This window comes from Ovis canadensis, chromosome 5, assembly GCF_042477335.2.
Source record: "Ovis canadensis isolate MfBH-ARS-UI-01 breed Bighorn chromosome 5, ARS-UI_OviCan_v2, whole genome shotgun sequence".
Lineage (NCBI taxonomy): Eukaryota > Metazoa > Chordata > Mammalia > Artiodactyla > Bovidae > Ovis > Ovis canadensis.
The window spans coordinates 98,266,860-98,338,948 of record NC_091249.1 but is presented as its reverse complement, the minus strand read 5'-3'; the positions used below and the strand labels follow the sequence as shown (position 1 = coordinate 98,338,948).

Below are 72,089 nucleotides of genomic sequence, written 5' to 3'. Positions count from 1 at the left end.
CACTCCTTGGATGTGGGATTGCTCCTCCCTAAAGGACACAGTGACTTGAAATTTGTGTAATTAAAATTTCACATGAAAGAAGAAAATCAAAATAGCTAATGTGATTGGGAAAGGAAGCATTATATGTAATGTATTAGTCCAAGAAGAAGAGTTCTGATATACATCTCACAAAAAGAAAGCGTGTGTGGTAGCCCCTTTGGAGATGTGGCAGTATTCTCCAGTTCAGTAGGAATCAGATGGAGGGATATAGACAGCTTGAGAGGTAAGTAACATGATTTTAACATTGCTGTGGGAGAATAAAATATAGACAAAATATTTTCATTTTGTGGTTCATATAAATTCAATAAGAAAGATAGGAATTGGGTTAATATTAATTTAATAGGAATTTAGATTTTCACCACTAAATTGGAAATATTTCAGTCCATGAGTATATGTGTTTCTTGTTTTTCCATTACAATCATGTATGCATCTTCCTTTTTCTGTAAGTGGACAACTAGGAAATAAAAGAAATGTTGAATTTAAGTATCACACTTTAATGTTGACTTAAATAACAATTAAACTGTGAACTTTACTCATCATTGAGTCTCTTAAGTCCATTATCAGTGGTCCCCAACCTCTGGGATCTAATGCCTGATGGTCTGAAGTGGAACTGAAGCAATACTAATAGAAATAGAATACACAATAAATGTAATGCACTTGAATCACCTCCAAACCATCCTCCCACTCCCTGCTCTGTGGACGATTTGCCTTCCTTGCTGCATTAGTTTATTGTTATATAAACAAATATCTCATGGAAATTTAGTGAAAGGAAGCTCAAATAAGAAAAAACAAAGATGAAAATACATACATAATATTTCAAAAAGTAGATCTGGCACAAATATAAAATATTTTTTTTTTGCTTTCTGGGATACTTCTATAGTTTTTGTAAAATATCATACTTGATATGGATAGTTTCATCTTTCTTAGCAAAAATCTTTCCCCAGAACATTACACCTACTGATTGGATCTAACTTTCTACAAATAGGCACAACAAAATCCTCATTCAGGCCTGACTATGCCACAAACATTAAGAACATATACTCTTTTGTGAAAAATATTAAACATTTAATCCATACATACTCATCGTTTTATTTACTGTATTCTTGGTTGAACAGTTATGAAAATTTCAATTTCTTCTGAAAATGGTGACAAGATAATTCTTTTTTAAATCAAATATGAGGTGACATCTAGCAATATGCCAAAATATAGTACAGGACCAGCAACTGTGTGCTGAGTGTCCACTAAGAGTGAGAGTGATGAGGGTAGGGGATAAGGCGTCTATGAGTCTCTGCCTCTTTATTAAATATGTAAGTGAAATGGACTTCAGTTCAGTTCAGTTCAGTTCAGTCGCTCAGTCGTGTCCGACTCTTTGCGACCCCATGAATCGCAGCACGCCAGGCCTCCGTGTCCTCCACCAACTCCCGGAGTTCACTCAGATTCACGTCCATCAAGTCAGTGATGCCATCCAGCCATCTCATCCTCTGTCGTCCCCTTCTCCTCCTGCCCCCAATCCCTCCCAACATCAAAGTATTTTCCAATGAGTCAACTCTTCGCATGAGGTGGCCAAAGTACTAGAGCTTCAGCTTTAGCATCATTCCTTCCAAAGAAATCCCAGGGTTGATCTCCTTCAGAATGGACTGGTTGGATCTCCTTGCAGTCCAAGGAACTCTCAAGAGTCTTCTCCAACACCACAGTTCAAAAGCATCAATTCTTCGGCACTCAGCCTTCTTCGCAGTCCAACTCTAGGACTATATAATTTAGTAGCTTTGTACTGGAAGGTTGGGGTGCATTTGTGGAGAGGGCAAATAGGCTGGGCCCAAAAAAAAGATGGGTCAGAAAAATTTGAAACTTCTATTTCTCATAATCTGTGCATAGACTTCCCCAGCAGTATATGCTCCCAGAGACCTCTTTTAGTGGGAAGAGAAAATTAACATCAGCATAATCTTTTGAGGAAGTGTTGCTAGCAGCATTTTGTTAAAAAAGGCCAGTTTCTTTGAAAGTTCACTATGTACATACTGTGCTAGTACCCATGAGGGAACTCTTAATTCTAACATGCATTTCTAGTGCAAATTAATATCTTCATTCTTGCCATTGCCTGTCTATTGCTGGAAGCAAGTTATCATTGTCCACATCTTTGAGGATTCTCTGTCTAATCATGTAAAGTTAAGATGTATGAAGGCTTTCAATTTGTTCTCTCTTCCCCACAGTGAGGGGTACTGAAAATCCTGACACTAACTACTTAGCCAGAGGCTACACAGAAAGCACCTTGAAGTAAAGCTTAGGTGAAGGAAGGAATGAACATAACATTTTCATAGCCATTCTGCTACTGTGCCAACTGTACTTCAAAACAGACATGTCATCTGTTATCCTCCGATGGTCTACTTTTTTTCATTTTTATTCCTCCAGATTGGAAAAAGCTCTTATCTAAGAAAAAAAAATAGAGTATTAATAGTTCACTAGCCTTTGTCAGCATGCTGCTGCTGCTAAGTCGCTTCAGTCGTGTCTGACTCTGTGCGACCCCATAGATGGCAGGCCACCAGGCTCTGCTGTCCCTGGGATTCTCCAGGCAAGAACACTGGAATGGGTTGCCATTTCCTTCAATACATTAAAGTGAAAAGTGAAAGTGAAGTCTTTCAGTTGTGCCGACTCTTAGCGACCCCATGGACTGTAGCCTACCAGGCTCCTTCGTCCATGGGATTTTCCAGGCAAGAGTACTGGAGTGGGTTGCCATTGCCTTCTCCAGTTGTCAGCATAGTGAATACCTATTATTTTTCAGCAATGTAGTGATTAAATCTGAAAAGCTACTAGACTATTTTCCAATCTAAAAGTATAAGTCAACAATTCTATCTTATAATTTCAGGGAAGGAAATTAGGGTGTTGTTATCAGGTATAGAAAGTAAATTCATTTTTATAAATTTGATGAGTAATATTAATACTTATGACTTCTGTAATGCTTCCAGGAATATTAAATAAAAATAGAACATAGAGTAAAAACAGATGCATTATTAAAGTTAGATTTTATTAAAAATTAAATTAATTAAATTTAAAATTAAGTTTATGACGTCTTTGTCTGGTTTTGCTATTAAGGTGATGGTGGCCTCATAGAATGAGTTTGGAAGGTTTTTTTTTTCTGATATAAACAGTTTATTAATTTAAAATGATCCTATTCACCAGTGCTTTTATTTTTATTTATTTATTTATTTTTTTAAATTTAAAAATCTTTAATTCTTACATGCATTCCCAAACATGAACCCCCCTCCCACCTGCCTCCCCAAAACATCTCGCTGGGTCATCCCCATGCACCAGCCCCAAGCATGCTGCATCCTGCGTCAGACATAGACTGGCGATTCAATTCACATAATAGTATACATGTTAGAATGTCATTCTCCCAAATCATGGAAGTTTACCTTCTGTAATTTTCTGAAAGAGTTTGAGTAAGATAGGTGTTAGCTTTTCTCTAAATTTTTGGTAGAATTCAGCTGTGAAGCTGTCTGGTCCTGGGCTTTTGTTTGCTAGAAGATTTCTAATTATAGTTTCGATATCCATGCTTATGATGGATCTGTTAAGGTCTCCTATTTCTTCCTGGTTCAATTTGGAAAGTTGTACTTTTCTAAGAATTTTTCCATTTCTTCCAAATTGTCCACTTTATGGGCATAGAGTTGCTGATGGTAGTCTCTTATGATCCTTTGTATTTCTGTGTTGTCTGTTGTGACTTCTCCATTTTCATTTCTAATTTTGTTGATTTGATTCTTCTCCTTTTGTTTCTTAATGAGTCTGGCTAATGGTTTGCCAACTTTATTTATCTTCTCAAAGAACCAGCTTTTAGAAGCTTTGTTGATTTTTGCTATGGTCTCTTTTGTTTCTTTTGCATTTATTTCTGCCCTAATTTTTAAGGTTTCTCTTTCTACTATCCCTGAGGTTCTTCATTTCTTCTGTTTCTAGTTGCTTTAGGTGTAGAATTAGGTTATTTATTTGACTTTTTTCTTGTTTCTTGAGATATGCCTGTATTGCTATGAACCTTCCCCTTAGCACTGCTTTTACAGTGTCCCATAGGTTTTGGGTTGTTGTGTTTTCATTTTCATTCGTTTCCATGCATATTTTGATTTCTTTTTTGATTCGAAGCAACTGACAAAGAATTAATCTCAAAAATATACGAGCAACTCCTGAAGCTCAATTCCAGAAAAATAAATGACCCAGTCAAAAAAAGGGCCAAAGAACTAAACAGACAGTTCTCCAACGAAGACATACAGATGACTAACAGACACATGAAAAGACGTTCAACGTCACTCATTTTCAGAGAAATGCAAACCAAAACCACAATGACGTACCATCTCATGCAGGTCAGAATGGCTGCTATCCAAAAATCTACAAACAATAAATGCTGGAGAGGGTGTGGAGAAAAGGGACCCTCGAACACTGTTGGTGGGAATGCAAACTAGTACATTAACTATGGAGAACAGTGTGGAGATTCCTTATAAAACTGGAAATAGAACTGCCATATGATCCAGCAATCCCACTGCTGGGCATACACACTGAGGAAACCAGAATTGAAAGAGACACATGTAGCCCAATGTTCATTGCATCACTGTTTATAATATCCAGGACATGGAAGCAACCAAGATCTCCATCAGCAGACAAATGGATAAGAAAGCTGTTGTACATATACACAATGGAATATTACTCAGCCATTAAAAAGAATTCATTTGAATCAGTTCTAATGAGGTGGATGAAATTGGACCCTATTATACAGAGTGAAGTAAGCCAGAAGGAAAACATGAATACAGTATACTAACACATATATATGGAATTTAGAAAGATGGTAACAATAACCATCTATTGCTTGTCTATATTCAAGACAGCAAAAGAAACACAGATGTATAGAACAGTCTTTTGGACTCTGTGGGAGAAGGCGAGGGTGGGATGATCTGAGAGAATGACATTGAAACATGTATATTATCATATATGAAACAGATCACCAGTCCACGTTCAATGCATGAGACAGGGTGCTCAAGGCTGGTGCACAGAGATGAACCAGAGGGATGGGATGGGGAGGGTGGGAGAGGGGTTCAGGATGGGGAACACATGTAAACCCATGTCTGATTCATATCAATGTATGGCAAAAACCACTATAATATTTTAAAGTAATTAGCCTCCAACTAAAATAAATAAATAAATAAAAATTTCAATGAATAATATATAAAATTAATTTAATTTAAATTAAATTAAAAATTATAGTTTAAAATAATCCTTAATTCATCTCAAAGAAATTTTATTGTAGATTAATTTAAAAAAATTAAAGCTGAATTAGAATCAGGCAGCTTCCATACAAAATGTACTAAGATTACAAAACAAATTATCACAAAAATCTCACTGTAAATGTTTCTTTTCAAAAATTGGTATCATTTATATGAAATTATATTCTCAGTTCAGTTCAGTCGCTCAGTCGTGTCCAACTCTTTGCAACCCCATGAACTGCAGCATACTGGCCCTCCCTATCCATCTCCAACTCCTGGAGTTCACCCAAACCCATGTGCATCGAGTCGGTGATGCCATCCAACCATCTCATACTCTGTTGTCTCCTTCTCCTCCTGCCCTCAATCAGGGTTTTTTCAAAGGAATCAGCTCTTCTTATCAGGTGGCCAAAGTATTGGAGTTTCAGCTTCAACATCACTCCTTCCAATGAACACCCAGGGCTGATCTCATTTAAGATGGACTGATTGGATCTTGTAGTCCAAGGAACTCTCAAGAGTCTTTCCCAAAACCACAGCTAAAGAGCATCAGTTGTTCGGCACTCAGCTTTCTTTATAGTCCAATTCTCACATCCATACAAAACCATGGGGCAAACCATAGCCTTGACTAGGCGGACCTTTGTTGGCAAAGTAATGTTTCTGCTTTTTAATATGCTGTCTAGGTTGGTCATAACTTTCCTTCCAAGGAGTAAGCCTCTTTTAATTTCATGGCTGCAATCACCATCTGCAGTGATTTTGGTATCCAAAAAAATAAAGTCTGACACTGTTTCCACTGTTTCCCCATCTATTGCCATGAAGTGATGGGACGAGATGCCATGATCTTAGTTTTCTGAATGTTGAGCTTTAAGCCAACTTTTTCGCTCTCCTCTTTCACTTTCATCCAGAGGCTCTTCAGTTCTTCTTCACTTTCTGCCATAAGGGTGTCATCTGCATATCTGAGGTTATTGATATTTCTCCTGTCAACCTTGATTCCAACTTGTGCTTCCTCCAGCCCAGCATTTCTTATGATGTGCTCTGCATATAAGTTAAATAAGCAGGGTGACAATATACAGCCTTGACGTACTCCTTTTCCTATTTGGAACCAGTCTGTTGTTCCATGCCCAGTTATAACTGTTGCTTCCTGACCTGCATATAGATTTCTCAAGAGGCAGGTCAGGTGGTCTGGGATTCCCATCTCTTTCAGAATTTTCCAGTTTATTGTGATCCACACAGTCAAAGGCTTTGGCATAGTCAATAAAGCAGAAATAGATGTTTTTCTGGAACTCTCTTGCTTTTTCCATGGTCCAGCGGATGTTGGCATTTTGATCTCTGGTTCCTCTGCCTTTTCTAAAACCAGCTTGAACATCAGGAATTTCACGGTTCACATATTGCTGAAGCCTGGCTTGGAGAATTTTAAGCATTACTTTACTAGTGAGTGAAATGAGTGCAATTGTGTGGTAGTTTGAGCATTCTTTGGCATTGCGTTTCTTTGGGATTGGAATAAAAACTGACATTTTCCAGTCCTGTGGCCATGGCCACATTTTCCAAATTTGCTGGCATACTGAGTGGAGCACTTTCATAACATCATCTTCCAGGGTTTGAAATAGCTCAGCTGGAATGTCATCACCTCCACTAGCTTTGTTCATAGTGATGCTTTCAAAGCCCCACTTGACTTCACATTCCAGGATATCTGGCTCTAGGTGAGTGATCACACCATCATGATTATCTGGGTCATGAGGGTCTTTTTTGTATAGTTCTGTGTATTCTTGCCACCTCTTAATATCTTCTGCTTCTGTTAGGTTCATACCATTTCTGTCCTTTATTGAGTCCATCTTGTCATGAAATGTTCCCTTGGTATCTCTAATTTTCTTGAAGAGATGTCTGGTCTTTCGCATTCTATTGTTTTCCTCTATTTCTTTGCACTGATCACTGAGGAAGGCTTTCTTATCTCCTCTTACTATTCTTTGGAACTCTGAATTTAAATGGGTATAACTTTCCTTTTCTCCTTTGCTTTTCATTTCTCTTTTTTTCATAGTTCTTTGTAAGGCCTCCTCAGATAGCCATTTTCTTTTATTGCTTTCTTTTTCTTGGGGATGACATGCATTACTTGTCCTTTAATAGTCATGACTCTCTTCTCCTTAAAACTTTCTTTAACCAACTTGACTCTTGATTTTTCAGTTTCACAAAACTTTTACCCATTCTGGTGAATCTGGAATCTATAAAGCTCATTCTTTCTGTGTTCATATCTTGAATAGCACATATATATTTTTCTCTGCTCTTGTGTGTCTGGGCTTCATAGTACTACTGAGACTGATGGACAGAATATTCTGGACAATATCTCAGAATTATTGTTATCACTGTTATCACATGAAGCCATGCACACTGGTGTAACCACCTATATTTGTGTTGTTGTTGTTGTTGTTTTACTTTTTCATTGAAGTATGGTTGATTTCCAAAATTGTATTAGTTTCAGGCATGCAACAAGGTGAATCAATTATACATATATCCACTGACTGTTTTTTAATTCCTTTCCCATTTAGGCCATTACAGAGTATTGAGCAGAGTTCCCTGTGCTATGCAATAGGTCCTTTTATTTATATATATTTATTAATATATACAGTATTGTTTATATTCAAATTTAGTTTCTTTCTTTGTTTTTCTCAAATATATCTGATTCTGAACCTGATCACTGTTTTTATTATTTCTCCACATATGAGAATTTTTTTCTTTTGATACACTATGGCAATTTTATTATTTCTCATTACCTCATGTGGTTTTCACAGCAACATGATTTATAATATTAATAGCCTACCTATCTTTTCATAAATTATTTAAATCCAATTGTTGCTCTGTTTTTCATAAAATTATTTTCAATGTTGTTATGACATGTAATCGTCACTTATTAGTAAAATTTTCCTATACAAAATTAACCCTTAAGGGTTCACTAATACTAGTCTTTATATTTCCGTATGTATTTCAGAAATATTCTCAGAAGATAATTTTCTCAAACACATATTTTCTTAAGTACTCTTTGTGCATTTTGATTGCTATTTAGGGTAGAAGAGATCAAAATATGTATAAACCTCATTTTAAGAAAGTATTCAGTTCAGTTCAGTCGCTCAGTCGTGTACGACTCTTTGCGACCCCATGAATCGCAGCACGCCAGGCCTCCCTGTCCATCATCATCTCCCGGATTTCACTCAGACTCACGTCCATCGAGTCTGTAATGCCATCCAGCCATCTCATCCTCTGTCGTCCCCTTCTCCTCCTGCCCCCAATCCCTCCCAGCATCAGAGTGTTTTCCAATGAGTCAACTCTTCTCATGAGGTGGCCAAAGTACTGGAGTTTCAGCTTTAGCATCATTCCTTCCAAAGAACACCCAGGGCTGATCTCCTTCAGAAGGACTGGTTGAATCTCCTTGCAGTCCAAGGAACTCTCAAGAGTCTTCTCCAACAACACAGTTCAAAAGCATCAATTCTTCGGTGCTCAGCCTTCTTCACAGTCCAACTCTCACATCCATACATGACCACAGGAAAAACCATAGCCTTGACTAGACGAACCTTCGTTGGCAAAAGTCTCTGCTTTTGAATATGCTATCTAGGTTGGTCATAACTTTTCTTCCAAGGAGTAAGTGTCTTTTAATTTCATGGCTGCAGTCACCATCGCCAGTGATTTTGGAACCCCCCAAAAATAAAGTCTGACACTGTTTCCACTGTTTCCCCATCTATTTCCTATGAAGTGATGGGACCGGATACCATGATCTTCGTTTTCTGAATGTTGAGCTTTAAGCCAACTTTTTCACTCTTCTTTTTCACTTTCATAAGAGGCTTTTTAGCTCCTCTCCACTTTCTGCCATAAGGGTGGTGTCATTTGCCTATCTGAGGTTATTGATATTTCTCCCAGCAATCTTGATTCCAGCTTGTGTTTCTTCCAGTCCAGCGTTTCTCATGATGTACTCTGCATAGAAGTTAAATAAGCAGGGTGACAACATACAGCCTTGACGTACTCCTTTTCCTATTTGGAACCAGTCTGTTGTTCTATTTCCAGTTCTAACTATTGCTTCCTGACCTGCATACAGATTTCTCAAGAGGCAGGTTAGGTGGCCTGGTATTCCCATCTCTTTCAGAATTTTCCACAGTTTATTGTGATCCACACAGTCAAAGGCTTTGGCATAGTCAATAAAGCAGAAATAGATGTTTTTTCTGGAATGCTTTTGCTTTTTCAATGATCCAGCGGATGTTGGCAATTTGATCTCTGGTTCCTCTGCCTTTTCTAAAACCAGCTTGAAAATCAGGGAGTTCATGGTTCACATATTGCTGAAGCCTAGCTTGGAGACTTTTGAGGATTACTTTATTAGCATGTGAGATGAGTACAATTGTGCTGTAGTTTGAGCATTCTTTGGCATTGCCTTTCTTAGGGATTGGAATGAAAACTGACCTTTTCCAGTCCTGTGTCCACTGCTGAGTTTTCCAAATTTACTGGCATATTGAGTGCAGGACTTTCACAGCATCATCTTTCAGGATTTGAAACAGCTCAACTGGAATTCCATCACCTCCACTGGCTTTGTTCGTAGTGATGCTTTCTAAGGCCCACTTGACTTCACATTCCAAGATGTCTAGCTCTAGGTGAGTGATCACATCATCATGATTATCTGGGTCGTGAAGATCCTTTTTGTACAGTTCTTCTGTGTATACTTGCCATCTCTTCTTAATATCTTCTGCTTCTGTTAGGTCTATACCATTTCTGTCCTTTATTGTGCTCATCTTTCCCTGAAATGTTCCCTTGGTATCTCTAATTTTCTTGAAGAGATCTCTAGTCCCACCCATTCTGTTCTTTTCCTCTATTCCTTTGCATTGATAACTGAAGAAGGCTTTCTTATCTCTTCTTGCTATTGTTTGGAACTCTGCATTTAGATGCTTATATCTTTCCTTTTCTCCTTTGCTTTTTTGCCTCTCTTCTTTTCACAGCTATTTGTAAGGCCTCCACAGACAGCCATTTTGCTTTTTTGCATTTCTTTTCCATGGGGATGGTCTTGATCCCTGTCTCCTATACAATGTCACGAACCTCATTCCATAGTTCATCAGGCACTCTATCTGTCAGATCTAGGCCCTTAAATCTATTCCTCACTTCCACTGTATTGTCATAAGGGATTTGATTTAGGTCATACCTGAATGGTCTAGCGGTTTTCCCTACTTTCTTCAATTTGAGTCTGAATTTGGTAATAAGGAGTTCATGATCTGAGCCACAGTCAGTATAATTTGAGATAATTTTTTAAAAAAGGCTTTCTAGTATATCATATTATATCTGTGTCTCTTTTAAATTTTTAAAGAAAGTACAGACTTGGTTTATTAAAGAAGACAAGTAGGCACATTTAATATTGGGCTAAATCAATGAAATATGTTGATAATGCTTTGCATAATTTCAGATTACTTGAAATACCCCACTTTTTAAAATTTCCATCTAAAATTTCCGTAGTTTTCCTGAACACCATGTGATTATAGTGATTGTCCCTGTTATTTTCTTAATTTTTCTTATACCTTTTGAGATATTTTCAGAGGAAAATCTTGGTTTTCCTTTCTTTATTTCTGTACTTGATCTTCTCTTCTAGGGACATTTTCTATATTTCTATGTATTCAGGTCATCTTTCATTACCTGAGATCTCTTTGAGATCTCTCAAAATCTTAACACTTTCATTGATATAATCATTAAAATTTTATGGTAAATACATTTCAAAGGACTTTATAGTTTGTTATTACAAAGGAATGCTTTATTTCAAAGCACCTAATTGGATATGTGTGTGTGTTTGTGTGCATGTGTAAGAGAGAGACAGAGAGGAAGAAAAAGAGAGAGAAAGTTTTCTGAATCTTGTATCTCTAGTGTTTTAATTTATTGTTCCTAGTCTTCTTAACTTTAAAAAATATTATTGGTGTTTCCTAATCTCCCAATTGTTGAGCAATTTTCTTCAAGTGTTTCTTAAACTCTTTTACTTTATCCCCCCTGGAAATATTTTCTTTAAAATTTGTGATCTCTTAAGGGTATCCTCTAGATTCTCATTTTTCATTACTTAATGTTTTTCTTATATAGATATCAGTGTCCAAGCATTGGGACTAAAGTTGGAATCTGAATTTCTCTCATCTTAACTATTTATAAGCTGTGGTATCTTAGAGAAATCACTATAATTTGGGAGTGCATTCCTTCTTAAAAAAATAATAAAATCGATACCCACACAGAAGCTGTCAGAACTAAAAGAGAAATACAAAGAAATATGCAAATATAAATAAATATAATTGTAAGTAGTCAATGAATTTGAAGTATTGTTTTAACCAATACTATAAAACTGTGAACATCAAAGCTACATAGCTTTAAGATTTACCTAGTATTGAAGGCCTAATAATGAAATCTATGAAGTATTACCTCAATATAATTTATGTGCATATTTGGATTGTAATTCATGATAGCAATCTATGTGTGAAATATATGCTCACTTTTATTCTAAAGTTATAATTTATCTTTTGCAGGGAACAGTTTTATCTTTCTCTTCTAAATTATGAGAGACTTGTATACAGATTTGCTCTATGAAAAATCAGTGGCTTGAAAAGTACATGGTTGAAAGACATATTTTTATTTTTAATAACAGTATATGAATCTTGAATATATTTTTCATAAGTATATATTTATACAGATTAATTTTTCAGGCTAAAGATGGGATATTTGCCATTGAATGGTGTTGAGAGGTGAGGGGTTGGCTATCATTTTTAAACTGCAGAAACCACTGTTATCTGACCTGCCCAGGGTTGTTAAATACTACAGTATGCTCTGTAGTTGATCTCCCTCTCACCATAGGAGATCTTGTTTTCTGTAAAGTTTATACTTGAAGTCCAACAGAAAGTCCAAAATATTTATAGAAAAATGTAGAATCATGAGCAACCAAAATAAATGATATCACCGATAGGAAGTCTCAATCAGTCTTACCATGACATATATTTCTTGTTGTTGTTTAGTCACAAAGTCATGCCTGACTGTTTTGTGACCCTGTGGACTGTAACCTGCCAGACTCCTCTTTCCATTTGATTTCCCTAGCAAGAATACTTGAGTGGGTTCCCATTTCCTTCTCCAAGAGATCTTTGCAACCCAGGGATCAAACATGTCTCCTGCATTGGCAGGCAGATTCTTTAACACTGATTTCTTAGATATCCTGATGTCTTAGACAATTTGAAGGGCCAAAAGTAGATCATATATGGCTTAGATTTAGATCATGTCAAATATGGTAAAAAGGAAAATGACTGAGTCACGCTGAGATATCCCTTTGTTGGGCAAATAAGGTAAACATAGAATGTGAGAAAAATATGGAACATACTGTTTGATGCTATAAAGATGAGATAAAGAATGAAACTATTGCTTGAAATTCCTGGTCAAGGAGCTCCATATTGATCGTCACCATTTTGGCTCCTTCTAAACCTTTGCTTCTGAACAGTTCGAGGATTATGGTGACTGTGTGGCATTGTAGAGGAGCTAGAGCATTTTGAAAATGATGCTAACAATGAACTTTACACTGGGGTCACAGTTAAAGACGTGATCCTGTTTGTAGGAAAATGAGACACAGGTAATCATCACAGAAGCAGTGGCTTTTCTGAGAAACATCTTGTCTGTCTACATTAGAACAACCTCACATGGCTTAATATTAAAATAAAACTTGATTAGCAGCATGCCAACTCTTGCTAGGCTTGGCTTCTGGCTTGGTACAATCACCCATTCTTTCTTACTAGCTAAAATTCAACCATTTCTTTAGAGCAAGTTTAAGTTCTGTGTAATATATTTTCTTAATTCCTTTAACATATATTGGTCATTTTCTTCAGAATAATTAAAGCAATTATTATTGTATTGCCAGAACTAATTTATTTTGACTGAGATATATAACTTACATGGGTTTCTCAGATGGCTCTAGAACCCACCTGCAAATGCAGGAGACATGAGAGACAGGGGTTTCATCCATGGGTCATGGATTGGGAAGATCCTCTGAAGGAGGGCATGGCAACCCACTCCAGGATTTTTACCTGGAGAATCCCATGCACAGAGGAGCCTGGCAGGCTATAGTCCATAGTGTCACAAAGAGTCGGACACGACTGAAGTGACCTAGCATGCACACACACATATCACTTAAATACCGATGTCTTACATTTTTGCCATTCATGAATAATATGAATTTGCCATGAGTTAGGGCTTCCCTGGTGGCTCAGATAATAAAGAACATGCCTGCAATGTGGGAGGGAGACCTGGGTTCAATCCCTGGATCAAGAAGATCCCCTGGAGAAGGGAATGGTACCCACTCCAGTATGTTTGCCTGGAGAATTCCATGGACAGGGGTGCCTGGTAGGGTACAGTCCATGGTGACACAAAAAGTCAGGTGCAACTGAATCATTAATACAGTCACACCTTTGCTTTCACCATGAGTTTATATCAGTCCACTTAAGCATTAAGAATGCTATACCCAAATTATCTCACTAGCAGTATAGCTTGCTCCCATAGATCTACACAAAATAACCTTTGTTGAAAGAATAAATTTATTAATTAATATTAAATTCAAGCTCATGTAAATAATCACACACCTTGCATTTGTCCCTTTGATTGTGGAATAGGAAAGTTTGCCCTTTTGAATTATGCAGTTATACTCCAAGCATCTGTATTTCTGGTAGTAATTGTATAACTTCTTTTGATTTTTTATTTAAGAGTGTTTTGTTTTTATTTAATATTTTCAGATAATGTTTGACCTGTATACTTTATTCCAGTAGCTAATGAGGGACAGGGAAGCCTGACATGCAGCAGTACATGGGGTCATAAAGAGTCAGCCATGACTGAGTAACTAAACAAATATACTTTGTTAAATATATTTAATTAATCATCTTCTCTTGAAAAATATTTTAGAATGAATATTCTATATAAAATAAATTGAGACTCCTAATAAAGTAAATAATAAATTGTGTTCTATACTCTTCATAGTAAAAAAGTCATAAAATTTGGAGGGAAAAAAGTTATCCACATCATAGTGCAGACCCACATGATGGGTAATGATTTACATTTTTCATAATGATTACTTTAACAGTTATCTATTGCTATATAATACATTATATTACAGAAATAGGAAATAATGTTTTAAGTTGTAAACCATCAATTAAATTTTCAAAATTAAAAATCAGTTATCCTTGCACTCAGAAATTCAAATCAAAATTTTATAAGTTTTCTGAAGCTCAATCTTTGTTAACTGATAATCCTATACTAATAAAAATATTACTTGGAATGTAATCTTAAGTATAGTTATGATGGACATAGTCTCACTGTGTAAAATAAACCATTGATCTTATATTGAGTTTTAGGAAAGAATTTCTGGGGGGTTATATTGATGGAGGAGCCTGGTAGGCTGCGGTCCATGGGGTCACTAAGAGTCGAACTGGACTGAGCGACTTCACTTTCACTTTTCACTTTCATGCATTGGAGAAGGAAATGGCAACCCACTCCAGTGTTCTTGCCTGGAGAATCCTAGGGCGGGGGAAGCCTGGTGGGCTGCCATCTATGGGGTCACGCAGAGTTGGACACGACTGAAGTGACTTAGCAGCAGCAGCAGCATATTGCTTAGAGAGGCTGAAACAGGTTTAGGAAAGCCTTAGAATCATGTTCTCTGTTGATTACAGAGACAAGAGTAAATTGTCAGCAGTCTTTACACCACGTCTATTGGAGTCGCCAAGAGTCAGACAGGATTAACGACTAAACCACCACCACCATTGGAGTGTTATTGTTCAGTCACTTCATCATGTACGACTGTTCGCAACCATATAGAGGGCAGCACTCAGGCTTCCCTGTCCTTCATTATCTCCTGGAGTTTGCGCAAACCTGTGTGCATTGAGTCTGCAATGCTATCCAACCATCTCATTCTTTGTAGCTCCCTTCTCCTGCCGTCTTTCCCAGCATCAGGGTCTTTTCAGTGAGTTGTCCGGTGTCAGAGGGCCAAAGTATTGGAGCTTCAATTTCAGCATCAGTCCTTCCAGTGAATATTCAGAGTCGATTTCCTTTAGGATTAACTGGTTTCATCTCTTTGCTGTCCAACGGATTCTCAAAAGTCTTTTCTAGCACCACAATTCAAAAGCATCAATTCTTTGGCATTCAGCCTTATGTTCCAGCTCTCACATCATACTTGACTAGTGGAAAAACCATAGCTTTGATTATAGTAAGTCTAATGCTTAATACTTATCTTTCAAAGTGTAAAACTGTCACTGATCGACTTCCCTTGGAAGTATTCTCACAGAATTGTTGATTGATTAGAGTGGTTTAAAACTAGATTTGAAAAAGTTTAACTCAAATAAGACTACCAGAAACTCTGGAACTATAACCCAATATTTCCTAAATTCAAACAACAAAATTTGAATAGGAAAACAAATACTGACTACTTCAAAAGTCTGTCTATAATAAGCAGATTGCTTTTATTTTGAGCTTACATACTTCTCTGCACCTCATCTATAATATTAAACCTTATTCAGCATGAAGTGCTAGCAGTGATGCCAGCTTTCATCTGATTGGTCAAAACAAAATCCGGGCTATTTAATTATAAGAAAGTAAAAGGTAGTCCTTTATATCCCCATGGCAAGGTCCCATTTATTATGTCAGCCAAAATAAAAAAATATATTTTTGAAGACACTATAAAGTTATTTAATTCCTATGGATGGGACCACTGTTCTCAGGTTTCTCTTTCTACATGTTAATACTCCAAGAAGTCTTGTATCCCTTTGGACTTTCTGTAAGAGAAGAGTTAACTGAAAATGTTGGAGAATATACCCAATAGTGTTTGAATTAATGTCTGCATAACAATTAGCATTAGCTATGATCAGAAAATGAAGGAACTATTTATCATACACGATAAACACACACACTCTAAAAATCCAGGAAATGATAAAAATGTCACTAATTTTAGTGGATCTGTGGGATATTTTCCCTATATACTGTCACAATAAAATGTTATGTATATTATACCTTTAAAATATCTGTGTTCTCTTTTTTCAGAGCAAAGATATATGTTTTTTCATGTTTGTATTGTCTACAAGGAATATTGTTATTTGGAACAGTAGTATAATACCAGTTGTACTATTCTTTAAGTTGTCTGTAGTAACAATAGCTGTGAGAGACAAATTACAGAGCTAGCTTTAATGGTCCTTCATAAAGTTAAGCAAGTTATTTGTGGTAACATGATTGTGATAGACTAAGTCATAAATGTATGACTTTAAATAGGAAAAATATGATGAACTGCATAAAGAACAGTGTTTAAAGAAAACTGTGATAATCAGAGATTCTAATATTTAGAATAATGTTCTGACAAGTTTGGGAAGAAATAGCCTTATGTATGTTCATGTAGCTACATGCCTGTTTTGAAAATCTGGTAGTCCAGGAATATAAATATCAAACAGAATCCTGACCTCTGAGGAAATTTCTGTCCCTCTTACTGAGATTTAAAAAATATTCTTAATCAAGGCCTAAACTTAATTCTGTTGTTTAGTTGCTAAGTCATATCTGATACTTTGTGACATGCCAGGCTTCTCTGTTTATGGGATTTCTCAGGCAAGTATATTTTAGAGTGGGTTGCCATTTACTTCCTGACCCAGAGGAGAATGGGATTTTCCTGGCCGAGAGATTGAACCCGTGTCTCCAGCATTGGCAGGTGGGTTCTTTACCACTGAACCACCAGGGAAGCCCAAATTTGATTCTATACTTGGTTTTAAATTTAAGGCATGTAGGACTGCATTCTGGTCAAACACTAAAAGTGCTTAAAAATTAGTAAGATATATTAAAATTAAATAATTGAAGGTGATGAAAATAATAATGGAGGGATAAATTGCATCAAATAGTTATGCTAAACAAAAACCAACTAGACTCAGAGCCACTTCTGAAAATTATGATTGATGAATATATTAATTCAGCTGAAATATAAGATTAAGTTGTTTTGCAGCTGCATGTATTTCATTCATAGGGAGTCTTTTAATTCCTAAATACAGTTAGAATTTCTTAACATAAATGGGAATTTGAAAATGTATCCTATGAGGAAAGGAAATGCTGTTTCCTTAGCAACAAAAATTATGTTCGGAAAACAGTTTAACATATAATAGCCTTATTTTATTTGCTGTCATGCTCATCAGAACTGCATGCTTGAAAAGCTAAATTAGGAAACTTAATTAGAAGAAAGTTGAAATAAATGTTTTTATTCATACAAAATAACTAGGAAAAATGTGGCATATTTGTGTGATGAAACTACTGAGCAGCTCCTTGATAGAGGGTCCATTACTCTTTTTAAAAAACATGATGCAAGCATATAATAGCCTGTGGCTAACCCAGATAATATAAAGTTAAATTTTAATTTTAGGTAGTTTTTTAAAATTTAAAAAACTAGAAGACCTTTCCCCTAGAAGCCTAAGTTTTGGTTTGTTTCATTTCATCCAAATTCATGGATTAATTATGTCCAGAAATCTCCAAGTATGTGGTCTTTAACCAAATTTGCACACCTATATTTGATTCAAATCAGAGAAGGCAATGGCACCCCACTCCAGTACTCTTGCCTGGAAAAATCCCATGGATGGAGGAGCCTGGTAGGCTGCAGTCCATGGGGTCACTAAGAGTCCCAAATGTCTCAGTCCACTCCAGAGGAACCTGATTTCCCTGCAGTGCCTTGACTGTCACCCCAAGTATCGACTCACACCACGGTGGCACGTGTGACAGCCCTGTGGGAAAGCCTCGAGGGAAAGCCACAGATCCCTGTGTCAACTCGACGGTAAGCCTGACACTGCTGCTACAGCTTGGGAGGAAAGCGGACGTGCGTGTCTCCACTCGAGATTCCCCTGTGAAGTGACTTAGCAGCAAAAGCAGAATTTGATTCAAATATACTAGATATTCAATCTAGAGAATTTAAAATTACGTCTATACTTATTATGAATAGAAAACTTAGCTATTTATACTTAACTATGTATTGGTAGCTTTTTATACTGAAAGTGTTTTAAATAATAAAAATGCAAAACTCTATCAATGTCAATAATGGTTCTTATCTCTCAGGTATTTATTCATTGCTTACCTTTGGAAGGGACTATCTTAACATTTCAAGAATATTGGATTATGACATGTATTTTAGGAAAAGTAATGCTACTTTTTATCTTCCAAAATTCAGAATTTAGTGAAAAATAAGATATAAGCCAAACAAGTGGAGAACAAATGTCACTGTATTACTGATAAAGCTAATTAAATGATATGACTTTTTGTGAGTAGTGAAGAGGACTAACTGTTGTGTCTATAATTAGACAACTTTATTCACTTATCACTTGAACAGATGGAAAAATATAAGAATTTCTTTAATATATGGAGCTTACCATATGTCTAAGAGCAGAGAATGCATTCTATATAAAGACAGCAGGGACATCTGAAAATGAAAATGTAAAGGAACTTGGTGAGTGTCTTCTCCCAAATTCACCTATCAGATGTATTACTCCTAAGAGAAAGTTAAATTGTTCTTACATCACAGAATCCTTGCTTCTGGGGGATAGGGTGGAAAATCTTTTCCTTTATGCAGTCAAATGTAGGATATCTCTCTTCTAATGTTAAAAAATAATCATTTTATACATCACCCTGTACAAACTATATATCTGTGGGAATAAGAGTTTTCTGTTAACCAAATGAATGCATTTCAGTGTTTAGGCATTATTTTCCAAATGCATCCATATATTACTGTGATTAATGCATATAAACACCTTTAAATGTATTATTAAATTTGTAGAAAATTACAACATTGTACATTTTTCTCAATCAATAGACACTCAGAGTATAACAGCTATCACTCCAAAGTGCATACCACTTTGCAGCATTAAAACGGGTTTGTCATAACAAAAAACACTGGAACAAAAAATAATCTGTTTTTTTTACAATTGTTTTTAAGCATTGACCTGAATTGTGCTATTCTAGTTAATCTATGTTTGTTTGATTATTAATTTGCAGCCTGAGAACGATTTCACTGAAATCTAAAAATAAATAGCATATTATTCCATAAAATATTATATTTATATTTAATGTTTGGAGCTTTATAAGTGTACTGGCTACCAAGGTACTTTTCTGTTGGTGGCAAGGAAATCTAGGGATAACATAGTTCAAATTATTTGTAAATAGAGAGGTAACATAGAAATGAGGTTAAGAACATAGGATTTGGGAAAGCTAGATATTCATGATTTCAATTCAGCTCATCTATTATTGAACTCTTGCCCTTGGTTTTTCCATCTTCATGAAGATGTTACAAGAATTGATGTATATCAAAAATCAGTCTAGGAGGTAGCTCTTCTTCTGAAAAAGGATTCCAGTTAATCTAACAAAATATTTTAAAATACATCTTAACTTTTGACACTTTTAACATTGCCATTATAGTTGATGTAAATTCATTAAAAATGTTAAATGATATTATTTATCATAAAAACCTCTTTCTTCTTTCATTTATACTGTAGTATACATTGTAATTAGAGAAGGCAATGGCACCCCACTCCAGTACTCTTGCCTGGAAAAGCCCATGGACTGAGGAGCCTGGTAGGCTGCAGTCTACGGGGTCGTGAAGAGTCGAACACGACTGAGAGACTTCACTTTCACTTTTCACTTTCATGCATTGGAGAAGGAAATGGCAACCCACTCCAGTGTTCTTGTCTGGAGAATCCTAGGGACGGGGGAGCCTGGTGGGCTGCCGTCTATGGGGTCGCACAGAGTCGGATACGATTGAAGCGACTTAGCAGCAACAGCAGCAGCATACATTGTAATACCTTTGACTTTCTATTCTTCCTACTGAGGCTTTAGTTCTGGATATCTGAGAAGCCAGAGATGAAATAACCATTAAAATTTTTTATAATTTTACTTAGACTATAAGCTTCTAGACTGATTATATCTGCCTTAATTATTAATATATTGCTCAGCAAAGTTAACTGTGCTAACTCATTGCTTGTGTTCAAAAATAATGTTGATGAATGAATACATTAAGAACAATCATGTTATCAATTGTGAGATTTTAATTTTTGGATCATAATTTAAAATTGTAAAAATTGATTCATGACAAAGGATGAGAGGACTTCCCCAGAATAAATATGTTCAACCAGAGAGTGCTATTCAAGAGAGGTTTTAATTTAATATCTCTGAGAATATAAAGGATAATGGTATACATTGAATTAAGTATTATTACCATCATAGTAGAGGAGGTATAACTGTGTCTAAGGACATGGATAATAGAGGTATAGAAAAAATAAACATGCAGTCTTATCATAGAATATAATTCACTGATTAATAAAATTAACATGAAATTTGAACATAAGAAGTATCGTCTCAAAATCTGGCATTATGAGATCACATATAGCTAAAAATTCAACAAGAATAAAAACTTAACATTTAAAGTAAATTCTCCAAGAGATTTTACTAGATTTTAATGGGATCTAATCATGGCATCTGATCCCATCACTCCGTGGGAAATAGATGGAGAAACAGTGGAAACAGTGTCAGACTTTATTTTTTGGGGCTCCAAAATCATTGCAGATGGTGATTGCAGCCATGAAATTAAAAGACGCTTACTCCTTGGAAGAAAAGTTATAATCAACCTAGATAGCATATTCAAAAGCAGATACATTACTTTGCCGACTAAGGTCCGTCTAGTCAAGGTATGGTTTTTCCTGTGGTCATGTATGGATGTGAGACTTGGACTGTGAAGAAAGCTGAGCGCAGAAGAATTGATGCTTTTGAACTGTGGTGTTGGAGAAGACTCTTGAGAGTCCCTTGGACTGCAAGGGGATCCAACCAGTCCATTCTGAAGGAGATCAGCCCTGGGATTTCTTTGGAAGGAACGATGCTAAAGCTGAAACTCCAGTACTTTGGGCACCTCATGCGAAGAGTTGACTCATTGGAAAAGACTTTGATGCTGGGACGGATTGAGGGCAGGAGGAGAAGGGGACGACTGAGGATGAGATGGCTGGATGGCATCACTGACTCGATGGACGCGAGTCTGAGTGAACTCCAGGAGTTGGTGATGGACAGGGAGGCCTGGTGTGCTGCGATTCATGGGGTTGCAAAGAGTCAGACACGACTGAGTGACTGAACTGAACTGAATGTTAAAATTATGAAAATACTATTCTATATGAAAACTTTTTAAGTGAGGACAGAATTTTTTTTAAATGCACAAAGGAAAAATGAATTGATCTAAACTAAAGTTAAACTTACAGGCTACTCATTCTGGTCAAGAACAAGAATGACACTTTTCCTACATAAATCCTAACAGAGATGAGAAAATAATGTGGAAATGTTAAAGTGGAAAATGTTAGAGAGAAAATATCTGATGAGATGTTAACTAATTTTGTTAGTAGTCTATCTTTCTAAAGATAATGAAAACAACTATCACTTCTCTAGATTTAATTATGACTCTATTTGTTCCACTGTTTAGTCTCTCTTTCCAGCCTCAGGAATGAATTATGACAGGTCCAAGACAGTCTTTGTTGTTCCTTTTCTCTCGTTGGTGAATGTAAGTGGGGCTGTATGGCACATTTCTGGATAATGAGATGTGAGGTGAAGTCAGTACTTATGCTACTCTAAAGGTCTTTCTTTGACCTGGGGATAAAAATACTTGATAAAGAAAACTTAGACAATGAATCTGGAGGTCAGTGGAGAAATAACTCCAGAAAGAATGAAGGGTTGGAGCCAAAGCAAAAACAATACCCAGTTGTGGATGTGACTGGTGATAGAAGCAAGGTCCAATGCTGTAAAGAGCAATATTGCATAGGAACCTGGAATGTCAGGTCCATGAATCAAGGCAAATTGGAAGTGGTCAAACGAGATGGCAATAGTGAATGTCAACATTCTAGGAATCAGTGAACTAAAATGGACTGGAATGGGTGAATTTAACTCAGATGACCATTATATCTACTACTGCGGGCAGGAATCCCTTAGAAGAAATGGAGTAGCCATCATGGTCAATAGAAGAGTCCAAAGTGCAGTACTTGAATGCAATCTCAAACACGACAGAATGACCTCTGTTTGTTTCAAAGGCAAACCATTCAATATCATTGTAATCCAAGTCTATGCCCCAACCAGTAACGCTGAAGAAGCTGAAGTTGAACAGTTCTGTGAAGACCTACAAGACCTTTTAGGACTAACACCCCAAAAGAAGTCCTTTTCATTATAGGGGACTGGAATGCAAAAGGAGGAAGTCAAGAAACACCTGGAGTAACAGGCAAATTTGGCCTTGGAATGCGGAATGAAGCAGGGCAAAGAATAATAGAGTTTTGCCAAGAAAATGCACTGGTCATAGCAAACACCCTCTTCCAACAACACAAGAGAAGACTCTACACATGGACATCACCAGATGGTCAACACCGAAATCAGATTCTCTGCAGCTAAAGATGGAGAAAACAAAAACAAGACCAGGAGCTGACTGTGGCTCAGATCATGAACTCCTTATTACCAAATTCAGACTGAAATTGAAGAAAACAGGGAAAACCATTAGATCATTCAGGTATGACCTCAATCAAATCCCTTATGACTATACAATGGAAGTGAGAAATAGATTTAAGGGCCTAGATCTGCTAGATAGAGTGCCTGATGAACTATGGAATGAAGTTTGTGACATTGTGTGAGACAGAGATCAAGACCATCCCCATGGAAAAGAAATGCAAAAAAGCAAAATGGCTGTCTGGGGAGGACTTACAAATAGCTGTGAAAAGAAGAGAAGTGAAAACCAAGGAGAAAGGGAAAGATTTAAGCATCTGAATGCAGAGTTTCAAAGACTAGCAAGAAGAGACAAGAAAGCCTTCTTCAGTGATCAATGCAAAGAAATAGAGGAAAAGAACAGAATGGGTGGGACTAGAGATCTCGTCAAGAAAATTAGAGATACCCAGGGAACATTTCATGACAAGATGGGCTCGATAAAGGACAGAAATGGTATGGACCTAACAGAAGCAGAAGATATTAAGAAGAGATGGCAAGAATACACAGAAGAACTGTACAAAAAGGATCTTCATGACCAAGATAATCACGATGGTGTGATCACTCACCTAGAGCCAGACATCCTGGAATGTGAAGTCAAGTGGGCCTTAGAAAGCATCACTACAAGCAAAGCTGAGTAGAGGCGATGGAATTCCAGTAGAGCGATTTCAAATCCTGAAAAAGGATGCTGTGAAAGTGCTGCACTCAATATGCCAGCAAATTTGGAAAAGTCAGCAGTGGCCACAGGACTGGAAAAGGTCAGTTTTCATTCCAATCCCAAAGAAAGGCAATGCCAAAGAATGCTCAAACTACCGAACAATTGCACTCATCTCACATGCTAGTAAAATAATGCTCAAAATTCTCCAAACTAGGCTTCAGCAATACGTGAACCATGAACTCCCTGATGTTCAAGCTGGTTTTAGAAGGCAGAGGAACCAGAGATCAAGTTGCCAACATCTGCTGTATCATCGAAAAAGTAAGAGAGTTCCAGAAAAACATCTATTTCTGCTTTATTGACTATGCCAAAGCCTTTGAGTGTGTGGATCACAATAAAGTGTGGAAAATTCTGAAAGAGATGGGAATACCAGACCATCTGACCTGCCTCTTGAGAAACCTGTATGCAGGTAAGGAAGCTACAGTTAGAACTGGACATGGAACAACAGACTGGTTCCAAATAGGAAAACGAGTGTGTCAAGGCTGTATATTGTCACTCTGCTTATTTAACTTATATGCAGAGTACATCATGAGAAACGCTGGACTGGAAGAAACACAAGCTGGAATCAAGATTGCCGGGAGAAATATCAATAACCTCAGATATGCAGATGACACCACCCTTATGGCAGAGTGAAGAGGGACTAAAAAGCCTCTTGAAAGTGAAAGAGGAGAGTGAAAAAGTTGGCTTAAAGCTCAACATTCAGAAATGAAACATCATGGCATCCGGTTCCATCACTTCATGGGGAATAGATGGGGAAACAATGGAAACATTGTCAGACTTTATTTTTGGGGGGCTCCAAAATCACTGCAGATGGTGATTGCAGCCATGAAATTAAAAGACGCTTACTCCTTGGAAGAAAAGTTATGATCAACCTAGATAGCATATTCAAAAGCAGAGACATTACTTTGCCGACTAAGGTCCATCTAGTCAAGGCTATGGTTTTTCCTGTGGTCATGTATGGATGTGAGAGTTGGACTGTGAAGAAGGCTGAGCGCCGAAGTATTGATTCTTTTGAACTGTGGTGTCGGAGAAGACTCTTGAGAGTCCTTTGGATTGCAAGGAGATCCAACTAGTCCATTCTGAAGGAGATCAACCCTGGGATTTCTTTGGAAGTAATGATGCTAAAGCTGAAACTCCAGTACTTTGGCCACCTCATGGGAAGAATTGACTCATTGGAGAAGACTTTGATGCTGGGATGGATTGGGGGCAGGAGGAGAAGGGGACGACCGAGGATGAGATGGCTGGATGGCATCACGGACTCAATGGACGTGAGTCTGAGTGAACTCTAGGAGTTGGTGATGGACAGGGAAGCCTGGCGTACTGCAATTCATGGGTTCGCAAAGAGTCGGACATGAGTGAGCAACTGAACTGAACTGAGTAATGTTAAGGATCTTGATAACTCTTGATAATCAGGGTGATCCCAATATAATATGAGTCCATAGAAGGAGGAAAACAGAAATATTATTAGGCTGCTTGGTGTGTGGTGATTAGTTACAGTAGTTATAGAAATCTAATATAAGAGAAAAAGTTGGCCCTGTTTTTGCTTTCCTAATATTCAGATATTCATTGGCATCCTCTTATAATACTTGACTTTTAGTTACATCTTATTCAACACTCTTTACTATAAAAACCTCAAATTTATAGTGATGGTTATTCAACAAAGAGAACAAAGAGTAATAAGAAAGAAAAGGTAAAGGGGTAGGAGAGGAAAAGGAAGGGGAGGGAGAACAGGAAGGGGAAGAAGAAAATGTGAAGTAAGGAAAGAAAGATAAGGAAAAAAGGTAGGAGAGAGGAGAGGAAGGATGGAAGAAGAGATTAAGTAGAAAATAAATCTTACACTAGAATAAGAATACAGCAGTATCCAGAAATAAATCTCAACATTATATGAGGTTAACCTAGACTGAGCTTTTTAAAATCTCTGACTTCTGTGATTTATGTCTGAGAGTGTTTTGCCTATGTTCTCCTCTAGGAGTTTTATAGTTTCTGGTATTACATTTAGATCTTTAATCCATTTTGAGTTTATTTTTGTGTGTGGTGTTCGAAAGTGATCTAGTTTCATTCTTTTACTAGTGGTTGACCAGTTTTAAATATAAGCAAGGTGAAAAGACAGCCTTCGGAATGGGAGAAAATAATAGCAAATGAAGCAACTGACAAACAACTAATCTCAAAAATATACAAGCAACTTATGCAGCTCAATTCCAGAAAAATAAACGACCCAATCAAAAAATCGGCCAAAGAACTAAATAGACATTTCTCCAAAGAAGACATACGGAAGGCTAACAAACACATGAAAAAATGCTCAACATCACTCATTATTAGAGAAATGCAAATCAAAACCACAATGAGGTACCACTTCACACCAGTCAGAATGTCTGCTATCCAAAAATCTGCAAGCAATAAATGCTGGAGAGGGTGTGGAGAAAAGGTTACCCTCCTACACTGTTGGTGGGAATGCAAACTAGTACAGCCACTATGGAGAACAGTGTGGAGATTCCTTAAAAAATTGCAAATAGAACTACCTTATGACCCAGCAATCCCACTGCTGGGCATACACACCGAGGAAACCAGAATAGAAAGAGACACATGTACCCCAATGTTCATCGCAGCACTGTTTATAATAGCCAGGACATGGAAACAACCTAGATGTCCGTCAGCAGATGAATGGATAAGAAAGCTGTGGTACATATACACAATGGAGTATTACTCAGCCGTTAAAAAGAATTCATTTGAATCAGTTCTGATGAGATGGATGAAACTGGAGCCGATTATACAGAGTGAAGTAAGCCAGAAAGAAAAACACCAATACAGTATACTAACACATATATATGGAATTTAGAAAGATGGCAATGACGACCCTGTATGCAAGACAGGAAAAAAGACACAGATGTATATAACGGACTTTTGGACTCAGAGGGAGAGGGAGAGGGTGGGATGGTTTGGGAGAATGGCATTCTAACATGTATACTATCATGTAAGAATTGAATCGCCAGTCTATGTCTGACGCAGGATACAGCATGCTTGGGGCTGGTGCATGGGGATGACCCAGAGATATGGTATGGGGAGGGAGGGGGGAGGGGGGTTCATGTTTGGGAACGCATGTAAGAATAAAAGATTTTAAAATTAAAAAAATAAAAAACTAAAAAAAAAATCTCTGACTTCATTCAAGTAAATTACTTTTAACTATACATTTGCATTCTCTAGTATTCTTGCCTGGGAAATCCCAAGGACAGGGGATCTTGGTGGCTACAGTCCATAGGGCTGCAAAGAGTCAGACAGAACTTATAGACTACACACATACATAAAATTGTGTTATTACCATGATGTATAATACTCTCTCTGTCTTACTTTTAGGAAAGTATATGCTACACATACTTTACCTGACTCAGTTCAGTCACTCAGTTGTTTCTGACTCTTTGCAACCCCATGGAATACAGCACACCAGGCTTCCCTGTCCATCACCAACTCCCGGAGCTTACTCAAACTCATGTCTATGGAATCAGTGATGCCATACAACAATCACATCCTCTGTTGTTCCCTTCTCCTCCCACCTTCAATCTTTCCCAGCTTCAGAGTCTTTTCCAATGACTACATTCTTCACATCAAGTGGCCAAAATTTTGGACTTTCAGCTTCAGCATCATCCTTCCAATGAATATTCAAAACTGATTTCCTTTAGGATGGACTGGTTGGATCTCCGTGTAGTCCAATGGACTCTCAAGAGTCTTCTCCCACACCACAGTTCAAAAGCATCAATTTTTACTGTTCAGCTTTGTTTATAGTCCAATTTTCACATCCATGTATCAGTTCAGTTCAGTTCAGTCGCTCAGTCGTGTCCGATTCTTTGCAACCCCATGAATCACAGCACGCCAGGCCTCCCTGTCCATCACCATCTCCCAGAGTTCACCCAGACTAATGTCCATTGAGTCCGTGATGCCATCCAGCCATCTCATCCTTGGTCGTCTCCTTCTCCTCCTGCCCCCAATCCCTCCCAGCATCAGAGTTTTTTCCAATGAGTCAACTCTTCTCATGAGGTGGCCAAAGTACTGGAGCTTCAGCTTTACCATCATTCCTTCCAAAGAAACCCCAGGGCTGATCTTCAGAATGGACTGGTTGGATCCCCTTGCAGTCCAAGGGATTCTCAAGAGTCTTCTCCAATACCACAGTTCAAAAGCATCAATTCTTCTGCGCTCAGCCTTCTTCACAGTCCAAATCTCACATCCATACATGACCACGGGAAAAACCATAGCCTTGACTAGATGGACCTTAGTCAGCAAAGTAATGTCTCTGCTTTTGAATATGCTATCTAGGTTGATCATAACTTTTCTTCCAAGGAGTGTCTTTTAATTTCATGGCTTCAATCACCATCTGCAGTGATTTTGGAGCCCCCAAAAATAAAGTCTGCCACTGTTTCCCCATCTATTTCCCATGAAGTGATGGGACTGGATGCCATGATCTTAGTTTTCTGGATGTTGAGCTTAAAGCCAACTTTTTCACTCTCCTCTTTCACTTTCATCAACAGGCTTTTTAGCTCCTCTTCACTCTCTGCCATAAGGGTGGTGTCATCTGCATATCTAAGGTTATTGATATTTCTCCCGGCATTCTTGATTCCAGCTTGTGTTTCTTCCAGTCCAGTGTTTCTCATGATGTACTCTGCATAGAATTTAAATAAGCAGGGTGACAATATACAGCCTTGACGCATTCCTTATCCTGTTTGGAACCAGTCTGTTGTTCCATGTCCAGTTCTAACTGTTGCTTTTAGCATGTGACATGAGTGCAATTGTGTGGTAGATTCAGCATTTTTTGGCATTGCCTTTCTTTGGAATTGGAATGAAAACTGACCTTTTCCAGTCCTATGGCCACTGCTGAGTTTTCCAAATTTGCTGGCATATTGAGTACAGCACTTTCACAGCAGCATCTTTCAGGATTTGAAACGGCTCAATTAGAATTCCATCACCTCTACTAGCTTTGTTCATAGTGATGCTTCCTAAGGCCCACTTGACTTCACATTCCAAGATGTCTGGTTCTAAATTAGTGATCACATCATCATGATTATCTGGGTCGTGAAGATCTTTTTTGTACAGTTTTTCGGTGTATTCTTGCCACCTTTTCTTAATATCTTCTGCTTCTGTTAGGTCCATACCATTTCTGTCCTTTATCGAGCCCATCTTGTCATGAAATGTTCCCTTGGTATCTCTAATTTTCTTGAAGAGACCTCTAGTCTTTCCCAATCTGTTGTTTTCCTCTATTTCTTTGCATTGATTGCTGAAGAAGGCTTTCTTATCTCTTCTTGCTATTCTTTGGAACTCTGCATTTAGATGCCTAAATCTTTCCTTTTCACCTTAGCTTTTCTCCTCTCTTCTCTTCACAGCTATTTGTAAGTCCTCCACAGACAGCCATTTTTCTTTTTTGCATTTCTTTTCCATGGGGATGGTCTTGATTCCTGTCTCCTGTACAATGTCACGAACCTTATTCCATAGTTCCTCAGGCACTCTATCTATCAGATCTAGGCCCTTAAATCTATTTCTCACTTCCACTGTATAATCATAAGGGATTTGATTGAGGTCATGCCTGAATGGTCTAGTGGTTTTTTCTGTTTTCTTCAATTTGAGTCTGAATTTGGCAATAAGGAGTTCATGATCTGAGCCACAGTCAGCTCCTGGTCTTGTTTTTGTTGACTGTATAGAGCTTCTCTATCTTTGGCTGCATAGAATATAATCAATCTTATTTCAGTGTTGACCATCTGGTGATGTCCATGTCCATCCATATATAACTACTGGCAAAATCATACCTTTGACTACACAGACTTTTTTTGGCAAAGTAAGTCTCTGGTTTTTAATACACTGTCAATGTTGGTCATAGCTTTTCTTCCAAGGAGTGAGTGTCTCTTAATTTTGTGGCTGCAGTCACCATCTGCAGTGATTTTGGAGCCCCTCAAAGTAAAGTCTCTCACTGTTTCCACTATTTCGCCATCTATTTCCCATGAAGTGATGGGACCAGATGCCATGATTTTAGTTTTCTGAGTAATTTGTTTTAAGCCAACTTTTTCACTCTCCTCTTTCACTTTCATCAAGAAGCTCTTTAGTTATTTTTTATCTTTTGCCATAAGGGTGGCATCATCTGTATATCTGAGGTTATTGATATTTCTCCCAGCAGTCTTTATATCAGCTTGTGCTTCTTCCAGCCCAGCATTTCGGATGATGTACTCTACATATAAAGTAAATAGGCAATGTGACAGTATAAAGCCTTGATGTACTCCTTTTCCTATTTGGAACCAGTCTGTTGTTCCATGTCCAGTTTTAACTGTTGCTTCCTGACCTGCATATAGGTTTCTCAAGAGGCAGGTCAGATGGTCTTGTATTCCCATCTTTTTCAGAATTTTCCACACTTTACTGTGATTCACACACTCAAAGGCTTTGGCATAGTCAGTAAAGCAGAAATATATATTTTTCTCGAACTCTCTTGCCTTTTCCATGACCCAGCAGATGTTGGCAATTTGATGTCTGGATCCTCTGCCTTTTCTAAAACCAGCTTGAACATCTGGAAGTTCACGGTTCACATACTATTGAAGCTGGCTTAGAGAATTTTGAGCATTACTTTGCTAGTGTGTAAGATGAGTGCAAATGTGCAGTAGTTTGAGCATTCTTTGGCATTGCCTTTCTTTGGGATCGGAAAGAAAACTGGCATTTTCCAGTCCTATGGCCACTGCTGAGTTTTCCAAATTTGCTCACATATTGAGTACAGCACTTTTACAGAATCATCTTTTAGGATTTGAAATAGTTCAATTGGAATTCCATTGCCTCCCCTAGCTTTGTTCATACTTAATGCTTTCTAAGGCTCACTTGACTTCACATTCCAGGATGTTTGGCTCTAGGTGAGTGATCACACCATCATGGTTATCTGGTCATGAAGATCGTTTTGTATAGTTTTATGTGTATTCTTGCCATCTCTTCTTAATATCTTCTGCTTATGTTAGGTCCATATTTTTATCCTTTATTGTGCCCATCTTTCCATGAAATGTTCGCTTAGTATCTCTTAATTTTCTTGAAGAGAATCTAGTCTTTCCCATTCTATTGTTTTACTCTATTTCTTTGCACTGATCACTGAGGAAGGCTCCCTTATCTCTCCTTGCTATTATTTGGAAATCTGCATTCAAATGGGAATATCTTTCCTTTTCTCATTTGCTTTTAGCTTCTCTTCTTTTGTCAGCTATTTGTAAGCCCTTCTCCTCCAGTTCTACAGTTAGAACTGGACATGGAAAAATAGACTGATTCCAAATAGGAAAAGAAGTACCTCAAGGCTGTATATTGTCACCATGCTTATTTAACTTATATGCAGAGTACATCATGAGAAACGCTGGGCTGGAAGAAGCACAAGTTGGAATCAAGATTGCTGGGAGAAATATCAATAACTTCAGATATGCAGATGACACCACCCTCATGGCAGAAAGTGAAGAGGAACTAAAAAGCCTCTTGATGAAAGTGAAAGAGGAGAGTGAAAAAGTTGGCTTAAAGCTCAACATTCAGAAAACGAAGATCATGGCATGTGGTCCCATCACTTCATGGGAATTAGATGGGGAAGCAGTGGAAACAGTGTCAGACTTTACTTTTTGGGGGGACTGCAAAATCACTGCAGATGGTGACTGCAGCCATGAAATTAAAAGACGCTTACTCCTTGGAAGTAAAGTTATGACCAACTTATATAGCATACTGAAAAGCAGAGACATTACTTTGCCAACAAAGGTCTGTCTAGTCAAGGCTATGGTTTTTCCAGTGGTCATGTATGGATGTGAGACTTGGACTCTGAAGAAAACTGAGCACCAAAGAATTGATGCTTTTGAACTGTGGTGTTGGCGAAGACTCTTGAGAGTCCCTCGGACTGCAAGGAGACCCAACCAGTCCATTCTGAAGGAGATCAGCCCTGGGATTTCTTTGGAAGGAATGATGCTAAAGCTGAAACTCCAGTACTTTGGTCACCTCATGAGAATAGTTGACTCATTGGAAAAGACCCTGATGCTGGGAGGGATTGGGGGCAGGAGGAAAAGGGGACGACCGAGGATTAGATGGCTGGATGGCATCACTCACTCAATGACGTGAGTCTGAGTGAACCCCGGTAGTGGTGATGGACAGGGAGGCCTGGCGTGCTGCGATTCATGGTGTTGCAAAGAGTCAGACATGACTGAGCGACTGAACTGAACTGAACTGATAGAGCTTCTCCATCTTTGGCTGCAAAGAATGTAATCAATCTGATTTGGGTATTGACCATCTGGTGATGTCCATGTGTAGAATCTTCTCTTGTGTTTTGGGGAGAAGGTGTTTGCTATGACCAGTGTGTTCTCTTAGCAAAACTCTGTTAGCCTTTGCCCTGCTTCATTTTGTACTCCAAGGCCAAATTTGCCTATTATTCCAGGTATCTCTTCACTTCCTATTTTTGCATTCTAGTCTTCTATAATGAAAAGGACATCTTTTTTGTGTTTTAGTTCTAGAAGGTTTCATAGGTCTTCATAGAATCGTTCAACTTTAGCTTCTTCAGCATTACTGGTTGGGGCATAAGCTTGTATTACTGGAATATTAAATTGTTTGCCTTGGAAACGAACAGAGATCATTGTGTCGTTTTTGAGATTGCACCCAAGTACTGCATTTCAGACTCTTGTTGACTATGAGACCGACTCCATTTCTTCTAAGGGATTCCTTCCACCAGTAGTAGATATAATGGTCATCTGAGTTAAATTCACCCATTCCAGTCCATTTTAGTTTGCTAATTCCTAAAATGTTGATATTTTCTGTTGCCCTCTCCTCTCTGACCACTTCCAATTTACACTGATTCATGGGCCTAACATTCCACGTTCTTATGCAGTATTGCTTTTTACAGCATTGGACTTTATTTCCATCACCAGTCACATCTACACCTGGGTGTTATTTTTCCTTTGGCTCCATCTCTTCATTTTTCTGGAGTTATTTCTCCACTGTTTTCCAGTAGCATATTGGGCACCTACCGAACTGGTGATTTCGTCTTTCAGTGTCCTATCTTTTTGCCTTTACATACTGTTCATGGGGTTCTCAAGGCAATAATACTGAAGTGGTTTGCCATTCCCTTTTCCAGTGGAACACATTTTGTCAGAACTTTCCATCATGGCCCTTCTGTCTTGGGTGGCCCTATGCAGCATGGCTCATGGTTTCATTGAGTTAGACAAGGCTGTGGTCCATGTGATCAGTTTGATTAGTTTCCTGTGATTGTGGTTTTCATACTGTCTACCCTCTGTACTAGAAGGAAAAGAGGCTTATGGAAGTTTCCTGATGGGAGGGAGGGACTAAGGGGGAAACTGGGTCTTGTTCTGTTGGCTGGACCATGCTAAGTAAATCTTTAATCCAATTTTCTGTTGACGGGCAGGGTTGTGTTCCCTCCCTGTTGTTTGGCCTGAGGCCAAAGTGTGGTGGAGGTAATGAAGATAATATGAGGTTCCACAAGATGATATAGTTCAGTTCAACTCAGTTCAGTCATTGTCCGACTCTCTGCAACCCTATGATCGCAGCACGCCAGGCCTCCCTGTCGATCACCAACTCCTGGAGTTCACTCAGACTCACATCCATCGAGTCAGTGATGCCATCCAGCCATCTTATCCTCTGTCTTCCCCTTTTCCTCCTGCCCCCAAATCCCTCCTAGCATCAGAGTCTTTCCCAGTGAGTCAACTCTTCCCATGAGGTGGCCAAAGTACTGGAATTTCAGCTTTAGCATCATTCCCTCCAAAGAAATCCCAGGGTTGATCTCCTTCAGAATGGACTGGTTCGATCTCCTTGCAGTCCAAGGGACTCTCAAGACTCTTCTCCAACACCACAGTTCAAAAGCATCAATTCTTTGGTGCTCAGTTTTCTTCAGAGTCCAAGTCTCACATCCATACATGACCACTGGAAAAACCATAGCCTTGACTAGACAGACCTTTGTTGGCAAAGTAATGTCTCTGCTTTTCAATATGCTATGTAGGTTGGTCATAACTTTACTTCCAATGAGTAAGCATTTTTTAATTTCATGGCTGCAGTCACCATCTGCAGTGATTTTGGAGCCCCCCCAAATAAAGAATGACTCTGTTTCTACTGTTTCCCCATCTAATTCCCATGAAGTGATGGGACCAGATGCCATGATCTTTGTTTTCTGAATGTTGAGCTTTAAGCCAACTTTTTCACTCTCCTCTTTCACTTTCATCAAGAGGCTTTTTAGTTCCTCTTCACTTTCTGCCATGAGGGTGGTGCCAACTGCATATCTGAGGTTATTGATATTTCTCCCAGCAATCTTGATTCCAACTTGTGCTTCTTCCAGCCCAGCGTTTCTCATGATGTACTCTGCATATAAGTTGAATAAGCAGGGTGACAATATACAGCTGATGTACTCCTTTTCCGGTTTGGAAACAGTCTGTTATTCCATGTCCAGTGCTGACTGTTGCTTCCTGACCTGAATACAGGTTTCTCAAGAGGCAGGCCAGGTGGTCTGGGATTCCCATCTCTTTCAGAATTTTCCACACTTTATTGTGATCCACACACTCAAAGGCTTTGGCATAGTCAATAAAACAGAAATAGATGTTTTTCTGGAACTCTCTTGCTTTTTCGATGATCCAGTGGATGTTGGCAATTTGATCTCTGGTTCCTCTGCCTTTTCTAAAACCAGCTTGAACATCAGGAAGTTCACGGTTTATGTATTGCTGAAGCCTGGCTTGGAGAATTTTGAGCATTGCTTTACCAGCGTGTGAGATGAGTGGAATTGTGCCATAGTTTGAGCATTCTTTGGCATTTCCTTTCTTTGGAATTGGAATGAATACTGACATTTTCCAGTCCTGTGTCCACTGCTGAGTTTTCCAAATTTGCTGTCATATTGAGTGTAGCACTTTCACAGCATCCTCTTTCAGGATTTGAAAAGGCTCAACTGGAATTCCATCACCTCTACTAGCTTTGTTCGTTGTGATGCTTTCTAAGGCCCACTTGACTTCACATTCCAGGATGTCTGGCTCTAGGTGAGTGATCACACCATCGTGATTATCTTGGTCGTGAAGATCTTTTTTGTACAGTTCTTCTGTGTATTCTTGCCATCTCTTCTTAATATCTTCTGCTTCTGTTAGGTCCATACCGTTTCTGTCTTTTATTGTGCCCATCTTTGCATGAAATGTTCCCTTGGTGTTCCTAATTTTCTTGACGAGATCTCTAGTCTTTCCCATTCTGTTCTTTTCCTCTATTTCTTTTCATTGATCGCTGAAGAAGGCTTTCTTATCTCTTCTTGCTATTCTTTGGAACTCTGCATTCAGATGCTTGTATCTTTCTTTTTCTCATTTGCTTTTCGCTTCTCTTCTTTTCAGTTATTTGTAAGTCCTCCCCAGACAGCCATTTTGCTTTTTTGCATTTCTTTTCCATGGGGATGGTCTTGATCCCTGTCTCCTGTACAGTGTCATGAACCTCATTCCGTAGTTCATCAGGCACTCTATCTATCAGATCTAGGCCCTTAAATCTATTTCTCACTTCCACTGTATAATCTTAAGGGATTTGATTTAGGTCGTACCTGAATGGTCTAGCGGTTTCCCCTGCTTTTTTCAGTTTCAGTCTGAATTTGGGAAGAAGGAGTTCATGATCTGAGCCATAGTCAGCTCCTGGTCTTGTTTTTGTTGACTGTATAGAGCTTCTCCATCTTTGGCTGCAGAGAATATAATCAGTCTGATTTCGGTGTTGACCATCTGGTGATGTCCATGTGTAGAGTCTTCTCTTGTGTTGTTGGAAGAGGGTGTTTGCTATGACCAGTGCATTTTCTTGGCAAAACTATTATTCTTTGCCCTGCTTCATTCTGCATTCCAAGGCCAAATTTGCCTGTTACTGCAGGTGTTTCTTGACTTCCTCCTTTTGCATTCCAGTCCCCTATAATGAAAAGGACATCTTTTCTGAGTGTTAGTTCTAAAAGGTCTTGTAGATCTTCATAGAACCGTTCAACTTCAGCTTCTTCAGTGTAATAGGCTGGGGCATAGACTTGGATTACCGTGATATTGAATGGTTTGCCTTTGAAACGAACAGAGATCATTCTGTCGTTTTTGTGATTGCATCCCAGTACTGCTTTTGGACTCTTTTGTTGACCATGATGGCTACTATTTCTTCTAAGGGATTCCTGCCCGCAGTAGTAGATATAATGTTCATCTGAGTTAAATTCACCCATTCCAGTCCATTTTAGATCACTGATTCCTAGAATGTCGACATTCACTATTGCCATCTCTTGTTTGACCACTTCCAATTTGCCTTGATTCATGGACCTTACATTCCAGGTTCCTATGCAATATTGCTCTTGACAGCATTGGACCTTGCTTCTATCACCAGTCACATCCACAACTGGGCATTGTTTTTGCTTTGGCTCCATCCCTTCATTCTTTCTGGAGTTATTTCTCCACTGATCTCCAGTAGCATATTGGGCACCTACTGACCTGGGGAGTTCCTCTTTCAGTATCCTATCATTTTGCCTTTTCATACTGTTCATGGGGTTCTAAGGGCAAGGATACTGAAGTGGTTTACCATTCCCTTCTCCAGTGGTCTCCTGTAGGCAATGCTGTACTCAGTTCCCCTGACCCTGTAGCAGGCACTGCTGACCCATGCCTCTGCCAGAAACTCCTGGACACTCCTGGGCAAGTCTGAGTCAGTCTCTTGTGGGGTCACTGCTCCTTTCTCTTGGGTCCTGGCATGCACAAACATTTGTTTGTATCCTCTAAGAGTCTGTTTCCCCAGTTCTATGTAAATTCTGGCAGCTCCATGTTGGTGTTAATGGTGACTTCCTCTAAGAGGGCTTATGCCATATCCTGGTCTGCTTCACCCAGAGCCCTGACTAGAGACTTTAGTCATTTTACCTGACTAGAGACTTTAAAAACTTCTATGCTTAACACATGATTTATATTCCTTTTAAAAGCTATTGTTCTATCTCTTTAATTAGATTGCATTCATCTGATAGGCAAAACCTATATTCTGGTCCTCTTTGGAGTCTCTCCAGCACTCATGGAGCTCATTGGAAAAAAAAAAAAAAAGAAAACCTTTAACCAACTCTAAATTCATATATAGTTATATTTAATTAGACTGTGAAAAGCATGCCTAAAATCATATGTGCAACTACCTCCTTAACAGACAATAGACCACACTGATTAATCAATAGTAATTTTTTTTCAAGTATAATAATCCAGAGTAGCTAAGCATCCATTGGCCAGCAAATTAAAACATCATTTAAAATAATTACGTGACTTGCACTTTTAATTATTTTTGATAATACCTCCACAAAATCAGAGCTGGAAAATGTACACAAAATTCAAACTGGTAAGCCTTAAAATAAAACAGAAAATTGTATTGGAGCAAATCTGATTCATGTTAGTGATAACATTCTCCAAGATTCCTACTGCTAAATTTTAAAAAAAGGGGGGATGAGTAGAGGTAGGGTAGGAAGAAGAAAATATGATGACAGAGGCAAAGAGGAGATAGATTATTACTAAAGAAGGCTTTTTGTTTGTTTGTTTGTCTGAAATAGAAGTTTGGCACAGAGTGTGTAAATATTTGAAATTTTATTTTTCAATTTTAATTATTCATGGAATTTCACAGGTAGATCTATATGTAACTAATTTGTATTGCTTCACCTAGATTTTTCCTGGTTTTAGCACTATAATTTACTCATCCCAGGAATCTGCTCAGTCTCAGGCTTACTGGAATCTTGCTCTCACATACAAACATACATATATATTTTCAGATGCACACATGTATATATTCCTACTCAGATAACTCAGGACTACCATGACAATTCACATTATTTGTATTGATTGGCTTATGGTTTAAATCTGACAGTCCTACCAATATGTGCATTAGGATTTAATAGACAATCTCTCCCCATCATCTTCCTCAGACCCTTCTGATTACTGTGTATCTTCTTGATACACTGATAAAATGTGCAACTGATGATTAGCAAGACAGACTTGTTGGATCCCAGGATGAGTGTCCTTTGGTGAAAGTATCACTTGGCTTCTTGAACTGAGGTGAGATGATTCTATGCTTGATTGCCTTGAAACAGGCACAGAGTATGTATCAATTGCTTTAATCATTCTAGCTTCTTTTTGTCTTTAATTGGATAATTATCAAAGGGGCAAGACTGTGACTCATTCAAAGACAATCTAAATTTTCTTCCTGAAATTTGATTATTATGCTTGAGAGAAATAGGTACAGAAAACAGAGCTGATACATTCTAGAGTAGGTGCCTGGGGACTTTTCTGTTCATTATTATTAACTGGACACCCAGAAGTGTACCAGGTATTTTTCTTACTGATGTCTGAAATCAAACATTTATTTCCCTTTCAACTACTGGAATTTTTTAGAAAAAAAAGTATTATCCTTTTTTAGAAAAAAAAAAGTATTAGTGTGTGGACACTAAATGAGAGAGTCTGGAATTGGGAAGACAATGCACTTCTGGTTCTATTTAGGTAAATCACAGTTTTCTTATACTTTGCAAAGTGATTAACCAGTCACTTAATTTCAAATTCTCTTAAGGTAAACAAATACAAAATGAAGTTTATAAGCAATCTTTGCAAATCCTTCCTTTCTCCTGATTGCTTACTTAGTGATGTTACCTTAATTATAGTTTCATTTTGCATAATCGATATTCAGTCATCAATATTTGATATTGTACTTTATTGATAATATTGAGATCCTTGATTTTCTCAGTCCAGGATTTTTAAAATTAATTTTAATTTACTTTTACATCAGTGTAAAATTTTAATTTTACTTTTACATCATTAAAGTTGGACCAATGTGATTATCAATGTTCTAACCTTTACATTCTTATCTAATGTCATTTGATTTTGGTATTGAATTATATCTCCAGTCTGAGCTTCCTCCTTGAACACCATACATCTGTATCATTCTGTCTACTCTATGGGCTCCCCAGGTAACTCTATGGGCTCACCAATGCAGGAGATTCAGGAGATGTGGGTTTGATCCCTGAGTCGGGAAGATTCCCTGGAGGAGGAAATGGTAACCTGCTCCAATATTCTTGTCTGGAAAATTCCATGGACAGAAGAGTGTGGTGAACTGCAGCCCATGGGGTCACAAAAATTGGACATGACTGAGCACGCATGCAGACATGCCTCTTCTATATCTCCGCTTTAATTCCTAGGTATTTCAAAATTAGTGTCCCAAACTGAACTCTTGATCTTGATGTCCAATCTGATTTCTCTTACATCACTCTTCATTGCAATAAAAGAAAATTCAGTTTTTCTAGGTGCTTATGAAAAAGGAAAACCATGTAGGAATAATTATTGACTCATGTATTTTTTCCCATTTAAGCCAACATCAAACTCAGTGGCCTTTAACTACAAACCATGTTAAGAATTTGACCATTTCTCAAGACATTTATCACTGCCATCTTGGTAAATAAACCATAATGTCTTATCTGATGGGGGCTTCCTTGGTGGCTCAGATGGTAAAGCGTCTGTCTGCAATGCAGGAGACCCAGGTTCAATCCCTGGGTTGGGAAGATCCCTTGGAGAAGGAAAGGGCAGCCCACTCCAGTATTCTTGCCTGGAAAATCCCATGGATGGTAGAGCCTGATAGGCTACTTAAAAAATCTTCTAACTTGTCTCTCCACCTCTGTCCTTGCCCATTGTAGACTAGTCTATTTCCTGCAAAACAGAGATCATTATCCTCAAATTTTTAAAACATAAGTTATTGCATATTACATCTATTAAATGTCTTCCACTATTTCCATCTTGGGCTTCCCTGGTGGCTCAGAGGTTAAAGCGTCTGCCTCCAATGCAGGAGACCCAGGTTCAATCCCTGGGTTGGGAAGATCCCCTGGAGAAGGAAATGGCAACCCACTCCAGTATTCTTGCCTGGAGAATCCCACGGACGGAGGAACTTGGTAGGCTGCAGTCCACGGGGTGGCAAAGAGTCGGACACGACTGAGCGACTTCACCATCACCATCACCATTTCCATCTTACTCAGAATAAAACCTAAATTTCTTACAAGTTAAGTATCATTAATGACCTTCCATTTCACAAATATAGAATTCATTTCATGCCACTGCTCTGTATTTTGTTTCCAAAGTCATTAGGAGTCCTTGCTGGCCATTTAAATCCCAATCCCACTCCTGCCTCAGAAACTTTCACTCTGTGTTCATTCTGCCTTGATTGTTCCTCCACAAACTCCCCATGATTTGAATTCTCACTTCCTTCAAGAGTAGTTTCCACTCACTTTTCAATAGGCTGCTTTCTCTAAAACCTTAGCACTTTCTATATCACTTATCCTGCTTTTTGTTCCATTTTGCAGGTAGCATCTTATTTCAATATCTCATATCTAAATGCAATAAATTAGCAATTTATTATAATTTTGTTCACTACCAAAAAGGAAAGAAAACGAATATATTAGAAATGTAAGGGTCACTGATTATAACATTTTTTAATTTAAAAATTTTTTTTGCTTTTTATTCTTTGTCTCTTCCATAAGCAGGCATGCTTCATGAAGGGAAGGGACTTTGTTTTGTTTTGCTATAGTATCTCTAGTGTCTATAAATAGGGACTGTTTTTGAATGAGTGGTTCATATTTTTACCAAAATCATTTGCTCCCTCCTTTATATACCTATTTAGTAAAGGATTCTTACGGGAATAAGAGAGCATGCTTTGCAGCAAACATTAATTTATCAGCAGATAAGATTTTTAAAAATGGTTTTTGAAGCCCTTGGTTTTAATAAATTCTCAGAGAAAAACCCAAGGTATATGCATAGGCTCAGGGTTTCATCAAGCAATGAAAACTAGAACCTGAGTAAGCCATTGCTTTTACACATTTTGCAATCCTTCACAGATTGCTTTAGCTTTATTTTACTTTCACTCTCTTGGTGGACAGGAAGACCACTGATAGCATCTACTGGTGAGTATTTGAGCATCTACTCATGTCCATCCTTGACTGTCATTGACAATGTGGTACTGTGTCACAGCTTTATAAAATTAAAAAAAAAATCATAACAGAAAGACTGATGGGATAAGCTATAGTTCCTATTGTTGCTGCAGCGCTCAAGGCCCTAATAGTCATCTGCTTCCTTAGCACTCATTCTAAACTTCTCTTTCTAGATTATCACTTAAGTTGGTGTTGGTATTTGCCCAAAAGGGAACCAAGGCCTTCATTCCTGAGGAACTTTAACTCTCTGTTTCTGTGAAAATACTCTTTGTTTAAGAGAGTTGGTAAATTTCTTGCTACATTGCCATTGCTGAAATTACATATTCATAATCTATACACAACAGTGAAGCACTAAGAGGTGCCTCAGTCAATGCTCTTGGACTCTAGATTTAATATTCTAATTATATCACAATGATCAGATCTACTTAGGATGACACAACCAGTTATTTTTCAAGAATAGTAGCTCTTTAATTTGCCTAGCATGGGACTCCTAAATTATTCAGGCAGCACTTGTAGATTTACACATAGTTAAGCCATTCAGGCAGATTTCCACCCCTTCAGGAAACATTTGGCTTCTAATCCTTCCATCTAAAGTTGTAGAGATGGGAAGCACACGCCTCTAAGAGGGTCTTTGTAGTGATGGAGGAAGAGGCCATTCCTACTTCTGACCTCTGTTTCCTGAATCTGTGCATTCTGCCCACTGGGGACACATTATTTGATGACTATCAATACAACATATGGGCTTCTCACATGAGAAATAATCTTCCTGCTAATGCAGTAGATGCAGGTTTGACCCCTGGGCCAGGAAGATATCCTGGAGAAGGAAATGGCAACCCACTCCAGTATTCTTGCCTGGGAAATCACATGGACACAGGATCTTGGTGGCCTACAGTCCACAGGTCACAAAAACAGTTAGACATTACTTAATGACTAAACAACAAGACAACAACAAAAAGTATATACTATATATAGAACCATAAACTGGCTGGGGTTCATCCTTAAGCTGAAACATAAGCTGCATCAAAGGAATAATTCTAACACTTTTTTAGGATAGCAGTTTCCAGGTGATTTGTTATATGATTTGATCAAAAGATATTTTAGTTATATATCTGATGTCACAAATCCTGTGATGAAAAGTGAGTCCCTTGATCAAAGGTGATGTTGTAAGTGATAACATACCAATAAATCAGATGTTGTGTGAGCATATAGTAGTGGTTCTGGCCAAGGACTTGTTGCTGGTTAATATCAATATCTGGCATATGTATTATCTCTCCATAAGGGTATTATGCTTTCTCTCTTGAGTAAAAGTTATCCAGTTTAATCAACTTGTTCAAAGTGGCAGCATAGTCTCCTCAAGCTTAGGCCACATGCCAAGAGCTTAGTTTCAGTATCTGTATTTGACTGCTCATTAAGCAACAGCAATAGATAGATGAGTCCTAGCACTGGGCCTGTCAGAACCTACATCTTGCCATCAGATTACTATAGCCATTGGTCCCTTATGTTCCCACTGGTGATAGAAAAAAAGAGAACAGAATAGTTTTCACTAAGAGAGTCATTCTGTATTTTTGGTTGTTTAGTATCTTTTATGTGGAGGAGGTAAGAGATGATGATTCACATATTTTGTATATGTTTCTATGAATGCCTTTTCACCTTTTACCCAATATTCCAAATCCAACCAAAATTTCCAGGATTCTATGTATATTCCTATATAAGACCATGCCTATTTTCACATAAAATTTATAACTTGGAATACTGCTTAAATATCCACTCACTGGAATAATTCTCTTTAACCACTGTCTTTAAGGCCAAACTGTGTTATGGTAGCTTTCAGTTACTGTTTCATTAACAATTGATCTGAATCACCTCTGAACAATCCTTCACATTTTCCTCTTCTGTCAGCTAGTCATAGCAATCATCTCCACTCTCAACAAAATTATAGGTGTGAACTTAGGGAGAGGTGTCAGGTCAGTAAACATAAGTACTGAATGACAAGTGACATAAAGATCTGGATCTCCTCTTGTGTTCTTTATACTTCATTAGACCTGAATTCAGATATATCAATTTTATTTTATGATATGGTGGATCATATCATAGAACACTACCTACTTCATGATATGTATGTCTGGTGATACACACACTTGATATACCATTGTTTCTTCTTTAGCACTTCCTTGTGTAAGTAGACAAGAAAATGCAAGTGGGCTTCCTTGTGTCTTGTATTGAGATTCTCCTACAAGGGATTTCCAGAGGCTCAGCATACTGGATTTGATTTCTGCTACAGTAGATGAAGATTGCCCTCATATTTACTGTCTCTTATCTACCCTGAAACCACAGAAAAGTTACTTTTTAAAATTCATGTAATAGGTAAATCTATATTTGCTAACATTATTCCCATAGCCAGTGTCACTTTACTCTTCATTTTCCTGTTTTTTACTTTCTAACTTCTATGTTTACAGACATTTATGTTTATAATTTCTTGTCAAAGTCACTGATTATTCTGTATATTAATATGTAAAGAGGGTTCAGTGAAGTCAATTTCTGTATTTTATATTTTATTCTCTGAGTTCAGAATTTCTTACCCTTTTGGGTCATTAAAAATATATTATTTTTAGTGGAAAAGTAAAATGGATTTTCCAATATTCATTGGCTGTATTTTACTATATTATCTGCTGGTATGAACCTGGGTGGTCTCCCTAGTGGTGCTAGTGGTGCTAGTGGTAAAGAACCTGCTTGCCAATACAGGAGACACAAGAGAGGTGGGTTTGATCCCTGCATCAGGAAGAACCCCTGAAGAAGAGGATGGAAAACCATTCCTCAGTATTCTTGCCTGGAGAATCCCATGGACAGAGGAGCCTGATGGGCTATGGTCCATGGGCTCACAAAGAGTTGGACATGACTGAAGTGGCTTCACACACACACAAACACACACACACACACACACACACACACACACACACACATAGTAAAAGAAAGAACATTTACATTTTGGGAAGAAGTAAACCAGAATTGTTGCTCTGCAAATATATTATTTTGTATAAATTATAATATTTTTATCTTTCACACTTTTAAAATGAAAAATTTAGTTGAGGATTTCTAATTGTTTCCAGTTCTAAAATTATATGACTTTAAACCCACTGCAGTATTCTTGCCTGGGGAATCCCATGGACAGAGAAGCCTGTTGGGCTACAGTTCATGGGATTACAAAAAGTTGGACACAATTGAGCAAGTAACCACACACAAATTAAATTAGGCTGTTAAATCTAATTTTATATTATCCTAGTTAGCTTCTATCTAATTAGCAGCATTAAGTTTTCAATCATTTGGAATTCCAAATAGTTCCACAAAATAAATTATGTATTGAATATATTTCTCTATTTTAACTGTTTTTATTGCGCTATCAATACCTAGATTATCCTTATCTTTACAGATAACTCTAGAACTATGGAACTTTTGTTGTATATAGTCTTAAGTAGCAGGATATCTTATACTAAATTTGGCTCAGAGACCTATCTTGCTCTTTTAAGCATTTTGAGACACCTGATATGCAAACTAAGCAGTACTCCTGAGTTGTATGGTAGATCTAAAATATGTAGAGGCCTTCAAAGCCCTGTGCTGCTTTTTGAGAAGAGAAAGTGTAGGATGTTCATGACTTCTTCATTTTCTTGAATGAAATAGTCCTGTATGCTCCCAGACATTAGACAACTACAGCCCTCCCAAATGTCACACTGGGAAAGATCCTGATGCTGGGAAAGAGGAGAAGGGGTGACAGAGGATAAGACAGTTGGATTGTATGGATTGTATCACCTACTCAATGGACATGAATTTGAGCAAACTCTGGGAGATAGTGAAGGACAGGGAAACCTGGTGTGCTGCAGTTCATGGGGTCACAAAGAGTTGGACATGACTGTGACTGAATAACAACATCACAGGCCTCTGGATAGTTAAGGGTTTAGTCTTCTACCTCAGACATGCATTTATCTTATCAGAAAGCCCAGAACAGTTGCCATTTCTTGCTTATCAGTTCTGACTTATCACCAATAAACAATTGGCTTAACAGGAAAAATAGTAATCCTAATCTTAAATTTTTATCCTGTTAAAAATTAATAAGTTTATTTTAAGAGAAAGGTTTTTCCAGTTTATTTTAAATTTTGCTTTCTTTAGTGGAAACATTCTTTCCATCACAGAGCAGTGGTTTCTTATTTGATCATGAATTACTTTTTCTATATCCATTGGAATGCTTTATAGGAATTAAGTTTATGGATTTGCCTTCAACTTAACTCTTGTACCTAAAGATATTTTGCTGTGGAAATGAGTTTGCAGATGCTTGATGAGAAACTCTTGCCTATACAAAATACAAATCTAATCTTAGTACAAATGGTCGCTTAGGCCATTATCTTGACAAAACTTCTAAAGCACAGTTTCTTTGTTGTATGAAGTTTCTGTTATACAATATTTGGTTGGAGGTACTATTCTCATCCATCTTCATATATGCAATTCACTGATGCGGGAAGCATAAGATATTGACTTTTCTCATTATTTGTAAAATATACTCACTTTATCTGTGATGAATAACTCATCCCCCCAACTGTATATTAAGTATAACTGTATTTTATTACTATAGATACATACTATCCCACCAATAAAATACAAATTTGGATCTTTACAAATGCTAACTTGTACTATGCCAGTTAGAGGTAAAATGATAGGAAATAAAACAAAGAGGGTGGATGGTTTTGTGATGGTATAACTAGAGAAGATTTGAAAGTCAGAGTTAGGTTTAACTGCATGCAGTAGAGACTTCAGATATTAATGGGTTAACCAAGATCAAAGATTGCTTTTTTTTGTTGTAAAAATATGGAGGTGATATTCCCATGTTTAGGGTGACAGAGCTGTTACACATAATTCTCAGTGTTTCAGATTCTAGGATCCTAGGCCTACATAGCAAGGCTATGGCTCTCATTTTCAAATGATGTCCACGATATATATTGATCTATAACATCTAAATTCTTGAGTGAATGGAGGAGAGGTCAGGATGGGCAAAAGATTCATACAAGCTGTCCAATAAATAAATTTCCCAGCAGCTTTCATATAGACATCTAAAATTATATCTCTACTTACCAGAACTTCACCACACTTAGTCACTGGGGAGTCAGGGAAATTTAGTTTTATTCATGTGGCTAATTATTCAGTTAAAAATTGTATTTCCACAGGGGGAAAATAAAGTCTGTAATTTGGAAATAGAAGCTAAAATTTTTAATTACAATGTGACCTCAGATATTCTAATCTCTATCATGTTTGAAGCACATAAAAATTCTCAAATAAGTAAATTATATTTAACTCTGAATAGATGTGTTCTTTTCTGATTAGCTATTTATATAGAGGTACAGAGTAAAAAGAAATGTGATGAAGAAATTAAGTATTTCATAACAATAATGCACTCCTTTAATTTTTTGTGTTATAGAAATGGATATAATCTGTAAAGAATGAAATAATCAGAGACTTTCTTTTAAATATGATTACTCATGTTGACCTATTTGACAGTTGACTGTCTTTATTTTGAAATAAATTCTTTTTAATGTTGAAATCCATATCTAGCCAAATAATCTGCCAAGTAATAAAGATATGTTCAGATGTTTTAATTATAGTAATTTAATTTCCTCAAGAGAATGCATTGGTCATAAAAAACACCCTCTTCCAACAACACAAGAGAAGGCTCTACACATGGACATCACCAGACAGCCAATACTGATATCAGATTGATTATGTTCTTTGCAACCAAAGATGGAGAAACTCTATACAGCAAAAACAAGACCAGGAGCTGCCTGCGGCTCAGATCATGAACTCCTTATTGCCAAATTCAGACTGAAATTGAAGAAAGTAGCGAAAACCACTAGACCATTCAGGTATGACCTAAATCTAATCCCTTACAATTATACAATGGAAGTGAGAAATAGAATTAAGGGACTAGATCTGATAGATAGATTGTCTGATGAACTACAGACAGAGGTTTGTGACATTGTACAGGAGACAGGGATCAAGACCATCCCCAAGAAAAACAAATGCAAAAAAGAAAAATGGTTGTCTGAGGAGGCCTTACAAATTGCTGTGAAAAGAAGAGAAGCGAAAAGCAAAGGAGAAAAGGAAAGATATACCCATTTGAATTCAGAGTTCCAAAGAATAGCAAGAAGAGATAAGAAAGCCTTCCTCAGTGATCAGTGCAAAGAAATAGAGGAAAACAATAGAATGGGAAAGGCTAGAGATCTCTTCAGAAAATTAGAGCCACCAAGGGAACATTTCATGACAAGATGGGCTCAATAAAGGACAGAAATGGTATGAACGTAACAGAAGCAGAAGATATTAAGAAGAGGTGGCAAGAATACACCGAAAAACTGTACAAAAAAGATCTTCAAGACCCAGATAATCATGATGGTGTGATCACTCACCTAGAGCCTGACATCCTGGAATGTGAAGTTAAGTAGGCCTTAGGAAGCATCACTACAAGCAAAGCTAGTGGAGGGGATGGAATTCGAGTTGAGCCATTTCAAATCCTAAAAGATGATGCTGTGGAAGTACTGCACTTAACATGCCAGCCAATTTGGAAAACTCAGCAATGACCACAGGCCTTGAAAAACTCAGTTTTCATTCCAATCCCTAAGAAGGGGAATGCTTTGAAATGAATTGCCATTGCAGGTTCGATGCATGATACTGGATGCTTGGGGCTGGTGCACTGAGACGACCCAGAGGGATGGTACAGGGAGGGAGGGGCGTTCAGGATGGGGAACATGTGTATACCTGTGGCAGATTCATGTTGATGTATGGCAAAACCAATACAATATTGTAAAGTAATTAACCTCCAATTAAAATAAATTTATATTAAAAAATAAAAATAATAATAAATAAATGTTAAAAAAAAAGAATATTCAAACTACCACACAATTACACTAACCTCACATGCTAGTAAAGTGATACTCAAAATTCTCCAAACCAGACTTCAGCAATACATGAACCATGAACTTCCAGATGTCCAAGCTGGTTTTAGAAAAAGCAGACAAATCAGAGATCAAATTGCCAGCATCCACTGGATCATCGAAAAAGCAAGAGAGTTCCAGAAAGACATCTATATTTGCTTTATTGACTATGCCAAAGTCTTTGACTGTATGGACCACAATAAACTGTAGAAAATTCTCAAAGAGATGGGAATACCAGACTATCTGACCTGCCTGTCAGGAAGCAACAGTTCGAACTGGACATGGAACAACAGACTGGTTCCAAATAGGAAAAGGAGTACGTCAAGGCTGTATATTATCACCCTGCTTATTTAATTTCTATGCAGAGTACATCATGAGAAATACTGGGCTGGAGGAACCACATGCTGGAATCAAGATTGCCAGTAGAAATATCAATAACCTCAGATATGCAGATGACACCATCTGTATGGCAGAAAGTGAAGAAGAACTTAAGAGCCTCTTGATGAAAGTGAAAGAGGAGAGTGAAAAAGCTGGCTTAAAGCTCAGTATTCAGAAAACTAATATCATGGCATCTGGTCCCATCACTTCATGGCAAATTAATGGGAAAACAATGGAAACAGTGGCTGACTTTAATTTTGAGGGGGCTCCAAAATCACTGCAGATGGTGATTGCAACCATGAAATTAAAAGACACTTACTCCTTGGAGGAAAGTTATCACCAGCCTAGACAGCATATTAAAAGACAGAGACATTACTTTGCCAACAAATGTTTCTCTCATCAAGGCTATGGTTTTCCCAGCAGTCATATATGGATGTGAGAGTTAGACTATAAAGAAAGCTGAGCACAGAAGAATTTTGTTTTTGAACTGTGGTGTTGGAGAGGACTCTTGAGAGTCCCTTGGACTGGAAGGAGATTCAACCAGTCCATCCTAAAGGAGATTAGTCCTGGGTGTTCAGTGGAAGCACTGATATTTAAGCTGAAACTCCAATACTTTGACCTCTTAATGCAAAGAGCTGACTCACTTGAAAAGACCCTGATGCTGGGAAAGATTGAGGTCAGGAGAAGAAGGGGACAACAAAGGATGAGATGGTTGGATGGCATCACTGACTTAATGGACATGAGTCTGGATATACTCCAGGAGTTGGTGATAGACAGGGAGGCTTGGCATGCTGCAATTCTTGGGGTTGCAAAGAGTTGGACACAATTGAGTGACTGAACTGAGCTGAACTGAAGTGCTAGGATCTTTATGATTTCTTTCCTTCTACTAATTTTTAAAAATTCATCTTCCAGTTATTTTAGGTATAAAGCTAGGTTGTCTATTCCATGTTTTTCTCATTTCTTGATGTAGGATTGTGTTGCTTTAAACTTCCCTCTTAGAACTCTCTTGCTGCATCCCGTAGGTTCTTAGTTGTTCTGTTTTCATTGTCATTTGTTTGTAGATTTTTTTTTTTTTACTTCTTCAGTAACCTAATGGTTATTTAGAAATACTTTATCTTCATGTGTTTGTGTTTCTTGAAATTTTTTTCTTATAATTGATATTGAGGCTCATAGCATTGTGGTGGGAGAAGATGCTCGATATGATTTTAATTTTCTTAAAATTACTGAGATTTGATTTGTGACCTAAGATGTGGTCTCTCCTGGAGAATTTTCCATGTTCACTTAAGAAGTAGGTGTATTCTTCTGCATTTGGATGAAATGTCCTGAAGATATCAATGAGATCCATCTCATCTAATGTGTCATTTAAGACTTGTGTTTCCTTATTAATTTTCTGTTTTGATGATCTGTCCTTTGGTGTGAGTGGGGTGTTAAAGTCTCCTACTATTAGTATGTTACTGTCCACTTCTCCGTTTATGTCTGTTAGTATTTGTCTTATGTATAGTGGTTCTCTTGTTTCGTGCATCGATATTTACAATTGTTATGTTCTTCCTCTTGGGTTGACCCCTTGATTATTTTATAGTGTCCTTCCTTAATTCTTATATTGTTTTTTCTGATATGACGATTCCTATTCCAGCATTCTTTTGCTTCCCATTTGCATGGAACATATTTTTCCATCCTCTCACCTTCAGTCCATATGTGTCTTTAGGTCTGAAGTGGGTTTCTTGTAGACAGGATATATATGGGTCTTACTTTTGATTCATTCAGCCAGTCTGTGTCTTTTGGTTGGAGAATTGATTCAATTTACATTTAAAGCAATTAGATACCATATTCAAAAGCAGAGATATTACTTTGCCGACTAAAGTCTGTCTAGTCAAGGCTATGGTTTTTCCAGTGGTCATGTATGGATGTGAGAGTTGGACTGTGAATAAGGCTGAGCACCGAAGAATTGATGCTTTTGAACTGTGGTGTTGGAGAAGACCCTTGAGAGTCCCTTTGACTGCAAGGAGATCCAACCAGTCCATTCTGAAGGAGATCAGCCCTGGGATTTCTTTGGAGGGAATGATGCTGAAGCTGAAACTCCAGTACTTTGGCCACCTCATGCGAAGAGTTGACTCATTGGAAAAGACTCTGATGCTGGGAGGGATTGGAGGCAGGAGGAGAAGGGGACGACCGAGGATGAGATGGCTGGATGGCATCACTGACTCGATGGATGTGAATCTGAGTGAACTCCAGGAGTTGGTGATGAACAGGGAGGCCTGGCGTGCTGTGATTCATGGGGTCGCAAAGAGTCGGACACGACTGAGCGACTGAACTGAACTGAACTGAAAGCAGTTATTGATATATCTGTTCCTATTGCCATTTTCTTAATTGTTTGGGGTTGATTTCGTAGATCTTTTTCTTTCTTTTGTATTTCTTGACCATTACATTCCTTTAAGATTTGTCGTAAAGCTGGTTTGTGGTACTGAGTCTTCTTAACTTCCTCTTGACTGAAAAGTTCTTTATTTCTTTATTAGTTTTGAATGAGATCCTTGCTGGTTACAATAATCTTGGTTGTAGATTTTTCCTTTTCAGTACTTTAAATATATCATGCCATTCCCTTCTGGCCTGAAGAGTTTCTGCTGAAAAATCAGCTGTTAAACATATGGGGTGGAGAAGGCAATGGCATCCCACTCCAGTACTCTTGCCTGGAAAATCCCATGGACGGAGGAGCCTGGAAGGCTGCAGTCCATGGGATTGCCTAGAGTCGGACACAACTGAGTGACTTCACTTTGACTTTTCACTTTCATGCACTGGAGAAGGAAATGGCAACCCACTCCAGTATTCTTGTCTAAAGAATCCCAGGGATGGGGGAGCCTGGTGGGCTGCCGTCTATGGGGTCACACAGAGTCAAACATGACTGAAGTGACTTAGCAGCAGCAGCAGCAAACGTATGGGGCTTACCTTGTATGTTACTTGTTGCTTTTCCCTTGCTGCTTTTAACATTCTTTTTTGTGTGTGTTCAGTGTTTGTTAGTTTGATTAGTATGTGTCTTGGTGTGTTTCTCCTTGGGTTTATCCTGTATGGGACTCTTTGCACCTCGTGGACTTGATTGACACTTTCCTTTTCCATGTTTAGGAAATTTTCAACTATAATTTCTTCAAAAATTTTCTCATACCCCCCCCTTTTTTTTTCTCATCTTCTTCTGAGACCACTATAATTCAAAGGTTGGTGTGTTAGATATTGTCCCAGAGGTCTCTGAGACTATCCTAATTTTTTTTTTTAAATTCTTTTTACTTTTTTCTTCTCTTCAGAAGTTATTTTACCATTTTTATCTTCCAGCTCACTGATTTGTTCTTCTGCTTCAGATATTCTGCTGTTGATTCATTCTAGAGTATTTTTGATTTCAATAATTGTGTTGTTTGTCTTTGTGTATTTATTCTTTAGTTCTTCTAGGTCTTTGTTAATTGATTCTTGCATTTTTTCCATTTTGTTTTCAAGGTTTTTTATTATCTTTGCTATCATTATTCTGAATTCTTTTTCAGGCATTTTGTATATTTCATTTTCATTTATTTGACCGTCTGTATTTCTAAATTGCTCCTTCATTTGTGTAGTATTTCTCTGCCTTTTCATGATTTTTTACAACTTACTGTGTTTCAGTTCCCCTTTTCCCAGTCTTCAAGGTTAAATTCTTTCTTCCTTTTGATTTCTGCCCTCCTAAGTTTGGTCCAATGGTTTGTGTAATCTTCATACAGAGTGAGATTTGTGCTGAGTTTTTTGTTTGTTTGTTTTTCCTCTGATAGGCACCTGCTGAGTGAGGTTGTAATCCAGTCTGCTGATGATTGGGTTTGTACTTTAGTTTTGCTTGTTGTTTAGATTAGGCATCCTGCATGGCATGCTGCTGCCGAATGGATAATGCTGGGTCTTTTATTCAGGTGGTTTCACTTCTGTGAGTTCTCACTATTTGATACTCCCTAGGGTTAGTTCTCTGGTAGTCTATGGTTTTGGAGTCAATGTTCCCACTTCGAATGTTCAGAGTTTGATCCTGTCAGGAATGAAGAGTCCACAAGTGGCTTGTTATGGCATTAAGAGAGATTAAAACGAATACCCCGAAACGAGAAACCAAAGATGATCCTCAGACAAATGGCAGTTACAAAATTAAGCAAATAATAATTAAAATAATGAAATATGCACATATGCATATATACCCATAAGCAAAGTCAAAACAATCCAACAAAAATAAAGTACAATATATTGACCCGGAGAACAAAGAAAACCAAAAATTATATCTACCAGTTAAGAACAAGTCTAACTAAGGCACAAACTGGAAAACAAAACTAAAGCAAGATGCCAATTGGGGGAAAAAGAAATGAAAACAAAAGTAACAAATATGTTGAGAGAAGAGGAGAGAAAGTAAAGCAAAAAGAATAAATATGCAAATTCAGTTCAGTCACTCAGTTGCTTCCAACTCTTTGCAACCTCATGGACTGCAGCATGCCAAGTCTTTCCTATCCATCACCAACTCCCCCAGCCTACTCTGACTCATGTCCATTCCCTTGGTGATGCCATCCAACCATCTCATCCTCTGTCAAGAGATAATTAAAGAAGATTTATATACATTAAAGTTTAGCTGCAAGGGGAAAAGAACAGTAGAAAAAGCAAACAAAGGAATAAATGTAGAAAAATAATAATAGTTTTAAAAATTAAATATTAAAATTAAAAGAAAAAATAGAAAAACCAAAAGTAAAACTGCACAGAACTGCAAAAGCCCAAAGTAGAGGCAGAGGTTTATGACAACAATAAAAAATGTGCTGAGGAAAAAAAATGCTCATAATTTTAATTAGATTTCATAGTACCAGTAAAATCAACAACTACAACAGACGGTGGGGGGGAAGGAAAAAAAAAATCCAAAAAAATCTACAGAACAAGTGAAAGCATAAGAATAAGAAATTTCACTGCTGTCAGAATCCTTTCCTTCACTGGGAGTCCCAGTCCATCTCACCTCCCTAGGATGCCCTCCAACACTGTACTGATCTCTGGAACTGTTGTGGAGGCAGCCCAGATTCTAATCTGATCTTACTCCTATGTGTTCTTGCCTCCAATGTCCATAGCTATCAGAACTAATGCATTTCCTTTTCTGGGAGCTCTCAATGACCTTTTATATATTCCACAGACACAGAGTCTGCCTAGTTGGCTCTGTGGATTTAATCTGCAGCTTGTACAGCTGGTGGGAAGGTTTTGGGTCTTCTTCCTTAGCCACACTACCCCTGGGTTTCAATTGTGGTTTTATTTCCATCTCTGAATGTGGGTCACCCACTGGGGTTTGCTCCTGAGGCTTCCCTGAATGACTTGGGTTTGCCCCTGTGAGGACCAGGTGTGGAGGTGGTGTCAGCAGCTTGGGTCACAGGGGTTCTGGCAGCACCAGATACTCAGGGGAGTTGGTGACTAGGGCAGCAGGAAATATAGTGCATAGTAGGGGTATGGCAACCACTACTGGCCAATACACTCCAATATTCTTCCCTGGAGAACCCCCTTCTCTAACAGAGAACCCTGGCAGGCCACAGTCTACAGGGTCGCAAATGGTTGGGCATGACTGAAGCAGCTCTGAATGTATAAATGGAATCTTTTTTTTTTTTTTTTTTTTTGTCTGTGGCTGCTCTGCCCCAGTTAGAGTTGAGTGTGAAGTTGGCACAGCTGCTTGGCTTCTGAGGACCCTGGTGGCACAGGGTGCAAGGACACGGACTGCCTCCATTCCAGGAGTTATGGCCCTATCCGAGTCTTTTTTGCATCTTTTTTAGCTGGCGATCTTTCTCTGTAGCTTCACCCCTTCAAGTACTTAGGAGGGCTCCCTTCCCCGAGTCCTTCTCTGTTGTTCAGTGTTTGGGCGCATAGAGGGAACCCCCTGGCTGGAGTCCTACTTTGTAGATCAGCACGTCAGGCCCCTAAAGGGGCACCCTGGTTAGGGTCCTACTTGTAGATTCGTGCATCAGGCCCGTAAAGGGGCACCTTGGGTGGGGGCCTACTCTATAGTTCAGTGCACCAGGCGTTTGATGGACCAGCCTCTCTATTGTTCAGCTGCTGATGCTGATATGTAAGGAGAGAGAGGCTATGGTGAAGGCCTTGCCCCTATGAATGAGAGCAGTACCGCCTTACTTCCATCCCTGCCCAGCTTTCCTCCATAGGCATTTTGCACCACAATCTCCTCCCTCACATCCCCTCGACCTGTCTCTCCGCAGTCAACAGCAGCCCTTGTTCTGAGATTGCTCCACAATCCCTAAATTCCAGCTCCTAATCACTACGCCTTCCATGGGACCTGTGTACCTGTCTGAAATATGTATGGCTGCAGAAACGACTGTCTGATTCTCATTCCAATTAGGCTGCCACAGATCAGCTGTTTCACTCCCAGCCTTAAATGTTTCTCCTCTCACTGAGACAATTGCCCTGATGTGGGGAATGGACCCCTGCTTCAGTTTCCCCACCCACTGAGGGCAAATCCAGTACTATTAACACACCTGTTTTTCCCCCTAATTCCTTCATCCTACTGAGTTTTCCGTGGTTCTATATATTCTTTCCTCTGGTCAAGTACTCCTGTCCATCCTCAGCTGGTGTTCTGCATGCACTTCTGTGTCTGATGGTGTATTCCTAGTGTATCCATGAGAGATATACTCCATGTCCACCTATACCTCCACCATCTTGTTCTGGCAGGTAAATGTTAGTTTTTTGAAAAGATCAATAAATTTTAGCTATTGTGACTGAGGGAAAAAATAGAGACAATGCAAATGATTACTACCAGAAGGAAAATGAGAATATTACCATTGACCCGATAGAAATAAATAATGATTATAAGAAAATTATATTACCAATTTTATGTTAACATATTAAATACCTTAGAAGTAATGGACAAATTCTTAGAAATACACAGAATTGCAAAATTGATTTAAGAAGAATTAGGATTGATAATCACAAGAGATTGCTGAAAACAATGAAAAAAACTTACATAAATGGAAAAAATATCCCCTTCCATGGATTGCAAGACTATTATTCAGATGGCAATGCTCCCCATGGCCTGAGAAACCTGTATGCTGTATGCTGGTTAGAACCCTGTATGGAACAACTGACTTGCTCAGGATTGAGGAAAAACTGTTTATTGTCACCCTATTTATTTAACTTATCCACAGACACAGAACACATGGTAAATGCCAGGCTGGATAAGTTACAAGCTGGAATCAAGACTGCCAGAAGAAACATCAACAACCACAGATATGTGTATGATAACCACTCTAGCGGCAGAAAGTGAAGATTAACTAAAGAACCTTTTGATTAGGGTGAAGGAGGAGAGTAAAAATACCGACTTAAAACTAAATATTAAAAAAACTAGGATCATGACATTTGCATCACTTCATGGCAAATAGAAGGGGTAAAGGTGAAAGCAGTGACAAAGTTCCTCTTCTTGGGCTCTAAAATCACTATGGATTGTGACTGCAGCTGTGAAATCGGAAGATAATTGCTTCTTGGCAGGAAAGCTATGACAGACCTAGACTGTGTTAAAAAGCAAAGATATCATTTTGCCAACAAAGTTCCATATAGTCAAGGTGATGGTCTTTCCAGTAGTCACATACAGCTCTGAGAGCTGGACCATGAAGAAGTCAGAGTGTTGAAGAACTGATGCTTTCAAACTGTGGTGTTAGAGAAGATTCTTGAGAGTCCCTCAGACAACAAGGAGATCAAACCAGTCAATCTTAAAGGAAGTCAACCCTGAATACTCATTGGAAGGACTGATGTTGAAGCTGAAGCTCCAATTCTTTGGTCACCAACCAAAGAAGCTGGTAAACAGTGGACTCATTGGAAAAGACCCTGATGCTGGGAAAGATTGAAGGCAGAAGGGGAAGAGGGCAACAGAGGATGGATGGAAGGCATTATTGATACCTAGGACATGAACTTGAGCAAACTCTGGAAGGTGGTGAGGGACAGGAAGGCTTGGCATGTTGTAGTGGGACACAACTGGGCAACTGAACAACAACAACACTACCCAAGACAATCTATAAAGTGAATACAATCTATAAAAAATCTGATGGCCTCTTTTTTTTTTTTTCCCCTGGAAGTGGAATAACTAATCCCTAAATTAGTATGGAATTGCAAGGGGCTCCCTATAGCCAAAACAATATTGAAAATGAAGATCGCACTTGGAAAATTCAACTTCTCAACTTCCAAAGTTTCTACAAAACATAAAATAATCAAAGCAATGCTATAAGTTTGGACATACAGATAGTTAGAATAGAATTAAGAATTCAGAAATGAACACATTTATCACTGGAAACTTTATTTAGGCAAGATAATGCAATGGGGAAAATATAATCTGTTCAACAAGTAGTTGAAAGAAATAATGCTGGATTCTTACCTTACACCAAATATAAAAACTAACACAAATAGGGTCAAAAATATAAACATACATTCTAAAATTATAGGGCTTCCTTCATAGCTCAGTCAGTAAAGAGTCTGCCTGCAAAGCAGGAGGCCCAGGTTCAGTTCCTGGGTCAGGAAGATCCCCTGGAGAAGGTAAAGACCCATAGAAGAAAACATAATGGAAATTTTCATGACATTGGATTTCACAATGTTATATTGGATATGACACCAAAAGGAAATATATTGGACCTCATCAAAATTTAAGAGTGTTTATATCAAAGCAAGTATCAAAAAAAGTATCCCTACATGGATGGAAGATAATATACAACCTATATATCTGATAAGGGTCTAGTACCTAGAATATATGAAACAATTCTTATGAGTCAATATAAAAAGACAAACAATTCAGTTTTAAAGATGGCTGTGAAGTTCATGAATAGACCCATCTCTAAAGAAGATAAACATTTGCCAACAAGCACATGAAAAAGGTGCTTATTATTAGTAGTCATTAGAAAAGGAAATTAAAGCCATGGTGATATACCACTTTATACCCATTAGGATCAATATAATTTGGATTAAAAAAAACAGAAAGCATAAAATAAGTATTAATGAAGATGTGGAGAAAATAGTGCCTTCCCACTTGGCTAGTGATGATGTGAACTCTTTCAACCATTGTTGTGGAAAATATTTTGGAAGTTTTACCTGAAGTGAAACATAGAACTCATATAACCAGAGACCAAAGTGTCAGCATCCATTGGATCATAGAAAAATCAAACAGAAAAACATCTTCTTCTGCTTCACTGACTATGCTAAAGCCTTTAACTGTATAAAGAAAGTGAAGTCGTTCAGTCTTGTCCGACTCTTTGGGACCCCATGGACTGTAGCCCATCAGGCTCCTCCATCCATGGAATTTTCTAGGCAAGAGTACTGGAGTGGGTTGCCATTTCCTTCTCCTGAGGATCTTCCTGAGCCAGAGATCGAACCTGGGTCTCCCACATTGTGGGCAGATGCTTTACTGTCTGAGCCACCAGGGGATCCCTTGTGATCTCACCTTTGACTGTATGGATAACAACAAACTGTTGAAAATTCTTAAAGAGACAGGAATACCAGACCACCTTACTGCCTTACAAAGAAACCTGTATATAGATCAAGAAGCAACAGTTAGAACTGGACATGGAACAAAGGACTGGTTCAAAATTGGGAAAGGCATACATCAAGGCTGTATTTGTCACCCTGCTTATTTAACTTCTAGGCAGAGTACAGCATGTGACATGCCAGGCTGATGAAGAGCAAGCTAGAAACAAGAAAGCTGGGAGCAAATCAACAACCTCAAATATGCAGGTGATAACATTCTAATGGCAAAAAATGAACAGGAACTAAGGAGCCTTTTGATGAAAGTGAAAGAGGAGAATGAAAAAGCTGGCTTAAAACTCAACATTCAAAAACAAAGATCATGGCATCCTGTCTCATCACTCTATGGCAAATAGAAGGGGAAAAAGTGGAAACTGACAGATTTTATTTTGTTGGGCTCCAAAATCACTGTGAACTGTGACTGCCATCATGAGTCATAAAAGATGCTTGCTCCTTGGAATAAAAGCTATGACAAACTTAGGAAACATGTTAAAAAGCAGAGACATCTCTTTGCCAATAGAAGTTCCTATAAGCAAAACTATGTTTTATCCAGTTGTCATGTATGGATGTGAGAGTTGGACCATATAGAAGGCTGAGCACTGAAGAATTGATGCTTTTAGATTGTGGTACTGGAGAAGACTCTTGAGAGTCCCTTGGACAGCAAGGAGATCAAACTAGTCAATCTTAAATGAAATCAGTCCTGAATATTTATTGGAAGGACTGATGCTGAAGCTCCAATACTTTGGGCACCTGTTGGGAAGAGCTGACACAATGGAAAAGACCCTGATGCTGGGGAAGATTGAGTGCAGGAAAAGAAGAGGATATCAGAGGATCAGATGGTTGGATGACATCACCGACTCAATGGACGTAAGTTTGAACAAACTCTGGGAGATGCTGAGGGACAGGGAAGCCTGGCATGTTGCAGTCCATGGGGTTGCAAAAGAATTGGACATGACTTAGCAACTGAAGAATAATAACAAATAACTCAGAAATTCTACTCTTAGGTATATACTTTAAGGAATGGAGTGTGAATAATCAAATGTTTCTACATAATTGTTCATAGAGGCAATAGCTCCAATGGCCAAAATTAGGAAACAATCCAAATGTCCATCAAGGAATGAATAGATCAAAAAATGATGGCATATACATACAGTGGAATATTATTTATTCATAAAAAGGATGCCATTCTAGTAAATGTTGTGTCATGGTTAATCCTTGAAAAAAACAAATAAGTGAGAGAAGTCAGGCACAAAGTTTAAATGTTATATGATTTCAGTTATATGACTTTTTCGGAATAAATTCATCTGTAGAAATAGAAAGCAGATTGGTTGTTATCAAGACCTGAGAAAAGAGAATGGGATGTGACTGTTAGTGAATATAGCATTAAAAAAAAATAATGAAAATAGTTTGAGACTAGACAGAGATGGTGATTAAACAACACTGTAAACATACTAAATTCCATGAAACAACACATGAAGTAGTTTAAAATGGGCATAAGTTCTAGAGATCTGGTGTACAATATGGTGCCTATGGTTAAGAATACTGTATTGTGCACTTTAATTTTAAGAATTATACGTCTTATTTTAAGTGTACCTTTTACAATAAAAATGATTAATTTTATGTTAAGTGAATTTCACTTACATTTTTAGAAATCATCTATTTTGCACCCTTCTTTCTGTTCATAACTAGTCCCTATTATATGAATTTGAGCATTTGAATGTTTTCCTTGGCTGTCTGAATCCACCACCTCTTGTATTTAGGCAGCTTCTCCATTTTCTTTGTGATTGTGAGAAATAGTACTCTGCCTACTATCTTGCATATGGAAGTGGAGGAAACACCTTCTCCAAACCTCCAGTAGTATGGGGCTGTGTACATAACTGATGTTCATCCAATTGGATGGTCTACCTTGAAGTCTGAATATTGCTATAGTGAAGTAAAGATCAAAAGGAATACTGGTATTCAGTTATTATCATAGCTGACACTTGGTGACAGTGTCAATTAATGTTGGCATTCTATAGAAGTGAGGACAACATTTAGGTAGGAATATTTCTAGTAAACTATGGTTGTTTTTCTACCCCGTTATTTTAGAATTACCCTTATTCATAAATTTCTTACAAATTTAGTATTTCTTCCTCTATTCAAATCCAGAAGTCTAAGTTCTTCATAAATTTGTAGTGTAAGTTTGTGTGTATAGGGGGATATGTAAGTATGTGTGTAAGCATAAAGTCCTACTCAAACTTAGGGTAGCCAAAATTGGTTTATGTTACTTACAGCCAAAATCTCTGACAGATTATGTTCATGATTATTTATTCATAGTTTATTTATTTATTTTTCTTTACATACACTGTTAATTCCTAGGTAACAAATGTAGTGCCTTACCACTGAGATGGTTGATCTCCCTGAACTTTGGGAAGGAAAAGGTCTTAGTATTTTAAAATTCATGTCTGACTCTTGTTATTTGGTATGAATCTCAGAAGCAAATTCCATGCATGTAATATTTTTATTTTTAATATTGGTTTGGGCTTTCTTTAGAAGATTTTACACATTTGCAGGTATAATAAAAATATATATATTAATACTTTTCAAATAAATATTCTACCACTTGATTTTAGATGATTTTTGCATCATCTTTATCATTCTTTTTATTTCTTCCAGTTTAGTTGAGGTATAATTTACACACAGCACTGTCTAAGTTTAAGGTAGACAGCATAATTATTAGACTTACATACATCATAAAATGATTACCATAATAAACTTATTGACCATGTATCAGCTCATATAGATGCAAAATAAAAGAAAACGTATATATTTTTCCTTGTAATGAGAACTATTGGGAGTTTTATTCTCTTAACAACTTTCATGGATTATGTGGGGTGCTCAGTGGCTCAGTGATGTCTGACTCTTTGTAACCACATAGTCTGTAGTCCATCAGGCTCCTCTGTCCATGAAATTTCCTAGGCAAGCATACCAGGTGGGTTGCCATTTTCTTCTCCAGGGGATCTTCCTGACCCAGGGACTGAACCTGCGTCTCTAGAGTCTCTTGCATTTGGGGGCAGATTCTTTACCACTGTGCCACCTGGGAAGCTCTACTTTCATGCATTAATACCCAATATTCTTAATATACTGAAGAATGAATAAGGTTCTCACTCATCACTAGTATTTTTGATGGACTACAATGGAATTTAAGTTCATTTTTTAAAATGTGTGGTATTTTATAATAAAAGGTCTGTAAAAATTGATCCCCTGTTGAAAACATTGAATTGGCATTCATGTAGTACCATATTGCAGAGTATGTCACCTAAGACATATTATGTATCACATTGCCAGCAAGCTGACATCTGGTTCATAACTTTTACTGTTGGTTAGGCAGCAGCAGTATGTCTCTTGGTAAAGCATAAATGCATTAAATCAGATACTAAAGAAATATTGATCTTAAATTCCAAAGGAGGAACACTCAAATGTCAAAGCTATTTTCTGTGTTTCTGTATTTTCTAATTATGTATTTTAAGAAATTAACTGTTTTTATAACAGTAAGTTCGAGTGGAAAACTAACAGACTTAAAATGAAACATGTAAAATAAATTTTCAACTGTAAAAATATTATTGCCAGATGCTTTCTTCCCTTGCAAGCAGTGATGGATTTTAGGATTGGTACAATGTTTAGGAACTAGGGAAAAAAGTCAGAAAATTACAGAATCACATGTTTTGATTATTAATTATAAGAAAACTATTGTTCTTAATTGTAGTATATGAATTGATAATCAACATAGTGAAACATGCAAAACAGAGTAGGCATTTATGTTCCTTTTTGTCTTCTAATATCCTACTCCTACTTATTGCAATATATCTAGGTTCTTGTACTCCAATAACAGGAACAAGTAGATCTTGTGGGTGAAAAATTTCAGATTATCTATACTAAATTATGCCTACAATTGGTGTTTTGGAAGCATCTCAGAAGAAGCATATTGACTTAAAGTAAGTATGCATAGAACAGTTTACATGTAAATGACAGAACAAATATCATTAGCAACTTGAGAGTAAGTTTATCTAAACTCTTCTGAAATTAAATATACTACTTTCTATCTAAACTCTTTGAATCCAGAGATTATATTCACTTTAGCATCAATGTTTAATAAAGGTGTTTCCATAAACATACCTTAATCAAGCAATTTAAGGCAAAGTAACAGATTTTTGTTGGTGGTAGTGGTACTGCTGCTGGACTTTTTTTCATTTCTCCATTACTTATGCATGTGGCTACTTGTTCATATGATTAAAAAATGATTCATGTTTCTAGTGATACCGTGTATGAAAGTGATAATTCATTATACTAATAGTAGATGTTGGCTTGGAAGAATAGCACTTTGTTTCCTCTGGAAAGACTATAAATCACACTGGGACAGGAACTACTGAGTACACAGGTTAATTTATCAGTTGTTCAGATAACAGCATACATTGGCTCAAATTTCAAGTTTGTTCAGTTTTTTATGTTATACTTTATCATAAGCACACAAAATACATTCTAGAACTATTATAATATTCATGGACAAGAAGGAAATCAGATTTTTCTTAATGTGTTTTTCTTAAATTGTGGACACATTTTTTTAGCTTATTGGTTTGGTTTGTGGACAGATGTTACTGGATAAGAAATATAGTTAGAACTTAAAGGTTCTGACTTAAGGGAGGGCACTGGAGTAATCTGAATTCAGATTTCAACTCTCCAAGTAGTAGTGACTGAAGTAAGTTCCCCAGTTAATACCTGCAGATTAGTATATCTTTATTTATGGCAATGGTCACTTGTATAGAAACTTTGGGGTATTATAAAAATGAAGACTCTTGGACTGAACTATTCTAATTGATCATTATCTCTGGGGAGTGGATCTGGTGCTACATTTTAATCAGCACCACAGTTGAATCTTATACACATTAAAATTTGACAATTATTTACCTAATGATTTTGTACCTGCATGATATATGATGAATACATATCTATTCATTCATGCTTATGTCAAACTCTCTATCACTCAGATCTGGAACAAATGCCTTCTCTGGGATTACTGTCATTTATATATACATACTTACAGACATAAATGTTTAAAATTTATTACTTTGTGGAAAATCAAGAATTTAGGAACCACAAGGAGTGTGACCTGTTAACTGTCCAATTCCCAATACTCCATAAAATATGGTAAAGATCAGTAAGGGTCAACAACAATATCCAAATAGATCAAAGCAAGCAGTAATACTCAGAACTAAATGCTGTGATTCTCTATTTATAGTCAAAACTAGGATGATATGAAACAACATCAAGTAAAACAGAACCCAGGACATAGTTCTTGTCCTCTCATTATGGAGGATAGAATGATATATGACATTGTTAAAGCATTTTGAAACCTATAATTCATGATTGTGTGGATTATGCCAACTGTAAAAAAACAAAATAGTGGAAAAAGTGGGTTGTTTAAAGACAGCATAGACTTTTGGGAGACCCTTAGATTACTATATAAAGGATTACATGAAGGATGTGCTTAAATTCTATTGTAAATCTGAAGTTCTTAGAATATTGCTTAGTTTAGTCTAATTTAATTCAACTGGTGTTTAGAATTGACAAGCTTTAGTGCCTGAATAAGCTGAGTAAGACTAAGAAAGCAAAGGCAGGTGGGTGGCTTTGTCATTAGTTAGAACTTAGAATATATTTACTAAAAATGACAGTGTCATGAACAATGACTATGTATATTTGATTCATTTATTTTTAACAAATGCAGTGCAGTTTTTACAGTAGATTCTCTCAGACTATGCTGATATAAGACAAGATAAAATTACCCCTATCAAGTTTACAGGAGGTTACAGGATATTCTAAGTTAGCTGTATGAATTCTCTTACTATTTCATTTAAAATATATTCATGAATTTTTTAAAAAAGTCTTTTACATGCTGACCTGGGTTGTATGATAGTACAAAAAAAAAATGTGTTCTACATTCATAATGATTATCTCCCACAAAAACTATAAAACAGCCTTTTTATAAGATGACAATGTGGGCTTATAGTAAGACAATATTATTTTGCTATTTGATTCATTAGTAAACACTGCATATATCAATAATTCAATGGGGAATTTGTTAAGGTGCTTATACCCTTGATAATTCAATTTCTTGTAATCTCTTACAATTATCTCTTTGTTATGGTTGATGTTTTAATTTAAAGGATTTCCACTTTTCAGAAAAATTAATATATTAAAGAGAGAATAAAGCAAATATACATTCACTGTGGAAAGTCTTCATAATCAACAAGTTACCTTCTATAGTTTGATTTTACACTTAACATATGTGAAGATTCCCTGGTATCTTAGGCAGTAAAGAATCTGATGCAATGCAGAAGACCAAGTTCAATCCCTGGGTCAGGAAGATACCCTGGAGAAGGGAATCGCTACCCACTCTAGTATTCTTGCCTAGAGAATTCCATGGACAGAGGAGCCTGCCAGGCCACAGCCCATGGGGTCTCAAAGAATTGTACAGGACTGAACGACTAACACTTTCACTTTCAGAGCCCATGGGGTTTGCATCTACTATTCCCTGCATTGAATCCTCTGGCTGCAGCTTTTGTATAGCTGATTCTTTTTTGCTACTTAGATTTTTATTATACAGCCACTACCTCAGAGAGGCTTTAAGTAATATCCTACTTAATGGAGACCCTGATTCCCAGTCACACTTCCTGATAACTCTTATAACTCCATGTTATAATCCTCAGAAAATGTATATTCTTCTCTATCTTCTATCTCCTTCATTTGAATGTGTCACAAGAATAGAAATTATGGCTCTTTTTTTCATTTCCACTGCTTAGAAGAGTTCCAGGCATATAGTAGGGATTCAGTAGTTTTTCAATTATTGGAAGCTAATTAGGACTCATGAAAAACTCCTCTGCAATTGAGGAAATAATTTTGAAGTTCCATAAATATCAATTTTATGTTTACGTGTTAATATGTATAAAACTATAACGTTAAAAGAAGGCTGTCTCACTAAAGAGTACGTAACAACAAAAAAAAAAGCTTTTGAATGAATACTTTGAGTAGAAGTATACCTGTGTTGTAGAAGAAATGACTTTAAAAAAATTAGAGAAATAATACAAAGATTCCTAAAAGAAAGAGGCACATTAAATTAAGGAAAACCTCACTTATTAAACTTTGGAAATATTCCTGGTTTGACGGTTCTCAACACTCTGCATTTCATCTCTTCTTTGATTTGTTCAACTTTAAACTGAGTCTATTGATTATCCACTACAAAAATGAGAAATTTCTGTTACTCATATTGTTTGAAACCATTGATTCCCCCCATTTTGGGGAATATGTTTAATACTTCCATTTGTTAGCTTTAGTTTTAAATAATACTCTTAAATTTATTTTTCTGATACTTCAACTTTACAGTATGAATTGGTTTTTGCTCTATATCTAAATAAGGAAGATGGCATCATAATTTTGTCTTAGTTTCTAAATCATATAAGATGGAAATATTTTTATAAAATTACTGTATTATTTGTCTTGATACAGATTTTGTATTTAAAACTTAGAAGCCTATACATTATTCAGCAAAATTTATTGCTTTTAGGTAGACGGAAGTCAATTGAGCTGTCTCTGGGGTTTTGAAAATGGTAGTTTCATCCTTATTTTTCTGCCTCTGTTTTATCTGTTCTTCTTTTTTCAAACTTGTTTCAAATGGATGGCTTTTATAAATTATGTGTAACTGCAAATTTTTGTCTCCTTTCATTGTATACATGCTTCAAAATTTCTCAGCGTTTTTCTTACGATCTGTTAAATATTTTGTTTAAGCAACGCTATGTCAACTTCCAAGGAATTTATTTTGCTTTTAGCTTGAGATTTTTCTTTCTTTTTTTTTTTTTGTGCTATGCTTTTTTTTTTAATTTTAGTTTTTTATTTTTTAAATTTTAAAATCTTTAATTCTTACATGCATTCTCAAACATGAACCCCCCCTCCCACCTCCCTCCCCATAACATCTTTCTGGGTCATCCCCATGCACCAGCCCCAAGCATGCTGCATCCTGCGTCAGACATAGACTGGCGATTCAATTCACATGATAGTATACATGTTAGAATGTCATTCTCCCAAATCATCCCACCCTCTCCCTCTCCCTCTGAGTCCAAAAGTCCGTTATACACATCTGTGTCTCTTTCCCTGTCGTGCATACAGGGTCGTCATTGCCATCTTCCTAAATTCCATATATATGTGTTAGCTTGAGATTTTTCATTGCAAGACTTTGTATTGTATTTGATGTGACATAGTTTCAATTTTCAGAAATTCTTATTGGAAAAATTCAACTTTTTTTTCCTACACTGTACTTCTTTCCTTCTGAGCCAGTTGATCTTTTAGCTCATTTTGATTCTGTGCTATGTGGTGCTGATTGTTTTCAAAAGTCTAGTGGTAACGACTTGTTACTTTAGGTTTAAGAATGCAATGTACTTTTTAATATGGAAGTATTGACATTCTGTCAGCTGAGATTTGTATAGGTCTTATGCCAAAATATAGACATTCTATACAAGTTCTTTGCAAGTGGATAGTAAATATAAAACAATAAATTGCATATTGCTAAATCATACCATGAGTCAACTGGCACATATTACAACCTCTGTTAGATCTTTTATATTATTTCCCAAGGATTGCACTAATTGTTCTTTATTCAATAGCTTTAAAATCCTCAAAATACGTCTCTGAATGTGTTAACACTAGTACCCTCAGTGTAAATGTAAGGAAACAATTATAAAATTTAATAACTTGTCCAAATTCAGACATGCAGTAGATGTTGGATCCAATTTTGTATCCTGACAATCTGATGCCAGAGTTCACTATAAATTAATAACATCCTTTCTAAGAGGTTTTCTTAATTTTTTGTTAATGTCATACTGTAGTCTTTATATATACTCATTCTAATAATTAGAACTTATACTGAGAATTTCTGATTTTTAATTTCATAAGCTATTATATAATTTCTGATTTGCTTCTTCTCTGTCCAAGAGCATCTTTTCCCAAATGCTTTATTGGAAGATAATCTAGACTCTTCTTATTGTATGAATAAAATAGGTTCTCATTTCTTTATTAAAATATTCACATTTTTTTATCTGTTATCAGTTTCCTATATTAACTCTATTTTCTTCAAAGTCAGAGAACCAATTTGTTTTTCTTGAAGCTTCTCTTTCATATTTTACTCAAGTGTCTGGAAAATATTAGATGAAAATTCATATTAATGAATGAAAATTAGATGAATCAGAGAATATATTTTAATGTATTTTCTTTGCTATGTTGAGATATTTTTCCTTAAAATATCTGTATTAATTTTTCTCTTGCTGTTGTAATCAATTGGCACAGTCTTTACTACTCAAAACAACACGACTTTAATCTTATAGTTCTAGAAGCAATCGTATAAACTCACTTAATGTAGCTTGTGTGATAAGTTCTTCTGGAATCTATTTATCTAAAGAGTATAAATTATGGATTTTTATTTTTACCCAAGATTGGAAGATTATAAAAGGAAAAATGATGAGAAGAGTACAATAATAACATTGGATTTATTATGTTTGATATGCCTAATAAACCATCTGATTAAGATCTGCCTGGGGTAGTAATCATGTTGTTTAAACTTCAATTAAATGAAATCTACCTCAGGGGAAAGTAAAGAGAAAAGAAACCAGGAGTCAGGATGAAGTTATGATACCATGCAGTTTTCAGAATAAGATATATAAAGTAAACTGAAAACTGGTGACTACAGAGGTTGGTGTAAAACCAGGACTGCAATGTGGACAGAAACTAAAGGATAGAAGAGCTTAAGAAGCGGAGGAAGAGGTCAACAGTACTTCTGCTGAGAGGAGTTAGAGAAGACTTAATAGTAATTGGGTAAATAGATTATTAAATAAGGTAAGTTAGTATCTAATATTTGTATGTATTTCTGCAGCTACACTATATTTTATGAATACATATTTTGTACAACATATAGACATCATAGTAACATATATCTTCAATTTGTTCATGTTAAATATATATTGATGCCATTTAAATAATTAGGCATGAAATTATAGTCAAGTAAATTGAGAATCAGTCTTATTCTGACCTAGCTACATTTATGCTTACATAGCATGGCTTATTTAAAATCAAATAATTTGTTTATTTGAGAGTTTTAGAATTCCTTTTCATTATAGGGGACTAGAATGCAAAAGAAGGAAGTCGAAAAACACCTGGAGTAACCGGCAAATTTTGCCTTGGAACACAGAATGAAGCAGGGCGAAGACTAATAGAGTTTTGCCAAGAAAATGCACTGGTCATAGCAAACACCATCTTCCAACAACACAAGAGAAGACTCTATACATGGACATCACCAGATGGTCAACACCGAAATCAGATTGATTATATTATTTGCAGCCAAAGATGGAGAAGCTCTATACAGTCAACAAAAACAAGACCAGGAGCTGACTGTGGCTCAGATCATGAACTCCTTATAACCAAATTCAGACTGAAACTGAAAAAAGCAGGGGAAACCGCTAGACCATTCAGGTATGACCTAAATCAAATCCCTTAAGATTATACAGTGGAAGTGAGAAATAGATTTAAGGGCCTAGATCTGATAGATAGAATGCCTGATGAACTATGGAATGAGGTTTGTGACATTGTACAGGAGACAGGGATCAAGACCATCCCCATGGAAAAGAAATGCAAAAAAGCAAAATGGCTGTCTGGGGAGGCCTTACAAATAGCTGTGAAAAGAAGAGAAGCAAAAAGCCAAGGAGAAAAGGAAAAATATAAGCATCTGAATGCAGAGTTCCGAAGAATAGCAAGGATAGATAAGAAAGCCTTCTTCAACAATCAGTGCAAAGAAATAGAGGAAAAGAACAGAATGGGTGGGACTAGAGATCTCTTCAAGAAAATTAGAGATATCAAGGGAACATTTCATACAAAGATGGGCTCGATAAAGGACAGAAATCATCTGGACCTAACAGAAGCAGAAGATATTAAGAAGAGGTGGCAAGAATACACGGAAGAGCTGTACAAAAAATATATTCATGACCCAGATAATCACAATGGTGTGATCACTCATCTAGAGCCAGACATCCTGGAATGTGAAGTCAAGTGGGCCTTAGAAAGCATCACTATGAACAAAGCTAGTGGAGGTGATGGAATTCCAGTAAAGCTATTTCAAATCCTGAAAGATAATGCTGTGAAAGTGCTGCACTCAGTATGCCAGCAAATTTGGAAAACTCAGCAATGGCCACAGAACTGGAAAAGGTCAGTTTTCATTCCAATCCCAAAGAAAGGCAATACCAAAGAATGCTCAAACTACCACACAATTGCACTCATCTCACATGCTAGTAGAGTAATGCTCAAAATACTCCAAGCCAGGCTTCAGCAATAGGTGAACCGTGAACTTCCTGATGTTCAAGCTGGTTTTAGAAAAGGCAGAGGAACCAGAGATCAAATTGCCAACATCTACTGGATCATGGAAAAAGCAAGAGAGTTCCAGAAAAACATCTATTTCTGCTTTGTCAACTATGCCAAAGCCTTTGAGTGTATGGATTACAATAAACTGTAGAAAATTCTGAGAGAGATGGGAATTCCAGACCACCTGACCTGCCTCTTGAGAAATCTGTATGCAGGTCAGGAAGCAACAGTTCGAACTGGACATGGAACAACAGACTTGTTCCAAATAGGAAAAGAAGTACCTCAAGGCTATATATTGTCACCCTCCTTATTTAACTTCTATGCAGAGTACATCATGAGAAACGCTGGACTGGAAGAAACACAAGCTGGAATCAAGACTGCCAGGAGAAATATCAATAACCTCAGATATGCAGATGACAGCACCCTTATGGCAGAAAGTGAAGAGGAACTAAAAAGCCTCTTAATGAAAGTGAAAGAGGAGAGTGAAAAAGTTGGCTTAAAGCTCAACATTCAGAAAAGGAAGATTGTGGCATACGGTTCCATCACTTCATGGGAATTAGATGGGGAAACAGTGGAAACAGTGTCAGACTTTATTTTTTGGGAGCTCCAAAATCACTGCAGATAGTGACTGCAGCCATGAAATTAAAAGACGCTTACTCCTTGGAAGAAAAGTTACGACCAACCTAGATAGCATATTCAAAAGCAGAGACATTACTTTGCCGACTAAGGTCCATCTAGTCAAGGCTATGGTTTTTCCAGTAGTCATGTATGGATGTAAGAGTTGGACTGTGAAGAAGGCTGAGCGCCGAAGAATTGATGTTTTTGAACTGTGGTGTTGGAGAAGACTCTTGAGAGTCCCTTGGACTGCAAGGAGATCCAACCAGTCCACTCTGAAAGAGATCAACCCTGGGTGATCTTTGGAAGGAATGATGCTAAAGCTGAAATTCCAGTACTTTGGCCACCTCATGAGAAGAGTTGACTCATTGGAAAAGACTTTGATGCTGGGAGGGATTGGGGGCAGGAGAAGAAGGGGACGACAGAGGATGAGATGGCTGGATAGTATCACTGACTTGATGGATGCGAGTCTGTGTGAACTCCGGTAGTTGGTGATGGACAGGGAGGCCTGACGTGCTGCGATTCATGGGGTCGCAAAGAGTCGGACACGACTGAGCGACTGAATTGAACTGATAGTTCAATGATTTTCACTGTGGTTTGCTAGGATTGGTAAAGCTTAACAGGTGAAGTAGACTTATAATGTATTAAATGATGGGTAAAGGCCATACCGGACTTCTCTGGTAGCTCATCTGGTAAAGAATGTGCATGCAATGGAGGAGACCCTGGTTTGATTCCTGGGTCAGGAAGATCTGCTGGAGGAGGGCTTGGCAACCCACTCTATTATTCTTGCCTGGGGAATCTCCATGGAAAGAGGAGCCTGGCGGGCTACAGTCCATGGGGTCACAAAGGCTAGGACATGACTGAGTGACTTTCACTTTCACCTTAAGTGTTCATACAAGTGAATTTCTAAGTGAAAGTGAAAGTGAAGTCGCTCAGTCGTGTCCAACTCTTTGCGACCCCGTGGACTGTAGCCTACCAAGTTCCTCCGTCCATGGGATTCTCCAGGCAAGAATACTGGAGTGGGTTGCCATTTCCTTCTCCAGGGGAAACTTCCCCACCCGAGGATAGAACCCAGGTCTCCCACATTGCAGACAGACGCTTTAACCTCTGAGCCACCAGGGAAGCCCCGAATTTCTAAGAAGGGTATCCTATTCAGAAGAATAATGTGACAAAGTTCTGGACATTAAATTACAAAAGGTCTGATAAGGAATATAAACTTGTTTATTATAATTTTTTTCAAAAATAAAGTAATATTGGAACTAATACCATTTAAGGAATGACATTTAAGCAATTTAAATTTTTTTCTTATTAGGATTGAAATGTCACTAATAATACATATTATCTGATGAAAAATTATTAGATTTATCTTAAAGTTTAAAGGCAGAATGCAGTAGGATGATAAATATTGCCTTTAAACAGAGCTCTTCTATCAAAGACCAGCTTCTTATTTAAAAGGACCAAAAGGTGGCTCTGATATGTACTATCATTACAAAGTAAGTGTCTTTGTAAAATGTGAATTTGACAGTATATTAAGACACCCTATTAAGCAGTGAAAATATCTATATCCCTCTCTCATCTATTTGATCTCAGTCTAATCAATAAAGTGATTTATATTTATATCTTTCAAACTTTAGTTTCCTATAATAATTTGAGAATAAAGCTCCACAAGAGAGGTTTATTTAATTTCTTTTCGGTGATCATTTAAAGAGTGTCAGAGGCCTAGAAGGGCATATGGGGATTGATAGTACTTAGCCTTTGCCATCTTGCTTTTTCCACTAAATAGGGAAAATTGGATTTTGATTTAGCAATTCAACTAATCAAAATGGTTAGCTATATTTTTAGTCAAGTAACCAGCAAAATGTTAAGTATACTATCCATTGTTATAATGTTCATTTTTCCATTGTACTGTAATGTTCCTGGCCTTGGCATGTTTCTTGAAAGTGGCCATAGGGAAATTCTTTGTGTTTGGCAGAAGTCAAGAATTTATGATATGCCTCTTAGCAATACTAAGGCAAATAGTAAAAACTGTTATCCTTAGTGTAGTTCTATAAGGCTAACTCTTGAAACTTATATCTGACTTGAGAGTCTGCTTTACAGTGCAATACTGCTTTTATGCTACATTTTAACTTTCAAAAATGTCTGCCAAACACAGATAAAGAAAGATCCAGGATTTCTCTGTGTGAAGTGTTTTAAAAGAAGTCATAAATATGGGTGTGAATTACCATAACCTTGTTAAGCCAGACTGAGTTATGAGATAGGAATATCAGCTTCCATTACAATACTGACCTTGAATAAAATCAATTGCCATTGTTTAGACGTGAAAAGGTTATTAGTAAAAGTAAGCAATTTAAGACAGTGTAAAATGAATACTTGAACAATGAGTATCTCAGCAAAATGAAAGCATAAAATTTTGATGAATATTCACAAGAACAGGAAATATACCTGTGAATATAATGATTCATTCATTTTTGACTAGCAATATATCTTCAGAATTTTATTGAAGCCTTGACTTTGGCCAACTTGGTTCTAAAAATTAATTAGATATATAGAATTTTGGAAGTGGAAAGACTATCATGGATGAAAAAATACTCCCTAGATTTAATTTTCTTTAATTAATTTTATTAGCATATAATTGATTAATGACATTGCATTAGTTTCAGGTATACAGCAAAGTGAATCAGTTGTATATAAACATTAGTTCAGTTCAGTTGCTCAGTCATTTCCAACTCTTTGTGACCCCATGGACTGCAGCACTCCAGGCG

General features: G+C 37.3%; 1 non-coding gene across 1 annotated transcript; it reads left to right on the top strand.

Moving 5' to 3' along the window:
- The first annotated feature begins 39,249 nt into the window (after window positions 1-39,249).
- On the top strand, window positions 39,250-39,321 carry TRNAW-CCA (transfer RNA tryptophan (anticodon CCA)). Its single transcript has one exon. It is a non-coding gene; the product is annotated as a tRNA-Trp (tRNA).
- The last annotated feature ends 32,768 nt before the right edge of the window (window positions 39,322-72,089 follow it).